The sequence below is a fragment of the Micromys minutus genome (genome assembly GCF_963924665.1).
Source record: "Micromys minutus genome assembly, chromosome: 30".
Classification (NCBI taxonomy): Eukaryota; Metazoa; Chordata; class Mammalia; order Rodentia; family Muridae; genus Micromys; species Micromys minutus.
Window position 1 is genome coordinate 31,215,291 of NC_137965.1, and position 72,089 is coordinate 31,287,379.

Here is a 72,089-nt window from a genome sequence, read left to right on the forward strand (position 1 = left end):
AAAATTATCCATTTTCTCGAGACTTTATAGTTTTGTTAAGTATAATCTTTTTTTTAAAAACTTTATTTCAAAAAACAAAGAAAAGAAAAAAATTTAAACATTTTTGCATAAATGTATACAAATACAATTGTGTCAGTGCTTGGCTTTTTTTTTTTTTTCTTTCTTTTTTTTTTTTAAGGTTTGATACTCTGCATTAAGGTCTTACAATTTAAAATGAGCAAAAAGTACATGCAAAACAGGGTGTAACCCGGAATTAGTCAACGTGTTCTTGGTGTGTAAGGATTGATCATGACATTTTTTTTTTTGTTTCCTTTTCTTTTTTTCTTGGACTTCACACAGTCTGTGAGTTGTTTCTGGGGCAGTCCGAGCCTCTGGGGTTAGCATCCCACTATCAGTGACTGCATATTATGTCTGTTCTTTTGTGACTGGGTTATCTCACTCAGGATGATAATCTCTAGATGCATCCATTTTCTTAAGAATTTGATTAAGTCATTGTTTCTGATAGCTGAGTAGTACTCCATTGGGTAAATGTACCACAATTTATGTAGCCATTCATCTGCTGAAGGACATCTGGGTTCTTTCCAGCTTCTGGCTATTGTAAATAGAAATGCAATGAACATTGTAGTGCATGTATCTTTGTGGTATGTTGGAGTGTCTCTGGGGTAAATGCCCAGAAATGGAATAACTGAGTCTAAAGGTAGCACTATGTCCATTTTTCTGAGGAATCACCAGAATGATTTACAGTGTGGTTGTATCAGTTTATAACCCCACCAGCAGTGGAGAGGTGTTTCTTTTTGTCCACATCCTCGCCAGCATCTGTTGTTATCTGAGTTTTGGATCTTGGCCAATCTGACTGGTGTGAGGTGGAATCTAAGGGTTGTTTTGATTTGCATTTCCCTGATAGCTAAGGATGTTGAGCACTTCCTTAGATGTTTCTCAGCCATTTGATATTCCTCGATTGAGAACTTTTTTTAAAAGTGTGTATCCCATTTTTAATAGGGTTGTTTGATTCTCTGGTGTCTAGCTTTTTGAGTTCTTTGTATACCTTGGATATTAGGCCTCTATCTGATGTGGAGTTGGTAAAGATCTTTTCCCATTCTGTTGGCTGCCGTTTTATTTTCTTGACAATGTCCTTAGCCTTACAGAAACTTTGCAATCTCATTAAGTCCCATTAGCTAATCTTTGACCTTAGAGCTTGAGCCATTGGTGTTTTGTTCAGAAAATTTTCTCCTGTGCCTATGTGTTCTAAGGTTTTCCCTACTTTCTCATCTAATAGTTTCAGTGTATCTGGTTTAATGTGGAGATCTTTGATCCACTTACACTTGGGCGTTGTACAAGGAGATAAGAAAGGGTCTATTTTCATTCTTCTGCATGCTGAGTGCCAGCTGGACCAGCACCATTTGTTGAATAGGTTGTCCTTTTTCCATTGATTGTTTACGGCTCCTTTGTCAAAAATCAGGTGACCATATATGTGAGGGCTCATTTCTGGATCTTCTATTCTATTCCATTGATCCAAGTGCCTATTTCAGAACCAGTACCATGCAGTTTTCAGCACAATTGCCTTGTAATATAGCTTGAGGTCAGGGATAGTGATACCCACAGATGTTTTCTTGTTGTTGAGGATGGATTTCACTATTCTAGGTCTTTTGTTATTCCAGATGAAATTGGACATTGATCTTTCCAACTCAATGAAGAACTGGGTTGGAATTTTGATGGGGATTGCTTTTCATAGGACAGCCATTTTTAAAATGTTGATCCTTCCAATCCAATAGCATGGGAGATCTTTCCATTTTCTGTGATCTTCCTCGATTTCCTTCTTTAGAGGTTTAAAGTTCTTGTCATACAGGTCCTTCATTTGTTTAGTTAGAGTCACACCTAGGTTTTTCATAGTTTTTGTGACTATTGTGAAGGGTATATTTTCCCTAATTTCTTTCTCCATGTGTTTGTCTTTTGAATATATGAAGGCTACTGATTTGTTCGAGTCAATTTTATATCCAACCACTTTGCTGAACTTGTTTATCAGCTGTAAGTTGTGGGGTGGCTTAAGTGCACTATCATGTCATCTATAAAAAGTGATGTTTTCACTTCTTCCTTTCCAATTTGTACCTCTCTGATTTTCTTTTGCTGTCTAATTGCTCCCTCCAGAACTTTCAGTACTAGGTTGAATAGATAGGGGGAGAGTCCCTGATTTTAGTTGGATTGCTTCAAGTTTCCCCCGGTTAAGTTTGATGTTTGCTGTTGGTTTGCTATATATTACTGTTATTATGTTTATGTATGGGCCTTGGATTCCTGTTCTTTTTAAGCCTTTTAACATGAAGTGGTGTTTTGTCAAATGCTTTCTCAGCATCTAATGAGATAACCATGTGGTTTTTTTCTTTGAGTTTGTTTATATGGTGGATTACATTGATGGATTTCCTTATATTAAACCATCCCTGCATCCCAGGGATGAAGCCTACTAGATCATGGTGAATGATCATTTTGATGTGTTCTTGGATTCAGTTTGCAAGGATTTTGTTGAGTATTTTTGCATCAATGTTCATAAGTAAGATTGGTCTGAAGTTCTCAATCCTTGTAGGGTCTTTGTGTGGTTTAAAAATGAGGATTAATGTAGCCTCAAATAATGAGTTAGGTAGTGTTCCATCAGATTCTATTTTGTGGAATAGTTTGGAGAATATTGGTATTATGTCAATAAATATCTGATAAAACTCTGCACTGTACCCATCTGGACCTGGCCTTTTTTTGGTTGGGAGGCTTTTGATGAGTTCTTCTATTATTTTAGGTGTTATGGGATTATTTAGATGTTTTACCTGGTCCTGGTTAAACTTTAGGATCTTGTAACTGTCTAGGAATTCATCCATTTCCTCCACATTTTCCAGATTGTTGTATAGGCTTTTGTAGTAGGATCTGATTATTTCTTGAATTTCCTCAGTTTCAGTCATTATTTCTCCACTTTCCTTTCTGATTTTTTAAATTCGGATACTCTCCCTTTGCCCTCTAGTTAGTCTGGCTAAGGGTTTATCAATCCAGTTAATTTTCTCAAAGAACCAGCTCTTTGATTTGTTGATTCTTTTGATGGTTCTTTTTGTTTATATTTGGTCTATTTCTGCCCCAAGTTTGATTATTTCTTGCTGTCTACTCATCTTGGGTGTATCTGCTTCCTTTTGTTCTAGAGTTTTCAACTGTGCTGTCAGGTTGCTAGTGTATGATCTCCCAAGTTTCTTTTTGGAAGCACTCTGAGCTATGAGTTTTTCTCTCAGTACTGCTTTCATTGCATCCCATAGGTTTGCGTATGTTGTGTTTTAATTTTCATTGAATTCTAGAAAACCCCTAATTCCTTTTTTTATTTCTTCTGTGACCCTGCTATCATTTAATATAGCATTGTTGAGGTTCCTTGTGTATATGGGCTTTTGTTGTCTTTGTTGTTATTAAAGACCAGTCTTAGACCATGGTGATCTGAAAGGATTCATGGGAGAATTTTGATCTTCTTGTATCGATTGATGCTCGTTTTGTGTCCAATTATGTGGTCAATTTTTGAGAAGGTACCGTGAGGTGCTGAGAAGAAGGTGTATTCTTTTGTTTTAGGATGATATGTTTTGTAGATTTCTATTAATTCCAGTGGGTGCATAGTCTCTGTTAGTTTTACAGTATCCTTATTTAGTTTCTGTTTCCATGATCTGTCCATTGGTGAGAGTGGGGTATTCAAGTCTCCCACTATTATTGTGTGGGGTAAAATGTATTTTTTAAGATTTAGTAGGGTTTCTTTTATAAATATGGGTGCTTTTGTATTTGGAGCATATATGTTAAGTATTGAGAGTTCCTCCTGACAGATTTCCCCTGTAATGAGTAAAAGGTGTCCTTCCTTATCTTTTTTGATAACTTTGGTTGAAAATATACTATACTTGATAATAGAATCGCCAGTTCAGCTTGCTTCTTGGGGCCACTTGCTTGGAAGGTTATTTTCCAACTTTTTATTCTGAGATAGTGCCTGTCTTTGTCTCTGAGATGAGTTTTCTGTATGCAACAAAATGCTGGGATTTGTTTATGTATCCAGTCTGATAGCCAATGTCTTTTTATTGGGAAGTTGAGTCCATTTATGTTAATAGATATCAAGGATTAGTGGTTGCTGTTTCCTGCTATTGTTGCTTTGGTAGGTTGCATTGTGCCTGTGTGTTTGTCTTTCTTCCTTTAGTTTCCTTGCTGGGAAGTTTTTTTGTTTTTATTATGAGGTGGTTTTCCTCATTGTATTGGGTTTTCCACTTATAATTCGTTGTAGTGCTGGGTTTGTGGTCAGATATTGTGTAAATTTCGTTTTGTCTTGGAATATCTCGGTCTCTCCATATATGGTGCTTAAGAATTTTGCTGGGTATAGCAGCTTGGGCTGACACTTTTGTTCTCTTAGTGTCTCCATGGTGTCTGTCTAGGCTCTTCTAGCTTTCATAGTCTCTGTTTAGAAATCGGGTGTGATTCTGATTGGTCTGCCTTTACATGTTACATGACCTTTCTCCCTTACTGCTTTTAGTATTCTTTCTTTGCTTTGGGTACTTGGTGTTTTGACTATTATGTGTCGGGAGGAATTTCTTTTCTGGCCCAACCTATTTGGAATTATGTAGGCTTCTTTTATGCTCGTGGTCATCTCATTTTTAAGGGTAGGGAAGTTTTCTTCCAGGATTTTGTTGAAGATATTTACTGTACCTCTTAGTTGATATTCTTCGCCCTCTTCTATTCCTATTATCTTTAGGTTTGGTCTTCTCATTGTGTCCTGGATCTCCTGCGCATTTTGGGTTAGGAGCTTTTTGGTTTTTGCATCTTCTCTGGCTGTTTTGTCTATGTTTTCAATGTTGTCTTCGGCCCCCGAGATTCTCTCTTCCCTCTCCTGTAGTCTCTTGGAGGTGCTTGCATCTTTGACTCCTGATTTCCTTTTTCGGATTTCTACTTCTAGAGTTGTCTCTTTTAGTGATTTCTTTATTGTGTCCATTTCCGTCTTAAATTTCTTCTTCCATTCCTGCACCTCTTTGGTTCTGTTTTGTTTTAGTTCTTTGAGTTCTTTGAGTATTTTTCTTGTTTCTCCTTTAAGAGCTTCTAATTCTTTATGCTTTTCCTCCTGTCTTGTTTAAGGATCTCTATCATCATCTTGAGGTAGGATTTCGTGTCTGAGTCTTCTTTTTTCTGGAGTGTTTGGCATTCTGCTGTTTGTTGTGTTTGGAGAGCTGGGTTCTAGTGTTGCCAGGTTGTCTTGGTTTCCCTGGGGTATGTTATTTCGCTTTCCTCTTGCCATCTTGTTGTCAGTGATTGGTTCTCACCTTTCCCTTGTACTGGTCTGTGTCTCTGGATCTCCTCTGTTTCTAGTGGTGGTTTTTCTGAGTGCTTATTGTGCACCCTGGAAACCGCTGGCTGGGAACAGAGGGCCCAATGCTTCAGGGTTCCTGGATCCCTGGATCAAGCAGGGCTGGCACACTCTTTCTTCTTGCTTTACTGAAATCTCTCTGCCCCCTGGCTAGTCGGAATCCGTTCTCACCCATTACTCACCAGTCCTGTGTGTTGGATCTCTGCTCTTCCTGGTGGCTGATGCTCCGACTGCCTATTGTGCACCCCGGAAGCCGCCAGCTGGGAACATAGGGCGCAATGCTGCTGGGTTCCTGGATCCCTGGATCAAGCAAGGCAGGCACACTCTTTCCGCATGCTCCGCTGAGATCTCTCTGCCCCCTTGCTTGTCAGAATCCATTCTCACCCAGTTCTCGCCAGTATATCACTTTCCAGTCAGACACAGAGGCACAGCAGGCTTTTAAAATACTGAGGAGAAGTTACAACATTTCAGGACAAGTCAATCAGGGCAAAGATAAAAGCCATCAATACATCAACACAAGCACACACACACACACACACACACACACACACACACACACACACACACACACTTATATGTTTTCCTAAGAATGTTTATCGAGTAATGAATATGAGTATGCATACTCAACCCACTCAGATTCCAACCCAATATCCCTCATCATTCTTCATGCAACCAATATATAATCCTCATCAGCCGTACTCAGTGTATAGTAAGTATTGTGTCGCAGTCTTGGTCTCCAAGTCCTGTCCCTTACTTTGAAACACCTCTGGCTTCCTTCCTCAATGGTAGTTTTATGAATGGCTTCAGTTCATCGGGATCTTATAAAACAAATGCTGCTGCTATGAATATGTGCCGACCATTAAAAAAAAATCACGTGAAGCCTCATTTTAGGTCATGCAGTGGTTCAGAACAATCAACAGAGAGGTCTGTGTCATTGGGAGATGGGCCAAGGATCTTTCTTTCTGAACAGCACAACCCGACAGTAACAGTGCATCAGGAACAAACATCTTCCAAAGGAGGTTTCTATTTGACAGGTAGAACAGAATGGGGACTTCGAAATAAGCAGAAGAACTCTCTTCAGAGGCCAAAGACGAAGAGAAGATGACAGGATCCCAAGACCCCAGCCTGCAGCAACTGAGGCAAAGGCCCCAGCACCAACGTTTGGCTTATTTGCTACAAAATTTCCTCCTTTACCTGGAAGTTCATCAAGAATGCCAGATGAACTTGCTTTGGAGAATAGAATGATGTTGAAGGTGTCTACAGAGAAAAGGACACTGAGGACTTGAGAGTTAGTTGCCTGGTGCCAACAGAAGATGGACAGGCTGACTGCACTTCTACACCGCAGCATAAGTCCCGCATAAGTCCCAGTCCTCCGTGTACAGTGGAGCTTCCTGAGCTGAGCAAAGCTCAGCAAAAGAAGGACCAATTCCATCATTCCACGGGACGTTCTCAGTCCAGTGACAGCACCAATGTCTTCTCCAGCTACTACAAAGCCATCAAGTGCAAATGTTTCATCTTGCAGAAGTAACGTACATACACCTATAGCTGTGCCCCTATAGGAACCTTGAATGTTAAGCTATGCTGAAGTGCGCTGGAAGCCTCCTAAGAAGCCACTCCAATTCCTGTGCAGCCACTGCGGGAACTTCGGTCCAATGTAGTGTCTCCCACCAGAAATGAAGAGAACAGAGCTTCCGAGAAGCCTGTTGAGAAGTCACATGAGAAACCAGAAACAAGGACTAGTAAGGATCATTCTGACTTCTGAGGCAACACCATTCCCGGGGTGGGGGGAGGGCAGTTGGAAAAATATGGGAACAGAAACGCCAATTCAGCCATAGTTCTACACCTCAGGGAGTGACTCGATGTAATGGGAAAGAGCAATACGTACCACCCAGATCACCAAAGTAAAAACAAAACTGTAACACACACTACTCAGAAACTTCTCTTCCCACTAAACTTGAGCCTCTGTTGAACTGTTTGGGAGGGATGGAAGTAGCCAGGAAAGAATGAGAAGTGTATTTTGAAATATTACAGATTCTGGAATTGTGAGTAGAAAGAGCCCAAAATTCATCTCTAAATGATTTTCAAATGCTGGAGGATTCCAATCAGTATAAATATATATAAACACACACAAATATAAATTTTTTATTTTTGTTTTTGATTTTAATTTGCAGGGATGTTCGACCTGAAATCAATTTTGAGGTTTCAGGTTTAGCCTGGGGTAAAAACCACAAACCATTATACATCCTTCAGTATAGGAGATGAGGGGGTGAGAGAAAATATTTTTTGAAGAAACATTTCTGTAAAAATTAGAAATTACTTTAAAAAATCTGTTTAAAGTTTGGCTTGAAGAATGCTGTTCTGACCAAACGACCTTGTGTTGCCACGTAGCTGAGTGGCCGGGAGTCTGTTGTGGGTCTGAATGAGCACAAGTGATTTAAGCCAAATCTGTTGTCATGTTAGCAAATAATTTCGAAGCTGCACATAATACTTGAGTAGGTTTTCTTTGTAGTTTGGAATTTAGTTTGTTTTTTTTTTTTTTTTTTTGACTTACTAATTAATACTGTGTTGTATAAACATGCTATTCAGTTCTGACTACGTGTGAAGCTGTGGCTACCAATCAGTTTGATATTCAAGAAAAGAATGGAGATTGTTCAAGGAAAAAAAAAAAACGGAAAATTCTGTTTTAGACCCTGATACTGGATAAGTCAAATAGACTTCAGAGGTTCGAACTGCCCTGTGACTTTTTTTCTTTTAAATTTTTTTTACTTGTTTGTTAATCTCTGATCTTTGACTGTCTGCCCCCAAAAGCAAAATAACAAACTACTTACTGGACTGTATGTTTCTTACTACTTTGACCAGTTGAATCAAATCAGATAACTATTCTAAGCTGCATAATGGAATATTGAAAGATTTTCTTCAGTTAGAAATTTAAGTCCCAGAACGGTACTGACCTGCCAATAATTTATCTGTATTGGTGTTAGAAAGCGAAATAGTGCTTCTGGGTGTGGGGGAGTAAATCTTCAACACCAGCCTCCAGAGCACGGCAGGTGGGTCTCAGTCCAGGCCATCCAGGGCTCCGCCTCTCACTAGTATTTTTCTACAAAAGAAAATAAACATAAAACTGTGCAACTGACTTTTTAAATGGTATAAAAAATTCAAACATTAACTTGGGGAACTTTTTGGTTTGTTTACAATGTTCAGCCCCTTTCTTTTGCTTACCCCCAAAGGTACAGTTTAGAATTAACAAACTAAAAATAGCAAGTCAGTATTTTTTGAGTTAATGTGAAAAAGTGGTTGAAGAAAATAAATGCATAATTTGTCAGTAAATAAAGCTATAGCTGTCATACATTAAATAGGCAAATTTACATGCGGGTATTTAGGAAACAGCTTAAATATGAAAAATCATGTTGCATTAATTTGTTTTAAGTCAAACCATTTTTTACAGTTTTATGTAGGGTGGTAGTTTATTTTTCTCCTTAGGGACAGCTTACAGGAGTAAGAACCGTCCTATATTAGTGAGTCATGTGTGTACAAATTGAAACTGTGAACTGGAAAGCACCATTGTGTTATAAACATGGTGGTGATCCATTCAGGAAGAGTGTCAGTGGAAACTCAGCCTTCCCACGCAAGTGTCAGATGTCTGTGTTCCTGGGTAATGCTTACAAGCTTTGAAAACACTACGCAGTCCGTGTAACCCAGAATTATTATTATTTTTGTTAAGAACAGTTTGAATTTATTACAAGTTTTTAAATCTTTTATACAGGTACAAATACTTGAACATATAAACGGTGAACATTTTTATTGGAAAACTGTTTACAACTAGCTGATAAGTTTATTATTACCAAAGAAATTTGAAAAATTATATTCAAACAGAAACTCAGGTTAGTTTATTTTTAGACCATAATTATATATGTTCAAAAATCCCAATAATTTCTTCTCCAAAGTCTGGTAAGAATTTGAATTAATACACTTGTGTCACTTATGATTCCTATTTTAAAAACTCATACAAAACTAAATGAAGACCGAGGAATGAGGCCATTTTTTGACATGGGATGTAACTCTTTGTGTTATCTGAGAGTTTTTTTTTTATCTGAGAGTTTTACACATTTGATATTGAAAGATGCATACATTTTACCTTCAAGGTCTGCTATACTGATAGCTCTATTGAGATTCCTGAGCTCCCAACTACACCTGAAATTGTCACTAGAGTTGCTAATGGCTTCAAATGTCCTATATTGTTAAGTAGAATAAACCATAATAAACTGTTAAATCATTTAGTATTTAATACCTGTAACTTGGTCATTTTTTCATACACAGCATATTGCTTGTATGCAATTGAGCAAACAAATTGCAGAACAGATTACTTCTGTTCTTCTGCATACCAATTTGCAGTTGCTATTTTAATTGAAATGTGTTAGACCAATGTATTAAGGATGTTTGCAAAACCTGGGAAGTAAACACATATGTCAGTTCATTAAAAAAGGAAGACAATAAATGAAAGAAAGGGAAAAAGAAGAAACACTGTTAAGAGAATAGCATTGTATAAAATTAAATTGGTGCCAAATAGTGATATTTTGACATGGTCTGCAACTTTTTGTCACACACACACATCTCACAATATATATTAAATGATATAGCTTATAAATGAATAATCAATATCCCTCCTGTTATAAAATTTAATTGATTTCCAGATGGCTTCCCAGAATCATTTTGGTTACTTTTTCCTTGTTACAAGTAAGTAAAGGCCAAGAAAATCCTAAATATACAAAAGGAAATGATTTTTGCATAATACATCAATTATTTTTATCGGCTCCTAATTGTTTTTCTCTGCAAGAATGCTTATCAACATAATGGTTTTCTCATCTAGCTGAAAATGCTTAAGTAAACAGTGATTAAAACATTAGAAATCTTCATCTATTAATACTTTTCTATCTGAAAGTTCTTTATTTATTTCTCTTAAACTTTATTTAAAAAGAGAGATACATGTACAAATTTTTAAAGGCATTTTGGCATAAAACTATATGAATATATTTTTGTCAATACTTAATTCTTTTAGAGGTTTGATAGCATGCATTGAAATCTTACTAGTTGCAATAGGCATAAAGTACATGTAGAACAAAATGTAACATGGAAACAGTCAGAGTTTCCTTGGTGTGTATAGATTAAACATAACGATGACTTTATGAAATTCTTAAGCAAATGAATGTATCTAGAGAATATCATTCTGAGTGAGATAACCCAGTCACAAAAGGACAGAAATACTATGCAGTCACTGATAATTGAATAGTAACCCCAGAAAGCTCTGAACACCCCAGAAACAACTCACAGACTTTATGAAGTTCAAGAAAAACAAAGTCCAAAAAGGAAAAAAAAAAAGGAAAATAAAAAACCATTATGCTTAATTTTTACACACTAAGAAAACTTTGACTATTTCCAGGTTACATCTTGTTTTACATGTGCTTTATGCTCATTGTAACTAGTAAGATTTTAATGCACACTATCGAACCTTAAAAAATGGAGTACTGACAAAAATGTATTCGTATGCTTTTATGTAAAAATCCTTTTAAAATATGTACCCTTATCTTTGTTTTTTAAAATAAAGTTGTTCAATTAAAAAAATAAAATCAAGTACTGTGAAAAATATATTCATATATATTTACACCAAAATGCTTTTATAATTTGTATATGTATCTCTGTTTTTCCAAATAAATTTGGAAAAAATAAATAACAAAAAAGATATTATAATAATAATAATAATGAAAAAAATGATATAATTTTAGGAATTCTTATAGGATCATCATTAAAAATTTTTTTTTCTTTCTTAAGTTCTATTTTTCTAACACTTAGGATGAGTCATGGTTCACTTAACTTCCCTTCTGCAAAGAGAAAGATATTGGCGTAATATCTGAAACATTCATTCACTCTCCCACACACTTTTTGTGTTTTCTCTTAGCAACCATCTAATATCAAGGCCACACATTCACAAAGATAACAAAATAAAGTATCTGAGATCATGTTTGCCGTTATTCTGGATCAGGGTAGGAAAATAACACTTCCAATGTGCAGTAATATCCAAGAGCAGGGCCTTGAAAAATCAATGAATCAGTAGCTGATAATATTAGCCTATGATTAGAAAAGGTTGGTTTTTTTTTTTTTTTTTTTTGCTTCCCCCCCATTACACACAATCATTAAAAGAAACACTGATAAATGCTATCTTTTTAAAACTTTATTTTAAAAAACAAAGATAAATGTACAAAGCATTTTTGCATAAAAGTATATGAATACATCTTTAAGGTTGTAATTAAGTATTTGTGGGTAAATATACATACACACATGAATATATGTAACAATAATTTCAGAAAAGAGGTTATTAATTTGAAGGAATAAGAGAGAAACTGGGAGGGGCTGTAGGAAGGAAAGGGGGATGTGATACAGTTCTTTTTTTTTATCTTACAATCAGACATATTTAATTACTTTAAAATATAAAATATTAAGTTGAATTTTTCTTTTTGTTTTTTTTTTAAACGATTTTATTTTTCAAAACAAAGATAGATGTAAAGATTTTAAACATTTTTTGCTTAAAATTATACATTTTTGTCAGTACTGTTTTTTCAGACATTAAAATAAATTTTACATAAAACCATGTGAATATGTTTTTTAGTCGGTACTTGATTTTTTTCAAGGGCTTGACAGTATGCATTGAAAACGTACTAGTTGCAATAAGCGTAAAGTACATGCAAAACAAAACACAGCATGGAAATAGTCAAAGTCTTCTTGTTTTGTGAATATATGTATAGTTTTTGTTTTCTTTATTTCTTGGACTTCATACAGTCTGTGAGTTGTTTCTGGGGGAGTGCAAGCCTCTGGGGTTAGCATCCCACTATCAGTGACTGCATATTATGTCTGTTCTTTTGTGACTGGGTTATCTCACTCAGGATGATCTTCTCTAGATGCAGCCATTTTCTTAAGAATTTGGTTAAGTCATTGTTTCTGGTGGCTGAGTAGTATTCCATTGTGTATATGTACCACAATTTTTGTATCCATTCGTCTTCTGAAGGACATCTGGGTTCCTTCCAGCTTCTGGCTATTATAAATAGAGCCGCTATGAACATTGTGGTGCATATATCTTTGTTGTGTATTAAAGTGTCTCTGGGGTATATGCCCAGAAGTGGAATAGCTGGGTCTTCAGGTAGTACTATATCCAATTTTCTGAGGTATCGCCAGACCGATTTCCAGAGTGGTTGTATTAGCTTGCAACCCCACCAACAGTGGAGAAGTGTTCCTATTTCTCCGCAGCCTCGCCAGCATCTGCTGTCATCTGAGTTTTGGATCTTGGCCAATCTGACTGGAGTGAGGTGGAATCTTAGGGTTGTTTTGATTTGCATTTCCCTGATGGCTAAGGATGTCGAGCACTTCCTCAGATGTTTTTCGGCCATTCGGAGTTCCTCAACTGAAAAAGATTTGTTTAGCTCTGTACCCCATTTTTAATAGGGTTATTTGATTCTCTGGTGTCGAGCTTTTTGAGTTCCTTGTACACCTTAGATATTAGGCCTCTATCTGATGTGGTGTTGGTAAAGATCTTTTCCCATTCTGTTGGTTGCCGTTATGTTTTCTTGACGATGTCCTTAGCCTTACAGAAACTTTGCAATCTCATTAAGTCCCATTAGCTAATCTTTGACCTTAGAGCTTGAGCCATTGGTGTTTTGTTTAGGAAATTTTCTCCTGTGCCTATGTGTTCTAAGGTTTTCCCTACTTTCTCATCTAATAATTCCAGTGTATCAGGTTTAATGTGGAGATCTTTAATCCACTTACACTTGAGCTTTGTACAAGGAGATAAGAACGGGTCTATTTTCATTCTTTTGCATGTTGAGTGCCAGTTGGACCAGCACCATTTGTTGAATAGTCTGTCCTTTTTCTATTGAATGTTTACTGCTCCTTTGTCAAAAATCAGGTGACCATATACATGAGGGCTCATTTCTGAATCTTCTATTCTATTCCATTGATCCACTTGCCTATTTCTGTACCAGTACCATGCAGTTTTCAGCACAATTGCCTTGTAATATAGCTTGAGGTCAGGGATAGTGATTCCCGCTGATGTTTTTTTGTTGTTGAGGATGGTTTTCGCTATTCTAGGTCTTTTGTTATTCCAGATGAAATTGCACATTGATCTTTCCAATTCCATGAAGAACTGGGTTGGAATTTTGATGGGGATTGCATTGAATCTGTAGATTGCTTTTGGTAGGATGGCCATTTTTAAGATGTTGAACTTTCCAATCCATGAGCATGGGAGATCTTTCCATTTTCTGAGATCCTCCTCAATTTCTTTCTTCAGAGGTTTGAAGTTCTTGTCATACAGGTCCTTCACTTCCTTAGTTAGAGTCACACCAAGGTATTTCATAGTTTTTGTAACTATTGTGAAGGGTACCTTTTCCCCAATTTCTTTCTCCACATGTTTGTTTTTTGAGTATAGGAATGCTACTGATTTGTTTGAGTTAATTTTGTATCCGGCCACTTTGCTGAACTTGTTTATCAGCTGTAGGAGTTCTCTGGTGGAATTTTTGGGGTCACTCAAGTACACTATCATGTCATCGGGAAAGAGTGATGTTTTTATCTCTTCCTTTCCGATTTGTATCCCCTTGATCTCCTTTTGCTGTCTAATTGCTCCAGCCAGGACTTCCAGTACTATGTTGAACAGGTAGGGAGAGAGTGGGCAGCCTTGTCGAGTCCCTGATTTTAGTGGGATTGCTTCAAGTTTCTCGCCATTAAGTTTGATGTTGGCTGTTGGTTTGCTGTATATTGCTTTTATTATGTTTAAATATGGGCCTTGGATTCCTGTTCTTTCCAGGACTTTTAACATGAAGGGGTGTTGGATTTTGTCGAATGCTTTCTCTGCGTCTAGTGAGATGACCATGTGATTTTGTTCTTTAAGTTTGTTTATATGGTGGATTACATTGATGGATTTCCTTATGTTAAACCATCCCTGCATCCCAGGGATGAAGCCTACTTGGTCATGATGAATGATGGTTTTGATGTGTTCTTGGATTCGGTTTGCAAGGATTTTGTTGAGTATTTTTGCATCAATGTTCATAAGTGAGATTGGTCTGAAGTTCTCTTTCCTTGTAGGGTCTTTGTGTGGCTTAGGTACGAGGGTTATTGTAGCCTCAAAAAATGAGTTGGGTAATATTCTATCTGATTCTATCTTTTGGAATAGCTTGGTGAATATTGGTGTTATATCCCCAATAAATGTCTGATAAAATTCTGCACTGAACCCGTCTGGACCTGGGCTTTTTTTGGTTGGGAGGCTTTTGATGACTTCTTCTATTTCTTTAGGTGTTATAGGGTTATTTAGATGGTTTACTTGGTCCTGGTTCAACTTTGGTACCTTGTATCTGTCTAGGAATTCGTCCCTTTCCTCCAGATTTTCCAATTTTGTGGAGTATAAGTTTTTGTAGTAGGATCTGATGATTTCTTGAATTTCCTTAGTTTCAGTTGTTATGTCACCACTTTCCTTTATGATTTTGTTAATTTGGATACTCTCTCTTTGCCCTTTAGTTAGTCTGGCTAGGGGTTTATCAATTTTGTTGATTTTCTCAAAGAACCAACTCTTTGTTTTGTTGATTTTTTCAATGGTTTTTTTTGTTTCTATTTGGTCTATTTCTGCCCTAATTTTGATTATTTCTTGCCGTCTACTCTTTTTGGGTAAATCTGCTTCCTTTTGTTCTAGGGCTTTTAGCTGTGCTGTCAGGTTGCTGATGTGAGCTCTCTCCAGTTTCTTCTTGGAAGCACTTAGAGCAATGAGTTTTCCTCTCAATACTGCTTTCATTGCATCCCATAGGTTTGGGTATGTTGTGTTTTCGTTTTCGTTGAATTCTAGAAAATCCTTAATTTCTTTCTTTATTTCTTCTTTGACCCTGCTATTCTTTAGCAGAGTGTTGTTTAGTTTCCATGTGTATGTGGGCATTTTGTTGTCTTTGTTGTTGTTAAAGACCAGCCGTAGACCATGGTGATCTGAGAGGATGCATGGGAGTATTTCAATCTTCTTATATCGATGAAGGCTCGTTCTGTGTCCAATTATGTGGTCAATTTTCGAGAAGGTGCCATGGGGTGGTGAGAAGAAGGTGTATTCTTTTACTTTAGGATAGTATGTTCTGTATATATCTATTAATTCTAGTTGGTTCAAAGTCTCTGCTAGTTTTGCAGTGTCCTTGTTCAGTTTCTGTTTTCCTGATCTGTCCATTGGTGAGAGTGGGGTGTTAAAGTCTCCCACTATTATTGTGTGGGGTGAAATGTATTTTTTGAGCTTTAGTAGAGTTTCTTTTATGAATGTGGGTGATTTTTTATTTGGAGCATATATGTTAAGGATTGAGAGTTCCTCCTCACAGATTTCCCCGGTAATGAGTAAAAAGTGTCCTTCTTTATCTTTTTTGATAACTTTTGGTTGGAAATTTACTTTATTCGATATTAGAATAGCCACTCCAGCTTTCTTCTTGGAGCTGTTTGCTTGGAAGTTTTTTTCCCACCCTTTTACTGTGAGATAGTGTCTGTCTCTGTCTCTGAGATGAGTTTCCTGTATGCAGCAAAAGGCTGGATTTTGTTTATGTATCCAGTCTGATAGTCTGTGTCTCTTTATTGGGGAGTTGAGCCCATTTATGTTAATAGATATCAAGGAATAATTGTTTCTGTATCCTGCCATTTTTGCTTTTTTGGGTTGAGTTGTGTCCGTGTTTTTTTTCTTTTTTTAGTTTTCTTGTTTAGGAGTTTTCTTGTTTTTACTAGGCTGTATTTTCCCTCCTTGTATTGGGTTTTCCACCTGTAATTCGTTGTAGTGCTGGGTTTGTGGTCATATATTGTGTGAATTTTGATTTGTCTTGAAATATCTTTGTCTCTCCATCGATGGTGATTGATAGTTTTGCTGGGTATAGCAGCTTGGGCTGGCACTTGTGCTCTCTTAAGGAGTGCATGATGTCTGTCCAGGCTCTTCTAGCTTTCATAGTCTCTGCTGAGAAATCGGGTGTGAGTCTGATTGGTCTGCCTTTATAAGTTACCTGACCTTTTTCCCTTACTGCTTTTAGTATTCTTTCTTTACTTTGGGCACTTGATGTTTTTACTATTATGTGTCGGGAGGTATTTCTTTTCTGGTCCAACCTATTTGGAGTTCTGAAGGCTTCTTTTATGCTCGTGGTCATCTCATTCTTGAGGGTAGGGAAGTTTTCTTCTATGATTTTGTTGAAGATATTTACTGTGCCTCTTAGTTGATACTCTTCTCCCTCTTCTATTCCTATTATCCTTAGGTTCGGTCTTCTCATTGTGTCTTGTATTTCCTGGACATTTTGGGTTAGGAGCTTTTTGTTTTTTGCATCTTCTCTGGCTGTTTTGTCTATGTTTGCAATGTTGTCTTCTGCCCCCGAGATTCTCTCCTCGATCTCTTGTAATCTGTTGGAAATGCTTGCTTCTGTGACTCCTGATTTCTTTTTTTGGTGTTCTGACTCTAGGGTTATCTCTTTTCGCGCTTTTTTTATTGTGTCAATTTCTGTTTTAATTTCCCTCTTCTATTCCTTTATTTCCTTGGTTCTGTTTTCGTCTCGTTCTTTGAGTTCTTTGAGTGTTTTTCTTGTTTCTTCTTTAAAAGCTTCTGAATCTTTTTGCTTTTCCTCCCTTTCTTGTTTAAGTAACTCTATCAGCGTCTTGAGGCATGTTTTCAGGTCTGTGTCTTCTTTCTCTGGAGTGTTTGGAATTCCTATGTTTGCTACTATCAGAGAGCTGGGTTCTGGTGTTGCTAGATTGTCTTGGTTTCCTTGGGATATACTCTTTCTCTTTCCTCTTGCCATTTTGTTGTCAGTGATATGTTCTTGCCTTTCCCTTGTATCTGGTCTGTGTCCCTGGTACACTTTCCGTGTGCACTCCTCAGAGGTCTCTCTACTCCCCAGCAGCCCAGGTTCCGGGTGGCAGCTGGGCCAGGCTCTGCTCTGCTTACTGAAGTCACCTCCGGGTGGGAACAGATGTTCCTAAGATTTGTTCCTGGTCACAGTAGCTCAGCCTGTACGAGCCGCCTTTCCGGCTGGTGGTTGGGCCAGGCTCTGCTCTGCGACCTGAAGTCGTCTCCGGGTGGGAACAGAAGTTCCTAAGATCTGTTCACGGTTACTGGATCGGGGAGGACAGGGCAGGTCAGGGCAGGGGGTGCCCTTTCCGTGTGCACTCCGCAGAGATCCCTCTGCTCCCCCGCAGCCTAGGTCTCCCACGCACCAGTTGCTCAGCCTGTACGAGCCGACTTTCTGGCTGGAGCCGCCTTTCCGGCTGGTGGTTGGGCCAGGCTCTGCTCTGCGACCTGAAGTCCTCTCCTGGTGGGAACAGAAGTTCCTAAGATCTGTTCCAGGTCTCAGTAGCTCAGCCTGTACGAGCCGCCTTTCTGGCTGGAGCCGCCTTTCCAGCTGGTTGTTGGGCCAGGCTCTGCTCTGCGACCTGAAGTCCTCTCTGGGTGGGAACAGAAGTTCCTAAGATCTGTTCCAGGTCTCAGTAGCTCAGCCTGTACGAGCCGCCTTTCTGGCTCTGTTTGTTTTTTTTAAACGACTTTATTTTACAAAACAAAGATAAATGTACAGATTTTAAACATTTTTTGCTTAAAATTATACTTTTTTGTCAGTACTGTTTTTTCTGACATTAAAATAATTTTTCACATAAAACCATGTGAATATATATTTTTTTAGTCAGTACTTGATTTTTTTCAAGGGCCCGACAGTACGCCTTGAACACCCAATAGTTACAATAAGCATAAAGTACATGCAAAACAAAACGAAACATGGAAACACTCAAAGTCTTCTTGTTTGTAAATATATGTATATTTTTTTTGTTTTCTTTATTTCTTGGACTTCCTACAGTCTGTGAGTTGTTTCTGGGGGAGTACAAACCTCTGGGGTTAGCATCCCACTATCAGTGACTGCATATTATGTCTGTTCTTTTGTGACTGGGTTATCTCACTCAGATTGATATTCTCTAGATGCAGCCATTTTCTTAAGAATTTGGTTAAGTCATTGTTTCTGGTGGCTGAGTAGTATTCCATTGTGTATATGTACCACAATTTTTGTATCCATTCATCTTCTGAAGGACATCTGGGTTTCTTCCAGCTTCTGGCTATTATAAATAGAGCCGCTATGAACATTGTGGTGCATATATCTTTGTTGTGTATTAAAGTGTCTCTGGGGTATATGCCCAGAAGTGGAATAGCTGGGTCTTCAGGTAGTACTATATCCAAATTTCTGAGGTATCGCCAGACAGATTTCCAGAGTGGTTGTATTAGCTTGCAACCCCACCAACAGTGGAGAAGTGTTCCTCTTTCTCTGCAACCTCGCCAGCATCTGCTGTCATCTGAGTTTTGGATCTTGGCCAATCTGACTGGTGTGAGGTGGAATCTCAGGGTTGTTTTGATTTGCATTTCCCTGATGGCTAAGGATGTCGAGCACTTCCTCAGATGTTTCTCGGCCATTCGGTGTTCCTCAACTGAAAACGTTTTGTTTAGCTCTGAACCCCATTTTTTAATAGGGTTAATTGATTCTCTGGTGTCTAGCTTTTTGAGTTCCTTGTACACCTTGGATATTAGGCCTCTATCTGATGTGGTGTTGGTAAAGATCTTTTCCCATTCTGTTGGTTGCCGTTTTGTTTTCTTGACGATGTCTTTAGCCTTACAGAAACTTTGCAATCTCATTAAGTCCCATTTGTTAATCTTTGACCTTAGAGCTTGAGCCATTGGTGTTTTGTTCAGGAAATTTTCTCCTGTACCTATGTGTTCTAAGGTTTTCCCTACTTTCTCATCTAATAGTTTCAGTGTATCTGGTTTAATGTGGAAATCTTTGATCCACTTACACTTGAGCTTTGTACAAGGAGATAAGAACGGGTCTATTTTCATTCTTTTGCATGTTGAGTGCCAGTTGGACCAGCACCATTTGTTGAATAGGCTGTCCTTTTTCCATTGAATGTTTACTGCTCCTTTGTCAAAAATCAGGTGACCATATACATGAGGGCTCATTTCTGGATCTTCTATTCTATTCCATTGATCCACATGCCTATTTCTGTACCAGTACCATGCAGTTTTTAGCACAATTGCCTTGTAATATAGCTTGAGGTCAGGGATAGTGATTCCCGCAGATGTTTTTTTGTTGTTTGTTTGACTGATTGTTTCAATTGATTGATGGATTGTATGTGTGCCTGTCTGTTTTGGAACTCACATTCTATACACAGTCATAGATTAATCTGCCTCATCAAATTTTATTGGAAGTTTTTAGGGGAAAATCTCCATGAAAAAAAATGAATAAATTTGTAATGATAATTTGAGATTTTTAGTTCTCACAGAGGAATGTAAGCAAGTGAATGAGTGAAGATTCTTTGGAAATGCACACAAGCCCATTAGATATAATATTCAAGACATCACTACAGTACCCCCTGAGAACAATTCCAAAACTAGATCAATGAACTATAACTAAATATTTGGTGGTTGTGTACCACATTTACATTTGACAGAATTTCTGAAATATTTGTTCAGAAATATGATTTCTCCCTGATCTTTTGGATAGAATTTCTGTCTGGTCTCATTAAAATGATGTAGATCTTGGGAGCAAAGATGCATCCAAGCATCCCTGCACTAGATGCCAAGATGGAGAAGATCTCCACAGCCACCATGACCTTGCCCTTGGTACCATGGTAGACAGGGAGAAAGGTGACCCAGACACTGCAGAACACCAGCATGCTGAAGGTCAAGAACTTGGCTTCATTGAATGTGTCAGGCAGATTCTTGGCCAAGAATGCCACAGTGAAGCTTGCAAGGGCCAGGCAGGTCAGGTATCCCAGGACACAGTAGAATGCAGTAACTGAGCCCTTGTTGCACACAATGATGATGTGGCCATGCTCAGAGTGTTCATCAGTATCAACAAAGGGAGGGGAAACAGCTAGCCAGATTGCACACAGAATACATTGGAATAGGGAACATATGGGAATAATGTAGTTGGGTGTCCCTGATACCAAGAAGTTTCTCATCCTTCTTCCTGGATCTGTGACTTTGAAAGCCAGAACCACAGTGATTGTTTTGGCCAGAACTGTGGAAACAGCCACAGTGAATACAATTCCAAATGTGATTTGCTGTAAGATACAGGTTACACTGTTAGGATGGCCAATGAAGAAAAAGGAGCACAGGAAACAGAACATGAGTGACATGAGCAATAGATAGCTGAGCATTCTGTTATTGGCCTTCACAATAGGAGTGTCATGATGCTTCACAAAGAACAAAAGTACCACAACTGTGAACGCACAGAAACAGAATGCTATTAAGGCAAGAGTCATACCCAAGGGGTCTTCATAGCTTAGAAAGGTCACAGCTTTCTGAATGCATTTGTTGTGTTCTGTGTTGGCATACTGGTCTTCTGGACAATTCACACACTGATCCATATCTGCTGTCCAAAAAGAAATTCAGTAAGCGCTTCTTTAGAAATTTTATTGCCTTACCAAAAGCAATCTACAGATTCAATTCAATCCCCATCAAAATTCTAACCCAGTTCTTCACTGAGTTGGAAAGAGCAATATGCAGTTTCATTTGGAATAACAAAACACCTAGAATAGGGAAATCCATCCTCAACAACAACAACAAAAAATCTGCGGGAATCACTATCCCTGACCTCAAGCTATAGTACAAGGCAATTGTGCTGAAAACTGCATGGTACTGGTACAGAAATAGGCACGTGGATCAATGGAACAGAATAGAAGATCCAGAAATGAGCCCTCACATATATGGTCACCTGATTTTTGACAAAGGAGCTATAAACATTCAATGGAAAAAGACAGCCTATTCAACAAATGGTGTTGGTCCAACTGGCACTCAGCATGCAGAAGAATGAAAATAGATCCTTTTTTGTCTCCTTGTACAAAGCTCAAGGTCAAGTGGATCAAAGATCTCTACATTAAACCCAGTACACTGAAACTATTAGATGAGAAAGTCGGGAAAACCTTAGAACACATAGGCAAAGGAGAAAAATTCCTGAACAGAACACCAACAGCTCAAGCTCTAAGGTCAAAGATTAACAAATGGGACTTAATGAGATTGCAACGTTTCTGGAAGGCTAAGGACATTGTCAAGAAAACAAAACAGCAGCCAACAGAATGGGAAAAGATCTTTACCAACCCCACATCAGATAGAGACCTAATATCCAAAGTATACAAAGAACTCAAAAAGCGAGATACCAGAAAATCAAACAACCCTATTAAAAAATGGGGTATAGACTTAAACAAAATTTCTAAATTGAGGAATATCGAATGGCTGAGAAATATCTAAGAAAGTGCGCAACATCCTTAGCCATCAGGGAAATGCAAATCAAAACAACCCTGGGATTCCACCTCACACCAGTCAGATTGGCCAAAATCTAAAACTCAGATGACAATAGATGCTGGCAAGGATGTGGAGAAAAAGGAATACTTCTCCACTGTTGGTGGGATTGCAAACTGATACAACCACTCTGGAAATCAGTCTGGTGATACCTCAGAAAATTGGACATAGTATTACCTGAAGACCCAGCTATTCCACTTCTGGGCATATACCCCAGAGACACTTTAGTACACAACAAAGATATATGCACCACAATGTTCATAACAGCTCTATTTATAATAGCCAGAAGCTGGAAAGAACCCAGATGTCCTTCAGAAGATGAATGGATACAAAATTGTGGTTCATTTACACAATGGAATACTACTCAGTCACCAGAAAAAATGACTTAACCAAATTCTTAAGAAAATGGCTGCATCTAGATAATATCATCCTGAATGAGATAACCCAGTCTCAAAAGAACAGACATAATATGCAGTCACTGATATTGGGAAGCTAACCCCAGAGTCTTGCACTGCCCCAGAAACAACTCACAGACTGTATGAATTCTGAAAAAAAGAAAACAATAGTCATGCTCAATTCTTACCCACCAAGAACACATTGACAAATTCCAGGTTGTACCCCCTGTATTACATGTACTGTCTGATCATTGTTAAAAAAATTTTTTACACATCAGAGACACAGGCCTGGTGAGAAGGCATTCCCAGTAGCCAAGGATCAGGATATCCAGGGACACAGGCCAGTTACAAGAGAGAGGCAAGAACCAATCACTGACAACAAGACCACATATACTCACAGACAACAAGATGGCAAGAGGAAATTGAAAGAATGTACCCCAGGGAAACCAAGACAACCTGGCCACACCAGAACCCAGATCTCCCATCACAGCAAACAGCCAAATGCCAAACACTCCAGAAAAAGATGACTCAGAACTGAAATCATACCTCAAGATGATGATAGAGAACCTTAAACAAGAACGGAAGGAAAAGCATAAAGAATTAGAAGCTATTAAAAAGAAAACAAGAAAAACACTCAAAGAACTCAAAAAACTAGAGGGAAATAGAACCAAAGAGATGAAGTAATGGAAGAAAAAATTTAAAATGGAAATGGAAACAATAAAGAAAACACTAAAAGAGACTATCCTAGAGGTAGAAAACCTAAAAAAAAAAATCAGGTGTCACAGATGCAGGCATTTCCAACAGAATCCAAGAGATGGAAGAGAAAATCTCATGGGCTGAAGACAATATTAAAAACATAGAAAAAACAGTCAGAGTAGATGCAAAAACTAAAAAGCTCTTAACCCAATATGTCCAGGAGATCCAGGACAAAGTGAGAAGACCAAACCTAAGCATAATCAGCATAGAAGAGGGCGAAGAATATCAACTAAGAATCACAGTAAATATCTTCAACCAAATTGTAGATGGAAAACCTCCCTACCATTAAGAATGAAATGACCATGAGTATAAAACAATCCTACAAAACTCCAAATAGGTTGGACCAGAAAAGAAATTCCTCCAGACACATAATAGTCAAAACACCAAGTGCCCAAAGCAAAGAAAGAATACTACAAGTAGTAAGAAAAAAAAAGATCAGGTAACATATAAAGGCAGACCAATCAGAATCACACCCGATTCTCAACAGAGACTATAAAAGGTAGAAGAGCTTAAACAGACATCATGCACATCTTAAGAGAGCACAAGTGCCATCCCAAGCTGCTATACCCAGAAAAACTATCAAGCACCATAGATGGAGAGATGAAGATATTTCAAGACAAATCTAAATGTACACAATATCTGACCACAAACCCAGCACTACAATGGATTAGAGGTGGAAAACCCAATACAATGAGGGATACTAAGTCCTAGTAAAAACAAGAAATCTCCTAAGCAAGAAAACCAAAATAAGAAAGAGACACAAACACAATTCAACCTACAAAACCAATAATAGCAGGACACAGCAACCACTATTTCTTGATATCTATTAACATGAATAGACTCAACATCCCAATAAAAAGACATAGGCTATCAGACTGGACACATAAACAAAATACAGCATTTTGCTGCATACAGGAAACTCATATCTGAGACAAAGACAGATACTATCTCAGGGTAAAAAGTTGGGAAAAAAATTTCAAGCAGACAGCCCCAAGAAGCAAGCTGGAGTGGCTATTCTAATATCGAATACAGTAAATTTCCAACCAAAGTTATCAAAAAAGATAAGGAAGGACACTTTTTACTCATTACAGGAGAAATCTGTCAGGAGGAACTCTCTCAATCCTTAACATATATGCTCCAAATACAAAAGCACCCACATTCATAAAAGAAACCCTACTAAATCTCAAAAAATACATCTCACCCCACACAATAATAGTGGGAGACTTTAGTACCCCACTCTGACCAATGGACAGATCATGGAAACAGAAACTGAACAAGGACCCTGCAAAACCTAACAGAGACTATGCACCAACTGGAATTAATAGATATCTACAAAACATATCATCCTAAAACAAAAGAATACACCTTTTCTCAGCACCTCAAGTCACCTTATCGAAAACTGCCCACATAATTGAACAAATAACGAGCCTCAATCGATATAAGAAGACTGAAATACTCCCATGCATCCTTTCAGATCACCAAGGGCTAAGGCTGATCTTTAATAACAACAAAGACAACAAAAAGCCCACATACACATGGAAACTAAACAATGCTCTATTAAATGATAGCAGGGACAAAAAAGAAATAATGAAAGAAATTAAGGATTTTCTTCAATTCAATTCAATGAAAACACGACATACCCAAACATATGGAATGCAATGAAACCAGTACTGAGAGGAAAACACATACCTCTGAGCGCTCTCAAAAAGAAACTGGAGAGAGCATACATCAGCAACTTGACAGCACAGCTGAAAGCTCTTGAACAAAAGAAAGCATATACACCGAAAAAAAATTAGATGGCAAGAAATAATCAAACTTAGGGCAGAAATAGACCAAATCGAAACAAAAAGAACCATTGAAAGAATCAACAAAACCAAGAGCTGGTTCTTTGAGATAATTAACAAGATTAATAAACCCCTAGCCAGACTAACTAGAGGGAAAAGGCAGAGCATCAAAATTAACAAAATCAGAAAGGAAAGTGGAGAAATAACGACTGAAACTGAGGAAATTCAAGACATCATCAGATCCTACTACAAAAGCCTATACTCCACAAAGTTGGAAAATTTGGAGGAAATGGATGATTTCCTAGACAGATACAAGATGCTAAAGTTAAACCAGGACCAGGTAAACCATCTAAATAATCCCTTAACACCTAAATAAATAGAGGCAGTCATCAAAAGCCTCCCAACCAAAAAATGCCCAGGTCCAGATGGGTTCAGTGCAGAATTTTATCAGATATTTATTGCCAAAATAATACCAATACTCTCCAAACTGTTCTACAAGATAGAATCAGATGGAATACTACCTAACCCCCTTTTTGAGGCTAAAATAATCCTCGTACCTAAACCACACAAAGACCCTACAAAGACGGAGAACTTCAGACCAATCTCACTTATGAACAGTGATGCAAAAATACTCAACAAAATTCTTGCAAACCGAATCCAAGAACACATAAAAACGATCATTCAACATGACCAAGAAGGCTTCATCCTTGGGATAAAGGGATGGTTTAATATAAGGAAATCCATCAATGTAATCCACCATATAAACTCAAACAACAAAATTACATGGTCATCTCACTAGATGCTGAGAAAGCATTTGACAAAATTCAACATGCCTTCATGCTAAAAGTCTTGGAAAGAACAGGAATCCAATGTCCATACCTAAACATAATAAAAGCAATATACAACAAACCAATGGCCAACATCAAACTTAACTGTTAGAAACTTGAAGCAATCCCACTAAAATCAGGAACTCGACAAGACTACCCACTCCCCCCCTTCCTATTCAACGTAGTACTAAAAGTCCTGGTTGGAGCAATTAGACAGCAAAAGGAAATAAAATGTATACAAATCGGAAAGGAAGAAGTAAAAACATCACTTTTTGCAGATGACATAATAGTGTACTTAAGTAACCCCACAAATTCCACCAGAGATCTCCTCCAGCTGATAAACAAATTCAACAAAGTGGCTGGATATAAAATTAACTCAAACAAATCAGTACCCTTCCTATATTCAAAAGACAAAAGTGGAGAAAAAATTAGTGAAGAGATACCCTTCACAATAGTCACAAAAACTATGAAATACCTTGGTGTGACTCTAACTAAGCAAGTGAAGAACCTGTATGACAAGAACTTCAAATCTCTAAAGAAGGAAATCACAGAAGATCTCAGAAAATGTAAAGTTCTCTCATGCTCATGGATTGGAAGGATCAATATTCTAAATATGGCCATCTTACCAAAAGCAATCTACAGATTCAATGCAATACCCATCAACATTTTAACCCAGTTCTTCATTGAATTGGAAAGAGCAATTTGCCATTTCATCTGGAATAACAAAAGACCTAGAAGAGGGAAAATCATCCTCAACAACAAGAAAACGCTACCCCTGGGAATCACTATCCCTGACCTCAAGGTATATTACAAGGCAATTGTGCTGAAAACTGCATGGTACTGGTACAGAAATAGGCATGTGAATCAATGGAATAGAATAGAAGACCCAGAAAAGAGCCCCCACATATATGGTCACTTTATTTTTGACAAAGAAGCTGTAAACATTCAATGGAAAAAGGACAGCCTATTCAACAAATGGTGTTGGCCCAACTGGCACTCAGCATGCAGAAGAATGAAAATAGATTCTTTCTTATCTCCTTGTACAAAGCTCAAGTGTAAGTGGATCAACGATCTCCACATTAAACCAGATACACTGAAATTATTAGATGAGAAAATATGGAAAACCTTAGAACACATAGGCACAGGAGAAAATATTCTGAACAAAACACCTCCTGCTCTAAAGCCAAAGATTAACAATTGAGACTTAATGGGATTGCCAAGTTTTGGTAAGGCTAAGGACACTGTCAAGAAAACAAAACGGCAGCCAACCTAATGGGAAAAGGTCTTTACCAACTCCACATCAGATAGATGCCTAATATCCAAGGTATACAAAGATCTCAAAAAGCTAGACTCCAGAATGAAACAACCCTTTTTCAAAATGAGGTACAGAGCTAAACAAAACGTTCTAAGTTGAGTAATATCGAATGGGTGAGAAACATCTAAGGAAGTGCTCTGCATCCTTAGCCATCAGGGAAATGCAAATCAAAACAACCCTGAGGTTCCACCTCAAACCAGTAAGATTGGCCAAGATCCAAAACTCAGATGACAATAGATGCTGGCGAGGTTGCGGAGAAAGATGAACACTTCTCCACTGTTGGTGGGGTTGTAAACTGATACAACCACTCTGGAAATCTGTCTGGCGATTCCTCAGAAACTTGGACATAGTACTTCCTGTAGATCCAGCTATTCCACTTCTGGGCATATACCACAGAGACACTATAATATACAACGAAGATGCATGCACCACAATGTTCATAGCAGCTGTATTTATAATAGCCAGAAGCTGTAAAGAACCCAGATGTTCTTCAGTAGATGAATGGATACAAAAATTTTGATACATTTACACAGTGGTGTACTACTCAGTTATCAGAAACAATGACTTAATGAAGTTCTTAATAAAATGGATGCATCTAGAGAATATCATCTTGAGTGCGATAACCCAGTAAGAAAGAACAGTCATAAATGCAGTCACCGTCAATGGGATACTAACCACAGAAACTCTGTATACCCCAGAAATAAGTCACAGACTGTGTGAAGTTCAAGAAAAAAAAGAAAGAACCATTATGCTCAATCCTTACACACCAAGAAATCTTTTACTAATTACGGGTTACATCCTGTTTTACATGTACTTTATGCTCATTGTAACTAGTAAGACCTTAATGCACACTATCAAACATTTGGAAATAAATGGCAAGCACTGAAAAAAAAATTTATTCGTATACTTTTATGCAAAAATGCTTAAAATTTGTTCTTTTATTTTTGTTTTTTTTAAAATAATGTTGTTAAAAAAGATTTTAATTCCTCATATAGAATGGAAGCAAAATAATTGAAAAGGTAACCATAAGCTTTGTGCATTTTGCCAATTCTAAATAGTTATTTTAATAACGCATGTGGTATGTAATATACTGAATATGAGTCTTGTATATTCTACATCATGGCTCAAGTTTTAACTTCTACTTTCTAAGTTAACAGTGTATCAGGCTTTGAACATGGCCCTCTGAATATTACATACTTGGCAGTTTTTCACAAATTTGTAAACACTTTGTCTTCTATATTAGTCTTACAGAGAACATGGATTTTTTTACCTAGCAGTCTCACAACCTAATCAAGTAGATTTGTTTACTCATTTGGTTCTTCATGAACTTCCTTATGTATATAGTATGCAGTCATTACAACAGGTATATTAATAAAATATGAGTAAATTAATTTTTAAAAAATTGTCACTAAATCTAATGTACATGTAGTTTTACAGTAGATTAATTATTGGGGAAAATTTGTGGAGATTTCCCTAAAATTACAGTTTTATTTTTTAAAGGATTTTTTTTGTGAAAATGTATTGTGCCATGAATTTGCAAAGAGTCAATGTTTGTGTCAAGGAACAATGTATATGTGTTTGCTTGTCTTTGGCAGGATTTTGCTAATGATTTATTCATCTACAACTAGTAAATTAGAAAAGTCATTTATTTTATATTTTCAGTTGCCTTTCAGTTTTCTTTATCATCCCAGTGTGGTATAAGAGGAATAGATATTTCCAGGATTTATCAAAGCAGCAAACACTCACTTGTCTCATTAGAAATTTTATTTTCAGGGCAGATGCTGCAAACAAAACAAGCTGTCATTCCCTCCTTCCAGACTTTTCTGAATCCAGGACCACAATCTGAACTGCACACAGAGAATGGCATCTGTAACAAAATTTAGACATGGGCTAATCATGAGTTTTAGCTATTTCTTTTATGTTTTATATTAGCACATTAAGATTTCAATGAGTGGCTCTGGCCTAGAGATAGAGTCGGTTGACAGTCATCTGTATTCAGGGCTGAATACCCAGACGAGCCTCAGAATCACTCTACCACCTGAGCTCAAGGGTGAGTCTCTACTTCCTCCACACTGACTATTCTGGGAGAGACCACTGGGAACTTCTGGGTGCAGGTAGTGTGGTGTTGACTGGAAATGGAGAGACTTAGTTGGGCTACTTCGATAAGAACTCACTTCCTGCCTGCAGAAAGGAGAACAGCTGGGAGCAATCTCTCTATTGAGTCAACTTGACCAGAGACCCACGGAAGAGACAAGGTCCAGTAGAGATAATACGATTGCCCAACATCACATATTCCAACATTGTAAGAGGCAAACACAAGAACCTAATCAATGAAAACTAAAGAAAATCTGGCAACATCAAAACCCAATTTTCCCACAACAGCTAGTAGTGGATATCCCAAAATACCAGAAAAACAAGATATGGACTTAAAATCATACTTCATGATGATGATGTAGGTGTCAAGAAGCAATAAGTAACTTTCTTCAAGAATTACAGGAGAACCAGGAGAACACATGAAAACAAGTAGTAGCCCTTTATGAGGAAACACACACACACACACACACACACACACACCACTTAAAGAGCTACAGGCCTCTACCTCTAAAGTGCTTGTATGAAAACATGAAGCAACACAACTCCCTAACATTATTTCTAATTTTCACAAATAATTTTCTCTGCATGTATTACAGTATTATTAATAGATTTGTGAAAGAATAAGTTATATCAAATAGTATTCCTTCCATTTTATCACTTGTTTTGTTTCTTTAACTGTGCATAAATTTTGGTCCTGGTTAACAGTCATATCTGAACGTTTTTGAAAAATAATATAATTCTATATTGTGTGCTGCATTACATGAATGGGTGTGAATAAGTTGAACCATGCTTTTGTACTGGGAATAAATTCTTCCTGTCCTCAGATTCTGTCTTTCTGTGTGTGTTGTGTTTTTTGGTAGGCATTTTATTCAAGAATTATTACATACATATCCATCAAATATATTGTTCTATAATTTCCTTTTTCCTTTTTTTACCCATTATAATGTTTTCCTCCATTTTTATAAAATAGTTCTCCCCTCTATGTGAATGAGTTTCTCTATGCTTGCAGGTAACCATGAAATAAATGTCTTAAAAGTAAACCAGCCTTGTTGCCTTTAATTTCATTTTGAGAATGTTACCAAAAATCTTCTATTACAACAAGAAATTATCTCTTACTTTTGTCTGGTTGCTATTATTGTTGTATTTGATGTGTTTTAATAGAGTTTTCTTTGTGTGTTGATCTAGTGCTGTTTGTATGTTCCTCTGACCTTTTGTTCATTAAGTATGAAGGGTTCTTCAAGTTTATTTGAAAGTGAATTTCTGTTAGTATAAAGTTCTGTAATTGGGTGCATTAGTGAACTTGTCACGTGTGCTTCTATTAAATGACATAACATTTTTGGACATAATAACAAGGATTAACAACTATGACTCTCACTGTTTTATAACAGTAGCATTAACCTCACTCTTATTAACTTTTGTCCCAGAAGTTTAAGGTAAGGGAGGAGATTACTGTGTGACAACAATGGTGGTTTAAAGGCCAAAGAAATAGATGAAGAACCATTGTGCTCAATCAATACACATCAAGAAAACTCTGACTGTTTCCAGGTTACACCTTGTTATACATGTACTTTATGCTCATTGTAATTAGTAAGATCTTAATGCACGCTATCAAACTTTAAAAAAACAAGTACTGAAAAAATGAATGCATATCCTTTTATGAAAAAATGCTTAAAATCTGTACATTTATTTTTGTTTTTTAAAATAAAGTTGTTCAATTAAAAACAATGGTGGTTTAAAGAGATTTTTTTTCAGTTTAAAAGAAAAATATAACACTGTGATGCAGAACAGTTTTATATTCATCAAATTTCAGGAAATGATTCTGATATGACAAAGGTATACTTTAAGCATGGATGAAATCTCAAACAATAAATAAAACATGACAAAAATATAGAAAAGAAACATAATACAGGAGACTAGAAATGGATTTCTGACGTGACAAAACTTTTCATTTGTATATGTTGCAGTGTATGCACTTGAGAGTGTTTACTGTGTGTTCAAATCAATGTTAGTTCACACCCACCTTTCTACTTCCTGTGGCCAACTCAGTCATGTCTTCACATAAGTGAAAGTTTCGACCATGTGGAAAATGTGGGCTGAACTTTCCTATCTTCACCTTAATTGCAAGGTGTTGTGAGAAATCCCGAATGTGAACAATGTCATACTCTTTCTGCAGTATTTCTTTCTGTTTCAAAGTCACTTTGTCCCCAAGAGGATTAGTGAAGTGGGTCTTTCTCAGAAAATAGTTTAGCTAAAAGACAAGCATTGTACTATAATTTACATACTGTTCCTTTAAGTCATAAAATGGATTCTGTTTTTATAGTTAAGGAAAGGTCATTTAAAAATGAATGAAAGAAATCACAACAAAAGCAATCGGCTAAATGAAATCATCATAATGTTCTAAGAATTTCAGTTCTCTCAGATAAGACTACTAAACAGAAACAGACAAAAATGCAGAACCAAATATGTAACCCCATTCACACGTTAACACAGAGAGAGGCTTACATCTTTTTGAGACTCATGTATATAATACAGCTATATAGTTATGTATACACAAAAACACATATATTGATACACATATGTAAATATTCAGGCACAAAGGACATATATATGCACTCAACTAAAAACACAAATATCACATTATACAAAACACATACACTGCCACACACACACACACACACAGAGAGAGAGAGAGAGAGAGAGAGAGAGAGAGAGAGAGAGAGAGAGAGACTGATAACAACACAGGGAGAGATATATAAACATATAAGCACCATCCTAGAATGTATTAACACAGAAAATTTATTCTTACACCTAATGACAATAAAGAAAATGCCAAGCCAAACACAAAAAAATAGGCAGACACAGATACAATAAAGCAGATAAAAAACACCTATAAGCACATACAAACACTCACAAAATACATATAATGATACACATAGATAAATACTATGACAAATACACAAAGAAATATACACACATTCATAAATACACTTATAGAAAGAAATTTACACACAAAAATTGTTGTTCACATCCACAGTCATACAGAGAGATAAACATGCATGTACAAACATCTCAAATATAAGCACTAATACAAAGAAATTGCCAAACATATTTGTCTGTCTGTCTGCCTGTCTGCCTGTCTGCCTATCTATCTATCTATCTATCTATCTATCTATCTATCTATCTGTCTGTCTGTCTGTCTGTCTGTCTGTCTGCCTGCCTGCCTACCTGTCTGCCTATCTATCTATCTATCTGTCTGTCTGTCTGTCTATATATATATATATATATATATATATATATATATATATATATATATATATATATATAATTCTATCATCTATCTATTGATCGTTCGACCGATCTATCATATATCTATCCATTCAGTTAGATAGAATCATTCAAGCATATAAACAGATTTCTCTAGATGGAACTAAATGCAAACACCATTTCTTATTTAATTCCTCTCTGAAAACCAAGGAAGTCATCCAGAGCCAACACTGGGAGCAGAATCACTGGGGAACCCTAATGAAACCTATTCCTAGAAATGATTTTTATATAATTGACAAATATAAACAAAAACTTATGTTATAATCTTGGAGAAAATTCATGAGGAAAGACTGTTTATATCTAACATAATAATGAGCATTTGATGGAAATTTGGTGCTCTGATGAAACTGTACCTTCTTTTTCCATTCTCATTTATAACAGTCACTGGCTTTCCTTTTTCTCTAGAAAAAAAATGTTCAGAAAACTATTTTTTTTAATATTTTCTATTTAATTGTGTGCACCTGAGAGACTTTAAACACTTTAGCAATTGAAGATACCAAACAACATCCAATAGAAGCTACTCTACCTTCAAGCAGTGAAAACTTGCTCCTCTCTCATTGTCTATTTCCTGATTATCATAGTGCTGTAAGTTCATCTCATGGAGTGCATGGGCCATGGCATACACAGCATTGTATATGTTATGAATATTATCACCAAAGAACCTGTTAAACTTATGTTCCATTAGCCAATCCAATGAGGCATTGGATGAAAAATTCCTCAGTATTTCATGGGTAGATCCTGAGGCTTCATATTTAAAGTACTTCAACTCTGGCAGTACCAGATATAAATCTTTGCTTCTGTGATGGTACCATTTCTGTACAAAATTTTTAAAGCTAGAAATCTCATCATTGTTGTGTAGAAAAGTAAGAGTTCCATAGAATGTTCCATGAGTTAAGTCTCTCTTACTGGTAGGGAAATTCCATTGTTCAGTGGTGATCCATATTTTCTGTATAACTGGAGAGTCCCACATTCTGAAGTTTATTGCCACAATACTGTGTGTTTCTCCATAAATGATAATAACATTTGCAGATGACACTACAATCTGTTTGTAGTACATTTCGAAAATCTTATAGGATGAAACACCATAGACTGGCATCAGGCTCACAAAGGCAAAACAAATTTCCTTGGTATTGCTCTCTTTTTTCAACTCTGAGAGAAACTGATTGCCTCTATCATCATCTGAGATGACAAGGCCGACCCAGTTCCAGTTGAAGTAAAGTAAGAAGGAGACCATTGCCAGTGCTAGAGATGTGTCCTTAGGGGCCATCTGATAGAGATAGGGAAATTGTTCATGATCACTGAAGACAGAATGAAAAGGTCCATAGGAGAGCTGAAGGAGCTACAACACAGAGAGCAGCATGAGGTGTAGTGCACATAAAATAACACTAATCACATTTACGTGCAAACAGTTGATTATGTGTGACTTCTACTCTCATGTCTGATGCACATGAGCATGTGTGGAAGCCTGGCACATGCACTTGTAATGAGAACAGCAAGCATAGCTTCTTGACAAAGGTATAACTAAAGGTATTTGCACATTATAATAACTGCAGTTCTGCCTTTCAGTTTTAGTCTCTATATCTGTGTTTTTAAACTAGAGGGATTTTCACATATTTACAACTTGGAATATTAGACTAATAATTTTTTAGGAAGCAATTTTAGAAATCCCAGAAATGTTTCCTTTAAGATTTAACAGGAGCGTCCTATGCATAATATTGCTCTAGCTTTTAGGAAAAGAAACTTACCTTGCCCTCCTTGAAGGTATTTCTTGTACACTAGAGGTTGTGACTCACATAAAGATGCCAAAGACCTTCTATTTAGTATAAGGTTATAAAATACTTTGGGAATATCTGCCTCTGTGCTTCCTCAGGAATCAGATAATGAGAGCAAATTAAATTTAAGAAGAAAAATTTAAATGAAAAGAAAATTTAAAAATTGAAAGAAAAAATTAAATCTAAACATGATTTGCCAGCCTAAAATTGTCAGCAGCATATAGATTCAAAAGTTGTTCCACTAAATACCCAGGCAACTGTGGGGCAAAATATATATAAATCATGGTTGTATCTCTTGAGTAAAATGTACAGATACTATGTTAGATTGGATGGTGTTATTATCTATATAAAAACTGTCTTTTAATGACGGAAATATAATTGTATAAAAATGTGAAAGAATGAGGTATCAGAATCCCCAAATCTCTTTCTTAGGAAAGTTCACTTGTGAAGATCCACTATTGTATCTTATAATGAGGAAACAAAAAAATAGTATTACATACAATTAATTTACACAAAGATATGATATAGTCATTATATTAATAAAAACGACTTATAATAACTATAACAGTATGCTTCTGAGTTTTTACCAGAGGATCTAATGACATTGGTACTCAGACCATTAATGGTTAGTCATAGACACACTGGTAGTAAAATGACTAATTATTCAACGTATCTGGAAAAAAACAAAACCTCCAGATACTTAAAAGTTGAGTTATAGACAAAATGTTTGTAAAGTATAATTCTGTTCTATTACAGAGCACAGTTTATCACTTATAAACTTATCCCACCACTGTGATTGTACATGATAGAACTCTCTTATTTCATAATTTAACAATGATAATCTAAACCTATGACCAAGGTGAAGATAACACATAACTGGAGACAGAATTAATGTATGTGTTTTATGTTTTCGAAAAAAATCAATTAACCTCTGCTTATTGATATTTGTATAAATAAATAAACACTCTGACTGCTTGTCAATGAAGGCTCCAATATTATCTCTACCATCAGTCAGAATCAGTTCTTCATGTCTCCTCTATTCCTCCTTTCTGGAATCTGTCAACTTTTGGAGGTGGCCCCTAGCAGAAGGCCTATCAATCATGTCTCTGATTAATCAGTACCATCAAACTACATAAGTCAACATAAGCATAAATCCAACCTCATCTCTTAACTTTTAAAATATCGATCAAAGTCCCCCAGAGACAGGATGTTAAAAATTCCTGGCCTATGTTAACTCACACGTGGATATAAAAAGATCTCCAGGTATGACCACATACTTAAAGATGTCTTCCAAGAGGGTCCAGTAAGCAGAAATGAACACATAGTCTCTTCATTACAGGAATAGTTAGGAATATTCTTATACTCTTTTTTATGAAAAAAATACGATGTACGTTTTATCATTTCTTCGTCAGAATATCCCAAAGTGTACTTTATAATTAAAGACATATTTGGTAAAAGATCAGGATTCCTGTTGATTTCGTCCATTGCAAAGGCCAATGCCAAAGCATATTTGTGGTGTTTGGTTGTTTCTCTGTAAAAGAGTACAGTTAATGTGGAGAGATGTCTATGAATGATCATCTGGACTCAATAGAGGTGCATTTCTGTAATGAACGTTTTTGCATCTGAGCTCTAAAAGTAGAAAATGGCTTTTGTTGTGAGATTGGATTGATATGAGAACCTGGAAAATAACAAACACATTAAAAGCTCATGACATTGAGTCACCTATTAATAAGATATGGTGTTGTCCTCATCAACAGAGACCATTTCTGTCCCTGTTTCTGAATGCTTGGTCAGAAGGTAAAGAGAAAATCACAAATACTGACAAAACAGTAATTCTGACCATGTCTTCATTTTGAAACTATTGAGCAATATAAAAATGCAATTATGAGAGAAGCTGAGTTCATGGTATTTTTGTTATTATGAAATTAACTGAATTTGTTAAAGAAGAGCAAACACTATTTAAATGTGAATAATACACTTTCTGCAGCAATATTTGGTTCCTATACTTACAATCACTTAAAATTAGAAAACAATATTCTTTTTTTTCTTACAACTTTATTTTTAAAAAGAGGGATACATGTACAAATTTGGCATAACACTATATGAATATTTTTTTTCAGTACTTAATTCTTTTAGAGGTTTGATAGCATGCATTGAAATCCCCTAGTCACTATAAGCATAAAATACATGTAGAACAGAATGTAACATAGAAAAATTCATTTTTTGGTGTGTATAGATTAAGCATATCAATTTTTGAATACCAAAAATTGCCACAAGGTTATATTCCTAGCTTTTGCTTTATTAGTGATTCAAGGTCCAGGTGTACCACACTCTGAGTGGGTGCTATACATTTATTTTTATCCCTAAGAAGGACTGAGGCTTTCACTTTTGGTCTTTGATTTCTTGAGCTTCATATGGCCTGTGAGTTGTTTCTGGAGTATTCAGAGGTTTCTGGGGTTAGTATCCAATTATCAGTGACTGCATACATATTATGTCTGTTCTTTTGTGACTGGGTTATCTCACTCAGGATGATATTCTCTAGATGCTTCCATTTTCTTAGAAATTTCATAAAGTCATTGTTTCTAATAGCTTAGTATTATTTTATTGTGTAAATATAACACAATTTTTGTATCCATTCATCTACTAAAGGACATCTGGGTTCTTTCCAGCTTCTGGCTATTATAAATAGGGCTGCTATGAACATTGTGGTGCAAGTACTCTTATTGTATGTTGGAGCATCTCTGGGGTACATACTCAAAAGTTGAATAACTGGGTCTTCAGGTAGGACTATGTCCAATTTTCTGAGCAACCACCAGACTGATTTCCAGAGTGGTTGTATCAGTTAACAACCCCACCAATAGTGGAGAAGTATTCCTTTTTCTCAGCATCCTTGCCAGAATCTGCTGTTATCTTAGTTTTTGATCTTAGTCATTCTACAGGCATGAGGTAGGATCTCAGGATTGTTTTGATTTGGATTTCCCTGATGACTAGGGATGTTGAGCACTACTTTAGATGATTCTCAGCCTTTCAATATTCTTCAATTTAGAATTTTTTGTTTAGCTCTGTACCCCATTTCATAATAGGAGTGTTTGATTCTCTGGCATCAAACGTCTTGAGTTCTTTGTATACATTGAATATTAGACCTCTATGAGATGTGAGGTTGGTAAAGATCTTTTCTCAATCTGTTGGCTGCCGTTTGGTTTCTGAAAGGGCCCTAAGCCTTACAGAAACTTTGCAATCTCCTTAAGTCCCATTTTTGATCTTTGATATTAGAGCCAAGCCATTGGTGTTCTGTTCAGGAAAATTTAACCTGTTCCTATATGTTCTAAGGTTTTCACTACTTTCTCTTCTAATAGGTTCAGTGTATTCAGTTTAATGTGGAGATCTTTGATCCACTTGCACTTGAGCTTTGATCGAGAAGATAAGAAAGAGAAGCCAAAATTCTTAACTTGTTCACTTATATCTACCCTCATCTCATTATTTTTTTCTTTCAATCTTTTGTCAAAAAATTTTGTTTTAAAGATTTTAAATAAATTTGAATATTAAACATGTGTTTGGTGAGTGATGATTTCTGTTTACACAGTAATGTGATATATTCACTCTGTGTACTTTTCAATACTGTAACTCAATTTCTAGGAAACACCTTTTATTACCCTTTTAATTCTTCTAAAATAATAACACTAGCATTCTACTGAGAACACAGAAAATTTGGAAATTGCAGTGATATATTATGTGCCAGTATTATGTGTTCACCAGTGTAAGAGATTTTGGCGTAAATTGTATGGAATATGTAGTTTTTTGTAATAAATCTGAGACACAAGACAGTTTGAATATATTAGTAATATATTATGTTTACGTAAAGAATACCATCTCTTGTCTCATCCTTGTCATTTTATATAATGTGATCAAAAACCAGTGAACATACACCTATATGTTTAATGAGTAAATCTGAATTAAACACAATCAGGATTTCACCAAAAAATGTATATCTGTGGTATTTTCATTTATACCCTTTTTATATTTCATTTTATAAAATGAGCCACTTTAGAACATTTTTATTAACACACACACACACACACACACACACACACAAAATGTCAACTAAATATTTTACTTATACACAAAAGAAATTTGAATAAGATATTGTGCAATACTCAAACTACTACCTACAACTAAACTTTAGTAAATATCACTTACTTAAGCTGTCTGTGTAGCTTGTACCCTAAAGGGCTCTGTTTTAAAATAACTGTCAGCAGTCCACAATAATGGGTATAGATATCACATTGCTAACATGCACATCTGTATTCACCAAAATTACTGAAAAAGTCTCAAATATCATAAAAGGATCAAAGATCAACCAATAGACATGAAAAGAGAAGACATGTTTCATAACTCATAAAAACCATAACAGACAACTCCCGCATCACTGTTCTCAAATGCTCCAAATATCGCATATCACAACTGTCACCCACAGTGACCAGGGACATAAGTAGTCACCACTGTTATCAATAGTCTCACTATTCAAAGAACTAATGCATACTATACTAAAAAGAATGTGTCAAACTGAACTTTATAAAACATCAAAGCCAGTGATTGTACCTGAACATGTGGAGCATGAGGCCACAGGTCTTTTGGATTTTATCTTTTAAATATGTGTAAGTATTGCCCTCTAATGACTTAATATTCCTTGACTGTATACATACAAACATATACACCCGCCATTCATATGGAGTATGAATTTCTGAGTGTAAACAACTTCTTTCTAAACTTGATGACGTTTTAGTAGGCAAGAATGAAATGAGAGACAACAAGCTTGTGTGTATGTAATGTTCTCACAACTGTATGTTCCATGTCTATTGCTGAAATCAGCATATGCTCTAGGAATGGCACACTGATGGAAGGACTGTGAGTCATGGTTATGATCATTTATTTGCAAGGACTTTGGATAAAATAGAATGAAATGTGACAGGATCAACTTCAGTAAGTCATTAAAGTCTAAAGTGCGACATAAACTGTTATTAGGGTGTTTTATGTGAAGGATCAATGTGGATAATCCTTTATTCCTAATTCTAGGCTTTCAGTAAGAGACCACCTGGAAGAAATCCAGGACCTTCACTATTTAAATAAAAGGGGAAAAGGATTGAATCTATAGAAGAATTAAGCTTGAATTTTTTCAACTTAGAAACAGGGCAGAAGACTCAAGGATTAGCCTACTCTTCATCTTTACTGCATTTAAGGTATATTCAAATTGTCATTTACATGATACTATAGACACACACACTTACATCACATTGAGACTCTGGTTGGCATAATCTTTCTCCAAAGGCTTCTGAACTGCTCCAATGATGAAGGAACCTGCTGTGCTCAAGGTCTCATCATCGCCTTCCTTCAAATTTATTTCCCAAAAGCACTTGGGATCAAAGAAATTTGCCATGAGAAGTGGAATTTTGAGGAGAAACATGACTACCATAAAAATGAACATGTTTTCCTTCCTTAAACCTGGGCAGTGTGGATTGTGAAGTGCCATGTGTATCAACACATCAATTTCCTACCATCTTTTATTTCTTTGGGCAAAGGAAAGATTTGTTTCATATTCAGCATTCATCTTTTTTTTTAGATGGCTCCTGAGCCCTGGAGAAATCTTAAACACTTTCTTCCCTGGGGCTATGCAACTGGTGTCCATAGACCATGTAATAAACATGGGTCAGTAAAGACTTAGGAGTATAATTCATTTTCAGGCTTCATGATATCACTCTTTTTTGTGAATCCCTAGACAAAAACCCTTTTTTTTCAAATTTGCTGCTTGGAAAGTTTCAACAATGTGATTATGTGAACACAATTAGAAATGATGTCTGTGAATTGTATCAGAGGAATCACAGTGTGCCATCCAGTAATGGTAAATCAGAGCTACTGGGGACACACAGGACATTGTATTGCAAAGTCCATGTCAGGGAGAGGCAGTCTAATGTTTATAGTCACTGAGACCCACAGACCATGTACAGTATGGGCTATGTTACCATGAAATGAGAAGATTATCTAAACAAAGCTTGTGTTTCCATTATCTTGATATTCAATATACAGACCAAAATAGAAATATATGCAATCCAGCTGTATTCGAAATTATACAGTTTTTCATAGATGCACAGTTAAATTATAAAATTAAGACTGAGTTTTAAGGTTTCAACAAGATCCAGAGGCTGCCATTTTTTTAGCTTTCTTTCTTCCTTTTTTCTTTTTGTTGGTTATTTTACTTATTGATTTTGTTATTTTTTTCTCTCCCAGTTTCTCCTCCACAATCCTATCTCCTTCCCCTTCCCCCACACAAACATGAGTGCATGCATGTGTTCAATCACGTGAGCACACACGGGCACACACACACACACACACACACACACACACACACAGAGAGAGAGAGAGAGAGAGAGAGAGAGAGAGAGAGAGACTCCCATATTCAGACTCAGAGAAGTCTGTATTTTCTCAGTCTGTCTTTAGTTTCAAATGATGACATCCTGTATTATCCTCCTTTATTGTTAACAAATGTTGGAGATAGTTTCTTATGTCTGTGTAAACTCTACATGTCTGTCATCTAAATTGTAGTATGACTAAGAGATCAGTGGACCCAGAAATTTCATTTGTTTAAATCTTCTATCTTTCACTCATTTTTACATTACATAAAGTGTATTTCCTCAAACGTTTATCAATTTTTTTGTGATCTTTTTCTAAATACTCATATTTAAGCATGGACCTTCATTGAATTATACTATTGAGAGGCTAATAATGCAGTTTATGTAGTAATAATGAATATTCATTTTTGAAAGAAAAATCACTAAATTTTATATATGCTTTCTTTATTTACTCATTTGTTGATATGCATAAAGATTCATTGCATATTCTAAACAATCATAAATCATAAAAATATTGACACAAAATTACCTATTTGATATGTTCACTCATGTGTAATTCCAAAAAGTATACTAAAGCTGTGGATAAACTGTAACATACTCCTACATGTACTACCGGCCATATTGGAATCTTTTGTGAGTCTTCTCACACAATTTTGAAGCTCAGTATATTACTTGATCCCTGTTTACCTAACAATTCACAAAATGAGGATAGATTCACATCCTATCTCAACTATGATTTTATACTTGATACTTAATGCACCAGTCATACTCATGTAATCCTCCATAATTTGAAAATTTTAAAGTAAATATTAAGAACTATTTTAAAAGATGTCCAAATTATTAATGTTTGCTATGTAGTTGCTCTAAACTGTAATCATCATATTTTGGTAATTCACACATATCTCTAATGACTTTGATCAGTTTCTTATGACATTGGGTTGGAGATTTCCAAATGCGAGTCTTCATCTAATCCATTCTTTTGCTGCATACAAGTAATCTACCTCAACATCAAAGATATACATTATCTCAAAAACAACTGGAAAAAAATTAACACAAATGTGCATAAGGAGCAAGTTGGTGGAGCCATTCTAAGAGGTAACAAAGTAAACTTCAATCTAAAACAAACCATAAGAGATAAACAAAAATAATACATATTCATTAAGTTGCTTTGGTTCTTGTTTTTATTCTGTATTTTGCCACAAACACAAATATACACACTTTTGTAGAAGAAATACAGCTAAAGCTTAAATCATAAATTGATCTTAAAACATTGATAGTCAGAGACATCAATACTTTATTCTAAACAATGGAACGGTTGTTCAGAAAAAAAGGAAATGGAATAAAAAACTGTTGATAACAGAGAGTTTCAAACAAAATGTTCTAACAAACAACTAAAAACATTACAAATAATTATAAAAGAATACATTTTTGTCATGCATGGATTATTCTTCCAAATTACTGCATACTCAGTCATAAAATCAATGTCTATAGATACAGAAAATTTGAAAACCTAATTATATTATACAAATGCCTGACAAGCATCTAAATAAATGCTCAACATTCCTAGTCTTCAGGTAAATTCAAATCAAAACAACCCTGAATTCCATATCACACCAGTCAGATTGGCTAAGATCAAAAACTCAGGTGACAGCAGATGCTGGCGAGGATGTGGAGAAAGAGGAACACTTCTCCACTGTTGGTCAGTTTGTAAGCTGGTACAACCACTCTGGAAATCAGTCTGTCTGTTCCTCAGAAAATTGGACATAGTACTAACTAAAGACCCAGCTATTAATTTTCTGCACATATACCCCAAAAATGCTCCAACATATAATAAGGACACATATTTCACTGTGTTTATAGCAACCTTATTTATAATAGCCAGAGGCTGGAAAGGACCCAGATGTCTGTCAACAGCTGAATGGATAAAAAGAGTGTGGTACATTTGCACAGTGGAGTACTCCTCAGCTATTAGAAACAATGACTAGACAAATGGGTTTGAGTAGAGAATATCATCCTGAGTGAGGTAAACCAGTCACAAAAGAACACACATGATACACAGTCACTGACAATTGGATACTAGACCTAGAAAGCTCTGAATACCCAAGAAACAGCTCTCAGACCATATGAAGCTCAAAAGGAAGAAAGGCCAAAATGTGGAAGCCTCAGTCCTTCTTAGAAAAAAAAGAAAATGAAAAGGAAACAAATTGTGGATTTATCATGTATTATTATGTAACAAATTTTGTGAGCTATAATAATATTTCATAAAATAAATTAATTGATTTAAAATAAAAATTGTGCTTCCACCTAGACCAGCAGTAAGAGAATATCCAGATCTGACAGAAAAGGCTGTGCTTGCAGACCAGATGCCCAGAGGCTCTGCCACTTGGACCAGCAGATCACCTGGGGAACAGGCCTGGGGAGGCTGCAGCGTGAGCACCCAGAACACAGACAGTGCTTGGAGGTGATGCTTGTGGCAAAAGTTCCTTTCCAGCCCACAGTAAGAGTGTATCCGGACCTCCCCAGAAAGGCTGTGGTCCTGGACCAGATGCCCAAGTGCTCTGCCACATAGACCAGCAGGTTACCTGGGGCATAGACCTAGTGAGGTTGTGCACTGAGTACCCAGAGAACAGAGAGTGCTTGGAGGCAGTGCCTAGGGCTGTCAGAGAGATTCATGATCTGCCTGGGAAAGGCTGTACTGGAATATCAACCCCACGGGCAATTTTACACCTAAACCAGAAGTGAACCTGACACAAAGGCCCAGAGAGGGAACACGGTGAGTTCTCAGTGAGCATAGAGTGCTGTACTTGCTGGAAAAGGGTCCATTTTGTCCTGGAGAAAGAGCCAGATTCCCACCACTAGTACTCAGGACCAGTGGGCAAAGTGCCGAGCTCCCAGAGCAACCTCACAAGCTCCCCCATCTGAACACAAAGACAACTGAGTACCTGCCACCAGAACTCACTGCTTGCTCACAAAAAGTCGAACAATCACAAGCAATATTCTTCCTGAGATCAGGAGAGAAAGAGGTGCCAGTCACTGAAAACAAGAACACATATAACCACAGACAAAAATCTAGCAAGAGAAAAACAAAAGAACTTAAGCAATGGAAACAAAGACAACCTGGCAACATCAGAACCCAGCTCTCCTACCACAGCAAGTAGTGGAATGCCAAACACTCCAGAGAAAGAAGACTCAGACCTAAAATCATACCTCAAAGTGATGATGGAGATCTTCGAGAAGAGCATGAATAACTCCCTTAAACAAGTACAGGAGGACAACCATAAACAAATACAAGATTTTAAAGAGAAAACATGAAAATCACTCAAGGAACTACAGTAAAACACAACCAAAGAGATGAAGGAATTGAAAATGAAATAGAAACAATAAAGAAAACACAAAAAGAGAAAACCCTGGAGATGGAAAACCTAAAAAAGAAATTAGGAGTCACAGATGCAAGCATCTCCAACAGACTACAAGACATGGAAGAGAGAATCTCTGGGGCCAAAGAAAACATTGAAAACATAGACAAAGCAGTCAGAGAAGATGCAAAACCCAAAAAGCTCCTAATCCAAAATGTCCAGGAGATCCAGGACACAATGAGAAGACCAAACCTAAGGATAATAGGAATAGAAGAGGGCGAAGAATATCAACTAAGAAGCACAGTAAATATCTTCAACAAAATCATAGAAGAAAACTTCCCTACCCTTAAGAATGAGATGACCAAGAGCATAGAAGAAGCCTACAGAACTCCAAATAGATTGGACCAGAACAGAAATTCTTCCCGAAACATAATAGTCAAAACGCCAAGTGTTCAAAACAAAGTAGTAATAGTAAAAGCAGTAAGGGGAAAAGGTCATGTAACATAAAAATAGAGACCAATCAGAATTATACCCGACTTCCCAACAGAGACTATGAAAGCTAGAAGATCCTGGACAGACATCATACAGACCCTAAGAAAACAAAAGTGTCAGCCCAGGTTGCTATACCCAGCAAAACTCTCAATCACCATAGATGAACAGACCAAGATATTCCAGGACAAAACTAAATTTACAGAATATCTGACCACTAATCTAGCCCTACAAAGAATAAAAGATCGAAAACACACCACAAGAAGGGAAACTACAGCCTAGAAAAAGCAAGAAAATAACTAAACAGGAAAACAAAGAGAAGAAAGTCACACAGTCATAATTCTATCCCTAAAAGCAAAAATAGCGGGAAACAGCAACCACTAATCCTTAATATCTGTTAACATAAATGGGTTCAATCCCCCAATAAAGAGACACAGGCTATCAGACTGGATACATAAACACAATCCAGCATTTTGCTGCATACAGGAAACTCATCTCAGAGACAAAGACAGGCACTATATCAGAGTAAAAGGTTGGGAAAAACTTGCAAGCAAACAGCCCCAAGAAACAAGCTGGAGTAGCCATTCAAATATTGAATAAAGTAGATTTTCAACCAAAAGTTGTCAAAACTGATAAGGAAGGACACTTTTTATTCATTACAGAGAAAATTTATCAGGAGGAATTCTCAATATATGCTCCAAATACAAGAGCACCCACATTCATAGAATAAACCCCACTAAAGCTCAAAACATACATTGCACCACACACAATGTTAGTGGGAGACTTCAACACTCCACTCTCATCAATGGACAGATCATGGAAGCAGAAACTGAAAAGAGACACAGTGAAACTAGCAGAGGCTATGAACCAATTGGAATTAAAAGACAATTACAGAACATTTCACCCTAAAACAAAAGAATACACCTGTTTCTCAGAACCTCACAGCAAATTCTCCAAAACTGACCATATACTTGGTCACAAAACAAACCTCAATAGATATAGTAAGATTGAAATACTCCCATGCATCCTATCATATCACATGGACTAAGGCTGGTCTTTAATAAAAACAAAAACAACAAAAAGCCCATGTACACATGGAAGCTGAAAAATGCTCTACTACATGATAGCATGGTCAAAGAAGAAATAAAGAAAGAAATTATGGACTTTCTAGAATTTAAATAATGAAAGCACAACATACCCAAACCTATGGGATGCAATGAAAGCAGTACTAAGAGAAAAAAACTCATAGCTCTGAGTGCCTCCAAAACGAAACTGGAGAGAGCATACACTAGTAACTTGACAGCACAGTTGAAAGCTTTAGAATAAAAGGAAGCAGATAAACGCAAGAGGAGTAGACATCAAGAAATAATTAAACTCATAGCAGAAATTGACCAAATAGAAGTAAAAAGAACCATTCAGAGAATCAACAGAACTAAGACCTGGTTCTTTGAGAAAATTAACAAGATTGATAAACCCTTAGCCAGACTAACTAGAGGGCAAAGAGAAAGAGTATCCTAACTGACAAAATTAGAAATGAAATTGAGATATAACAATTGAAACTGAGGAAATTCAAAAAATTATCAGATCCTACTACAAAGCCTATACTCAACATAACTGGAAAGTCTGGAAGAAATGGATGAATTCCTAGACAAATACAAGATTCTAAAGTTAAACCAGGAACAGGTAAACCATGTAACTAATCCTGTAAAACCTAAAGAAATAGAAGGAGTCATCAAAAGACTCCAAACCAAAATAAGTACAGGACCAAATGGGTTCAGTATAGAATTCTATCAGACATTTTTTGACTACCTAATACCAATGTTCTCCAAACTATTCCACAAAATTGAGTCAGATGGAACACTACCCAGCTCATTTTTCAAGGCCACAATAACTGCCAACCCTAAACCAAACAAAGACCCTACACGGAAAGAGAACTTCAGACCAATCTCACTTATGATCATTGATGCAAAAATACTCAACAAATCCTGGCAAACAGAATCCAAGAACACATCAAAACAGTCATTCACCATGATCAAGTAGGCTTCATTCCTGGGATGTAGGGATGGTTTAATATACAAAAACCATCAACATAATCCACCATATAAGCAAACTCAATGAAAAAAAGCACATGGTCATCTAGATGCTGAGAAAGCATTTGACAAAATTCAACACCCTTTTATGTTAAAAGTCTTGGAAAGAACAGGAATCCAAGTCCCATACCAACACATAACGAAAGCAATATACAGCAAACCAATAGCCAACATCAAACTTAATGGTGAGAAAATTGAACCAATCCTATGAAAATCAGGTACTAGACAACAGTGCCCACTCTCTCCCTACCTATTCAACATAGAACTGGAAGTACTGGCTGGAGCAATTAGAAAACAAAAAGAAATTAAAGAGATAAAAATCAGAAAAGAAGAAGTAAAAATATCACCATTTGCAGATGATATGACAGTAAACTTAAATTAACCAAAAAATTTTACCAGAGAACTTTTACAGCTGATAAACAACTTCAGCAAACCTGGTGGGATATAAAATTAACTCAAACAAATCAGTAGCCTTCCTTTAACCAAAGGAAAAACATGCTGAGAAAGAAATTAGGGAAAAGATACCCTTCACAATAGTCACAAATAGTGTGAATTACCTTGGTGTGACTCTAACTAAGCAAGTGAAGGACATGTATGACAAGAACTTCAAATCTCTGATGAAGGAAATCAAGGAAGATTTCAGAAAATGAAAAGATCTCCCATGTTCATGGATTGGAAGGATTAACATTGCAAATATGGCTATCTTACCAAAAGCAATCTACAGATTCCATGCAATCCCAATCAAAATTCCCACTCAATTCTCCATAGAGTTGGGAAGAGCAATGTGAAAATTCATCTGAAATAACAAAAAACCTAAAATATCAAAATCTATTTTCAATATCTCGAAAACATCTGCGGAAATTTCCATCCCTGACCTCAAGCTATATTACAAGGCAATTGTGTTAAAAACCACATGGTACTGGTACAGGGATAGGCAGGTACATCAATGGAACAGAATAGAAGATCCAGAAATGAACCTTCACACATATGGCCACTTGATTTTTGACAAAGGAGCTGTAAACATTCAATGTAAAAAGGACAGCCTATTGAACAAATTGTGTTGGTCCAACTGACACTCAGCATGCAGAAGAATGAAAATAGACACTTTCTTATCTCCTTTTACAAAGCTCAAGTGCAAGTGGATTAAAGATCTCCACATTAAACCAGGTACACTGAAACTATTAGAAGAAAAACTAGGAAAAACCTTAGAACACATAGGCTCAGGGGAACATTTTCTGAATAGAACTCCAATGGCTTGTGTTCTAAGACTGAGAAATGGGACTTAATGAGATTTAAAAGTTTCTGTAGACTAAGGACACTTTCAAGAAAACAAAACAGCAGCCAACAGATTGGGAAAATAGCTTTACCAACTCCACATCTGATAGTGGTCTAATATCCAATATATTCAAAGAACTCAAGAAGATAGATGCCAGAGAATCAAACAATCTTATTAAAAATGGGGTGCAGAGATAAACAAAGAATTATCAATTGAGGAATATTGAATGGTTGAGAAGCATCTAATGAAGTTCTTGACATCCCTAGTCATCAGGGAAATGCAAATCAAAACAACCCTCTGATTCCACCTCACAACAGACAGAATGGCTAAGATCAAAAACTCAGATGACAGCAGATGCTGGTTAGGATTCTAAGAAAGAACACTCCTCCACTGTTTGTGGTGTTGTAAGCTGTTACAACCACTTTGGAAATCAGTCTCATTCCTCAGAAAATTGAACATAGTCCTACTTGAAGACCCAGTTATTCCACTTATGGGCAAATACCCCAGAAACGCTCCAACATACAATAAGGACACATGCACCACAATATTCATAGCATGAAAATTTTGTGTGAAGTCTCACAAAAGATTTCAGTATTAGAGGCAGTAAGTGTAGAAGTATGTTATAATTATTCCACCATTCTAATGGATTTTATGGAAGTAAACATGAGTGTCCATTTTAAAGATTATTTATAATATACAAGGTTGCATAAATCTTGATACATTTAAATATGAGTAAATGTAGGAAGCCGTTGGCGCCAATAGATGGTGCCAGCTTCCCGCCCATTGTTCAGCCTACAAAAACCTTTCCCCTCATGTTGCTTGGCAACCACATAAGTCACAGCCCAATCCCGGGGCACGTGATTGAGCTACAGGAGGATGCACCAATCAGGTAGCAACACAAGTCTCTTAGGCATTTATAAGCAGTGCATTTCTCTCCCACGTGGGAGATAGTGGAGAGATTGCGGGAGACCCCACGTGGAGGTATGGCAGGGAGATCGCACGTGGGGAGGGACCCAGTAAGGGAGATCGCATGTGGGGAGAGACCCGGTGAGAGAGAGATGAGAGAGAGAGACTCGGCAAGCACGTGGGAGATCGCCTGTCCAGGGAGATCCCACCAGGCAAGCACCTAGAGAGATCCCCTGCTCAGAGCGAAGTTTCCTGCTCAGGAAGTCCCCTGCTCAGAGTGCTGTACAATAAAGGTTGTCCGCAGAAGAATCTTGTTGTTGTTGCACGCCTGTTTCGGCCGGCAGACGTGGGCGCGCGACAAGTAAATAAAAAATCGCACCATATAAAATTTAGTTATCATTTATTCATTTTACTTTTAAAATAGTTATTACCACATTAACTGCATTCTTAGAATGTTTACTGTAACTCAGTGAATAGCAGTGCTTAAAAATCAGCATTTAGACTAAAACTTATGAACCAATCTTGTAAATGTTTAAGGAAATAGCTCTTATGTAACACAGAAATGAGAAATATATGAAATTAAACAAATAAGAATTCTGGATCCACTGTTGTCATAGCCCATTACAATTTAGATGACAGACATGTATAGGAAGGGGAGGGGAAAGAAGTTTATTGAGGAGAAACTGGGAGGTAGATAAAATTTGAAATGTAAATAAGTAAAATAGCCAAAAAGAAAAAGATAAAAAAAGAAAGAAAGCACACAGAATCACATTTTCTGTTGAACCCTTAAAACTGAATCTTTACCATGTAATATAACTGTGGATCTGTGAAGAAGTGTATAATTTTGGATGAAGCTGGATTAAGTATATTTCTTATTTGGCCAGTTTATTGAATTTAAAGACATTGGAAGCACAGGCCTTGTTTAGATAATCTGTTCATGTCACTGGTGTAAGATAGTCCATACTGTACACAGTCTGTAGATTTTAGTGACTATAAACATGAGACTCTCTCTCTCACTGACATGAACTTTACAATAGGAACTACTGCGTGTCTCCAGTAGTTCTGATTGTACTATTACTGAATGTCTCACTATGAACTTTCTAATATAACCCACTGACATCATTTCTAATTGTGTTCACATAATCACCTTGTTGAAACTTTCAAAGTACCAAATTTGAACAAAAGAGCTTCCTCTCAGGTGCTCACAAACATGAGTGATGTCATGGATCCTGAGAATAAATTATTCTTCTAAGTCTTTACCATCCCCTGTTTATTACATAGTCTATGGACACCAGTTGTAGAGCCCCAGGGAAGAAAGTGTTTAAGATTTCTCCAGGACTCAGGAGCCATCAGAAAAAAAATCAATGAATCCTGAATATGCTACAAGCCTCTTATTTGCACAGAGAAATAAAAGATGGTAGAAATTTTTTTTCATGATTCATTTACTTGCTTCCTTTGTTATAGAAATTGTGAAATCTTGACAATATGTGCTTTGACATAAATTCTGAATTGTGCCTCAATTCAGGAGAAAGGTAGTACAGTTCCTTCTATTCCAATTCAGCATGAGATGCAATACATTGTAAAATGAGCTTCTTTTTCTATAGTTGAAAAAAACAACTCTTCCACACTTCAAAATAAATTTCATACACACCCAGTACAGCTTTCTCACAATAATTCACAGTGAAATAGGAAGAAAAGATAATGAATCTTATCACCAGAATTCCTCAAAATCCTACTTAGTGCACAGAAGCATACTAGAAGAATGAAAAACATTACATACAGGGAAACAGCTCTCTGCCTTTTGCATAATCCTTTACTATCTAAACTACTCATTCCAGAGCAAGAATTTCTAAAAGGATTCTCAAATGGTTAAATTTCATACTTCCAGCTGCTTCATAGGAGAGGAGAAGACAGAAATTCACTAACTGTTCTCCCTGTGGTGCTCATTAAAGTAAAACACTTATGAATGGATAAAAAAGGGGATGGATGACTAGGTAGGCAGTTGCTGTCTCCTTATTAGAATGTATTCATTTTTCAATATTTTCAAGACATCATGAAAAATGATAGTGAAACCTTCAGAAATAATCTTGGTCTATAAATTTGATGTATTATAATGTTTATAAACTTAAATATGAAGTGAAGAATATGATCAAGATGCAGGGATTACAGAATTACAGACTGTGCTTTATGTACTACATGGTTGGAAATCTTGCAGAAACTTCCATTTTATAATTAAAAATATTCAAAAAATAATAAGAAAAACTGAGATTCTGATTTTAGAATAAGCTTTAAAAAAAGTAATGGTCCTATATATTTCAAAATAGCAATTAAAAGTATAAAAAACATTAAAACTTGTGAGGAAACAAATATGAAGTTAAACACTCTAATATACTATATGTCATGTATTAAATATTTAAAATTACAAAAAATGATGGTGCTCCATGAATGTGGCTATAAATTAAGATAAAATATATAAATTATGAGAGTGGAGCCTGGCCCATCTGCCACCCGGAACGGCAGCTCGTAAGGGTTGAACAACTGGTGAGTGGGAGACCTAGGCTGCTGGGGAGCAGAGGGATCTCTGCGAAATGCACACGGAAAATGCACCCCCTACCTTGACCTGCCCTGTCCTGCCTGATCCAGTGACCGGGAACAGAACTTAGGAACTTCTGTTTCCACCTGGAGGCGACTTCAGGATGCAGAGCAGAGCCTGGCCCATCTGCCACCCAGAATGGTGACTCGTAGAGGCTGAGCAACTGGTGGGTGGGAGACCTGGGCTGCCAGAGAGCAGAGAGATCTCTGTGGAGTGCACACAGAAAGTGCACCCCCTGCCTTGCCCTGCCCTACCAGTCTGATCCAGCGACCAGGAACACAACTTTGGAACATCTGTTCCCACCTGGCAACTCTGAGGCATAGAACAGGGCTCTACCCATCTACCACCTGGACCAGTGGAGATCCAGGGACACAGACCAGATACAAGGGAAAGGCAAGAACCTATCACTGACAACAAAATGACAAGAGGAAAGCGAAAGAGTATATCCCAAGGAAACCAAGACAACCTGGCAATACCAGAACCCAGCTCTCCCATAACAGCAAACATCAGAATTCCAAACACTCCAGAAAAGGAAGACACAGACCTGAAATCATACCTCAAGATGCTGATAGAGATACTTAAACAAGAACGGGAGGAAAAGCAAAAAGATTCAGATGCTTTCAAAGAGGAAACAAGAAAAACACCCAAAGTACTCAAAGAACTAGAGGAAAACAGAACCAAAGAGATGAGGGAATTTAAAACAGAAATTGACACAATAAAGAAAGCACTAAAAGAGATAACCCTAGAGGTAGAACACCTAAAAAAGAAATCAGGAGACACAGAAGCAAGCATTTCCAATAGACTACAAGAGATGAAAGAGAGAATCTCGGGGGCAGAAGACAACATTGTAAACATAGACAAAACAGCCAGAGAAGATGCAAAAAAAAAAAAGCTCCTAACCCAAATTGACCAGGAAATCCAGGACACAATGAGAAGACCGAACCTAAGGATAATAGGAATAGAAGAGGGAGAAGAGAATCAACTAAGAGGCACAGTGAATATCTTCAACAAAATCGTAGAAGAAAACTTCCCTACCCTCAAGAATGAGATGACCACGAGCATAAAAGAAGCCTTCAGAACTCCAAATAGGTTGGTCCAGAAAAGAAATACCTCCCGACACATAATAGTAAAAACGTCAAGTGCCCAAAGTAAATAAAGAATACTAAAAGCAGTAAGGGAAAAAGGTCAGGTAACATATGAAGGCAAGCCAATCAGACTCACACCCAATTTCTCAACAGAGACTATGAAAGCTAGAAGAGCGTGGACAGACATCATGCACACCCTAAGAGAGCACAGCCTCGTAAAAACAAGAAAACTCCGAAACAAGAAAACTAAAAAAAGAAAAAGACACAGACACAACTCAACCTACAAAAGCAATAATGGCAGGAAACAGAAAAAACTATTCCTTGATATCTATTAACATAAATGGACTCAACTCCCCAATAAAGAGACATAGGCTATCAGACTGGATACATAAACAAAATCCAGCCTTTGCTGTATACAGGAAACTCATCTCAGAGACAAAGACAGACACTATCTCAGAGTAAAAGGGTGGGAAAGAAACTTCCAAGCAAACAGCTCCAAGAAGCAAGCTGGAGTGGCTATTCTAATATCGAATAAAGTAAATTTCCAACCAAAAGTTATCAAAAAAGATAAGGAAGGAGACTTTTTACACATTACCGGGGAAATATGTCAGGAGAAACTCTCAATGCTTAACATATATGCTCCAAATAAAAAAGCACCCACATTCATAAAAGAAACCCAACTAAAGCTCAAAAATACATTTCACCCCACACAATAATAGTGGGAGATTTTAATACCCCACTCTCACCAATGGACAGTGTAGGAAGCCGTTGGCGCCAATAGATGGGGCCAGCTTCCCGCCCATTGTTCAGCCTACAAACCTTATTCCTCGTGTTGCTTGGCAACAACACAAGTCACAGCCCACTCTTTGGGCACATGATTGAGATACAGGAGGATGCACCAATCAGGTAGCAACACAAGTCTCTTAGGCATATATAGCAGTACAATTTTATCTCCCACGTGAAGAGGAAGATATTGAAGAGATTGCGGGACACCCCACGTGGAGGGATGGCGGAGAGATACCACGTAGAGAGAAACCCGATAGGAGGGATTGCGGAAGATCCCACGTGGAGAGAGACTCCATAAAAGAGATTGCGGGAGATCCCACATGGACAGAGACTGGACAGAGAGATCGCACGTGGGGGACTGCGCGTGAGAGGTCGCCTAGACAGTAGAACCCGGTAGGGGGTCCCCGGCTCAGAGAGAAGTTTCCTGCTCAAGAAGCCCTCTGCTCAAAGTCCTGTACAATAAAGGTTATCTGCAGAAGAATCTGTTTGGTTGTTGCACGTCGGTTCCTACCATCAGGAAGCATGGGCACATGACAGGACAGATCATGGAAACAGAAACTAAACAAGGACACTGCAAAACTAGCAGAGACTTTGAACCAATTAGAATTAATAGATATATACAGAACATATTATCCTAAAGTAAAAGAATACACCTTCTTCTCACCAACCCATGGCACCTTCTGGAAAATTGACCACATAATTGGACACAGAGCGAGCCTCAATCGATATAAGAAGATTGAAATACTCCCATGCATCCTCTTAGAATACCATGGTAAACGGCTGGTCTTTAACAACAACAAAGACAACAAAGCCCACATACACATAGAAACTAAACAACGCTCTGTTAAATGTTAGCAGGGTCAAAGAAGAAATAAAAAAAGGAATTAAGGATTTTCTAGAATTCAACGAAAACGAAAACACAACATACACAAACCTATGGGATGCAATGAAAGCAGTACTGAGAGGAAAACTCATAGCCCTAAGTGCTTCCAAAAAGAAACTGGAGAAAGCTTACATCAGCAACCTGACAAAACAGCTAAAAGCCCTAGAACAAAAGGAAGCAGATATACCCAAAAAGAGTAGACGGCAAGAAATAATCAAAATTAGGGGAGAAATAGACCAAATAGAATCAAAAAGAACCATTGAAAAAATTAACAAAACCAAGAGTTGGTTCTTTGAAAAAATCAACAAGATTGATAAACCCCTAGCCAGACTAACTAGAGGGCAAAGAGAGAATATACAAATTAACAAAATCAGAAAGGAGTGAGGGGACATAACAACTGAAACTGAGGAAATTCAAGAAATCATCAGATCCTACTACAAAAACTTATACTCCACAAAATTGTAAAATCTAAAGGAAATGGACAAATTCCTAGACAGATACAAGATGCTAAAGTTAAATCAGGAACAAGTAAACCATCTAAATAACCCTATAACACCTAAAGAATTAGAAGAAGTCATCAAAAGCCTTCCAACCAAAAAAAAGCCCAGGTCCAAATGGGTTAAGTGCAGAATTTTATCAGACAATTATTGGGGATATAACACCAATACTCTCCAAACTATTCCAAAAGATAGAATCAGATGGAATACTACCTAACTTTTTTTTGAGGCTACAATAACCCTCGTACCTAAACCACACAAAGACCCTACAAGGAAAGAGAACTTCAGACCAATCTCACTTATGAACATTGATGCAAAAATACTCAACAAAATCCTTGCAAACTGAATCCAAAAACACATCAAAATGATCATTCATCATGACCAAGTAGGCTTCATCCTAGGGATGCAAGGATGGTTTAATATAAGAAAATCCATCAACGTAATCCACCATATAAACAAACTCAAAGATCAAAATCACATGTTCATCTCACTGGATGCTGAGAAAGCATTTAAAAAAATCCAACACCCCTTCATGTTAAAAGTCCTTGAAAGAACAGGAATCCAAGGTCCATACCTAAACAAAATAAAAGCAATATACAGCAAACCAACAGCCAACATCAAACTTAATGGCGAGAAACTTGAAGCAATCCCAATAAAATCAGGACAAGGCTGCCCACTCTCCCCCGACCTATTAAACGTAGTACTGGAAGTTCTGGCTGGAGCAATTAGACAGCAAAAGGAAATCAAGGAGATACTAATCGGAAAGGAAGAGATAAAAACATCACTCTTGGCCGATGACATGATAGTGTACTTGAGTGACCCCAAAAATTCCACCAGAGAACAAATACAGCTGATAAACAAGTTCAGCAAAGTGGCTGGATACAAAATTAACTCAAACAAATCAGTAGCCTTCCTATACTCAAAGGACAACATGTGGGGAAAGAAATTAGGGAAAAGGTACCCTTCACAATCATCACAAAAACATTGTAATACCTTGGTGTGACTCTAACTAAGCAAGTGAAGGACCTGTATGACAAGAACTTCAAACCTCTAAAGAAAGAAATTGAGGAGGATCTCAGAAAATGGAAAGATCTCCCATGCTCATGGATTGGAAAGATCAACATCTTAAAAATGGCAATCCTACCAAAAGCAATCTACAGATTCAATGCAATCCCTATCAATATTTCCAACCCAGTTATTCAAGGAATTGGAAAAATCAATGTGCAATTTCATATGGAATAACAAAAGACCTAGAATAGCAAAATCCATCCTCAACAACAAAAAAACATCTGCGGGAATCACTATCCCTGACCTCAAGCAATATTACAAGGCAATTGTGTTGAAAACTGCATGGTACTGGTACAGAAATAGGCATGTGGATCAATGGAATAGAATAGAAGACCCAGAAATGAGCCCTCAGGTACATGGTCACCTAATTTTTGACAAAAGAGCCGTAAACACTCAGGGGAAAAAGGACAGCCTATTCAACAAATGGTGCTGGTCCAACTGGCACTCAGCATGCAAAAGAATGAAAATAGACCCTTTCTTATCTCCTTGTACAAAGCTCAAGTGTAAGTGGATCAAAGATCTCCACATTAAACCAGATACACTGAAACTATTAGATGAGAAATTAGGGAAAACCTTAGAACACATAGGGACATGAGAACATTTCCTGAACAAAACACCAGTGGCTCAAGCTCTAAGGTCAAAGATTAACAAATGGGACTTAATGAGATTGCAAAGTTTCTGTAAGACTAAGAACATTGTCAAGAAAACAAAACGGCAACCAACAGATTGGGAAAAGATCTTAACCAACACCACATCAGATAGAAGCCTAATATCCAAGGTATACAAAGAACTCAAAAAGCTAGACACCAGAGAATCAAATAACCCTATTAAAAAATGGGGTACAGAGCTAAACAAAACGTTCTCAGTTGAGGAAATCCGAATGGCTGAGAAACATCTGAGGAAGTGCTTGACATCCTTAGCCATCAGGGAAAAGCAAATCAAAACAACCCTGAGTTTCCACCTCACACCAGTCAGATTGGCCAAGATCCAAAGCTCAGATGACAGCAGATGCTGGCGAGGCTGTGGAGAAAGAGGAACACTTCTCCACTGTTGGTGGGGTTGCAAACTAATAAAACCACTCTGGAAATCAGTCTGGCGATACCTCAGAAAATTGGATATAGTACTACCTGAAGACCCAGCTATTCCACTTCTGGGCATATACCCCAGAGACACTTTAAAACACAACAAAGATATATGCACCACAATGTTCATAGCAGCTCTATTTATAATAGCCAGAAACTGGAAAGAACCCAGATATTTTTCAGAAGATGAATGGATACAAAAATTGTGGTACATATACACAATGGAATACTACTCAGCCACCAGAAACAATGACTTAACCAAATTCTTAAGAAAATGGCTGCATCTAGAGAATATCATCCTGAGTGAGATAACCCAGTCACAAAAAGAACAGACATAATATGCAGTCACTGATATTGGGATGCTAACCCCAGAGTCTTGCACTCCCCAAGAAACAACTCACAGAATGTATGAAGTCCAAAAAATAAAGAAAACAAAACAAAAAAAAATATTTACAAAACAAGAAGACTTTGACTATTTCCATGTTGCGTTTTGTTTTGCATATACTTTGTGCTCATTTTAACTATTAGGTTTTCAATGCATACTGTCAAGCCTTTGAAAAAATCACGTACTGCCTAAAAAATATATTCATATAGTTTTATGTAAAAATTATGTTAAAATCTGAAAAGAGTACTGACAAAAAATGTATAATTTTAAGCAAAAATGTTTAAAATCTGTACATTTATCTTTGTTTGGTAAAATAACGTTGTTTAAAAAAATATATTCACATAGTTTTATGTAAAAATTATTTTAATATCTGAAAAAACAGTACTTAAAAAACATATAATTTTAAGCAAAAAATGTTTAAAATCTGTACATTTATCTTTGTTTTGTAAAATAAAGTCGTTTTAAAAAATAAAAAAAATTTCCAAATATATATATATATAAATTATAAAAATATATGTCAAAATATTAATATTTATTAAGCTTTATAACATAAAAACTGTATTTTAGCATTTTAAGTACATAATATGAAAGAGGAGTATATATTTTGCTGTCTAAAGCTATTATTTCAAGCATTGCTACAACCAATTCTATAAACATAAAAATGTTTAAATTCTACTATAAGGTAATTGAATAACAAATTTATCAGGATCGACATGACTCAGAGAGTAAAATTGCTTGCCACCTAACATGACATTTTGAGTTTAATCCATGTACTCTATATTCTTTTTTTAAACGTTATTTTAAAAAACAATGATAAAAGAAAAAGATTTTAAACATTTTTGCATAAATGTATACACATACGATTGTGTCAGTGCTTGGGTTTTTTTTTTTTTTTTTTTTTTTTTTTTAAGGTTTGAAATCTGCATTAAGGTCTTACTAGTTACAATAAGCAAAAAGTACAGGTAAAACAGGATGTAACTCGGAATTAGTCAATGTTTTCGTGGTGTGTAAGAATTGAGCATGACTTTTTTTGTTGTTGTTTTGTTTTCTTTTCTTTTTTTCTTGAACTTCACACAGTCTGTGAGTTGTTTCTGGGGCAGTCCGAGACTCTGGGGTTAGCATCCCACTATCATAGAATGTATATTATTTCTGTTCTTTTGTGACTGGGTTCTCTCACTCAGGATGATATTCTCTAGATGCAACTATTTTCTTAAGAAAGTATTACAGACCTGTTGAATTATTAGAATTATTTTCAATAAAAAAAGAATATGGTTAAGTCATTGTTTCTGATGGCTGAGTAGTATTTTATTGTGTAAATGTACCACAATTTTAGTATCCATTCATCTACTCAAGAATATCTTGGTTCTTTCCAGCTTCTGGCTATTATAAATAGAGCTGCTATGAACATTGTGGTGCATGTATCTTTGTTGAATATTGGAGTGTCTCTGGGGTATATGCCCAGAAGTGGAATACCTGGATCTTCAGATAGTACTATGTCCAAATTTCTGAGGTATCGCCAATTGTATTGGGTGGAAAACCCAATACAATGAGGGGAACTACATCCTAGTAAGAACAAAAAAACTCCTAAGCAAGAAAACCTAAAGAAAAAAAAGACACAGACACAACTCAACCTACAAAAGCAATAATATCAGGAAACAGAAACAATTATTCCTTGATATCAATTAACATAAATGGACTCAATGCCCCAATAAAGAGACATAGGCTACGAGAATGGATACGTAAACAAAATCCAGCATATTGCTGAATACAGGAAACTCATCTCAGAGACAAAAACAGACACTATCTCAGAGGAAAAGGTTGGGAAAAAACTTCCAAGCAAACAGCCCCAAGAAGCAAGCTGGAGTGCCTATTCTAATATTGAATAAAGTAAATTTCCAACCAAAAGTTATCAAAAAAGATAAGGAAGGACACTTTTTCTCATTACAGGGGAAATCTGTCAGGAGGAACTCTCAATCCTTAACATATATGCTCCAAATACGGAAGCACCCACATTCATTAAAAAAAAAACCCCACTAAAGCTCAAAAAATACATTTCACCCCACACAATAATAGTGGGAGACTTTAATACCCCACTCTCACCAATGGACAGGTCATGGAAACAGAAAATGAACAAGGACACTGTAAAACTGGCAGAGACTTTGAACAACTAGAATTAATAGATAACTACAGAACATTTCATCCTAAAGTAAAAGAATAAAACTTCTTCTCAGCACCCCATGGCACCTTCTCGAAAATTGACCACATAATTGGACACAGAACGAGCCTCAATCAATATAAGAAGATTGAAATACTCCCATGCAGCTTCTCAGATCGCCATGGTCTAAGGCTGGTCTTTAACAACAAAAAAGACAACAAAAAGCCTACATATACATGGAAACTAGACAATGCTCTGTTAAACGATAGCAGGGTCAAAGAAGAAATAAAGAAATTAATGATTTTCTAGAATTCAATGAAAATGAATACACAACATACCCAAACCTATGGGATGCAATGAAAGCAGTACTGAGAGGAAAACTCATATCCCTAAGTGCTTCCAAAAAGAAACTGTAGAGAGCATACATCAGCAACCAGACAGCACAGCTAAAAGCCCTCCAACAAAAGGAAGCAGATACAGCTAAGAAGAGTAGACAGCAAGAAATAATCAAACTTAGAGCAGAAATAGACCAAATAGAATAAAAAAGAACCATTGAAAAAAATCAATAAAACCAAAAGCTGGTTTTTGAGAAAATCAACAAGATTGATAAACCCCTAGCCAGCATAACTAGAGGGCAAAAAGAGAGTATTCTAATTAACAAAATCAGAAAGGAAAATGGAGACATAACAAGTGAAAATGAGGAAATTCAAAAATCATCAGATCCTACTACAAAAACCTATACTCCACGAATTTGGAAAATCTGGAGGAAATGGATGAATTCCTAGACAGATACAAGATCCTAATGTTAAACCAGGATGAAGGAAACCATCTAAATAATCCAATAACACCTAAAGAATTAGAAGAATTCAACAAACGCCGCCCAACCAAAAAATGTCCAGATCAAGACGGGTGCAGTGCAGAATTTTATCAGAAATTTTGAGGACATAACATTAATACTCTCCAAACTATTCCACAAGATAGAATCAGATGGGATACTACCTAACTCATTTTTTGAGGCTACAATTACCTTCGTTCCTAAACCACACAAAGACCATACAAGGAAAGAGAACTTCAGACCAATCTAACTTATGAACATTGATACAAAAATACTCAACAAAATCCTTGCAAACCGAATCGAAGAACACATCAAAACGATCATTCACAGTGACGAAGAAGGCTTCATCCGTGTGATGCAGGTATGGTTTAAGATAAGGAAATCCATCAATGTTACCAATCATATAAACAAACTCAAAGAACAAAATCACCTGGTCATCTCACTAGATGCTGAGAAAGCATTTGAGAAAATTCAACATCCTTCATGTTAAAAGTCCTGGAAATATCAGGAATCCAAGGGTCATACCTACACATTATAAAAGCAATATACAGCAAACCAACAGCCAACATTAAACTTAAATGTGGGAAACCTGAAGCAATCCCACTAAAATCAGGGAATCGACAAGGCTGCCCACTCTCCCCCTACCTATTCAACATAGTACTAGAAGTTCTGGCTGGAGCAATTAGACAGCAAAAGGAAATCAAGGGGATACAAATCAGAAAGGAAGAAGTAAAAACATCACTTTTTGCAGATGACATGATAGTGTATTTAAGTGTCCCCAGAAATTCCAACAGAGAACTTCTACAGCTGATAAACAAGCTCAGCAGAGTGGCTGGATACAAAATTAACTCAAACAAATCTGTAGCCTTCCTATATTCAAAGGACAAACATGTGGAGAAAAAAATTAGGGAAAAGTTGCCCTCCAGAATAGTTACAAAAACTATGAAATACCTTGGTGTGACTCTAACTAAGCAAGTGAAAGACATGTATGACAAGAACTTCAAACCTCTAAAGAAGGAAATCGAGGAAGATCTCAGAAAATGGAAAGATCTCCCATGCTCATGGATTGGAAGGATCAACATTTTAAAAATCGCCATCCCACCAAAGCAATCTCCAGATTCAATGCAATCCCCATCAAAATTCCAACCCAGTTCTTCACTGAGTTGGAAAGATTAATGTGCAAATTCATCTGGAATAACAAAAGACCTAGAATAGCAAAATCCATCCTCAACAACAAGAAAACATCTGTGGGAATCACTATCCCTAACCTCAAGCTATATTACAATGCAGTTGTCCTGAAAACTGCATAATACTCATTCAGAAACAGGCACGTGGATAAATGGAATAGAATAGAAGATCTAGAAAAGAGCACTCACGTATATTGTCACCTGATTTTTGACAAAGGACCTGTAAAATTCAATGGAAAAAGGACAGCCTATTCATCAAATGGTCCTAGTTCAACTAGCACTCAGCATGCAAAAGAATGAAAATAGACCCTTTCTTATCTCCTTGTAAAAAGCTCAAGTATAAGTGGATCAAAGATCTCCACATTAAAGCAGAAACACTGAAACTATTAGATGAGTAAGTAGGGAAAACCTTAGAACACATAGGCACAGAAGAAAATTTTCTGAACAAAACACCAATGGCTCAAGCTCTAAGGTCAAAGATTTACAAAAGGGACTTAGTGAGATTGCAAAGTTTCTATAAGGCTAAGGACATTTTCAAGAAATCAAAATGGCAGCCTACAGAATGGGAAAAGGTCTTTACCAACTCCATGTCAGATAGAGGCATGATATTCAAGGTATACAAAGAACTCAAAAAGCTAGACACCAGAGAATCAAACAACCCCATTAAAAATGGGGTACAGAGCTAATCAAAACATTCTCAATTGAGGAATTTGGAATGGCTGTGAAACATCTAAGGAAGTACTCGACATCCTTAGCCACCAGGGAAATGCAAATCAAAACAATCCTGAGATTCCACCTCACACCAGTCAGATTGGCCAAGATCCAAAACTCAGATGACAGCAAATGTTGGCGAGGTTGTGGACAAAGAGGAACACTTTTCCACTGTTGGTGGGTTTGTAAACTGATACAACCACTGCTGGGTTTGTGGTCAAATATTGTGTAAATTTTGATTTGTCTTGAAATATCTTCATCTCTCTCCATCTATGGTGAACCGTAGTTTTGCTGGTTATAGCAGCTTGGGTTGGCACTTGTGCTCTCTTAAGATGTGCATGATGTCTGTCCAGGCTCTTCTAGCTTTCATAGTCTTTGTTGAGAAATCGGGTGTGATTCTGATTGGTCTGCCTTTATATGTGACCTGACCTTTTTCCCTTACTGCTTTTAGTATTCTTTCTTTGCTTTGGGCACTTGGTGTTTTGACTATTATGTGTTGGGAGGTATTTCTTTTCTGGTCCAACCTATTTGGAATTCTGAAGGCTTCTTTTATGCTCTTGGTCATCACATTCTTAAGGGTAGAGAAGTTTTCTTCTATGATTTTGTTGAAGATATTTACTGTGCCCCTTAGTTGATACTCTTCTCCCTCTTCTATTCCTATTATCCTAATTTTGGTCTTCTCATAATGTCCTGGATCTCCTGGACATTTTGGGTTAGGAGCTTTTTGGTTTTTGCATCTTTTCTGGCTGTTTTGTCTATGTTTACCATGTTGTCTTCTGCCCCTGAGATCCTCTCTTCCATCTCTTGTAGTCTATTGGAAATGCTTGCTTCTGTGACTCCTGATTTCTTTTTTAGTTGTTCTACCTCTAGGGTTATCTCTTTTAGTGTTTTCTTTATTGTGTCAATTTCCGTTTTAAATTCCCTCTTCCATTCCTTCATTTCTTTGGTTCTGTTTTCCTCTAGTTCTTTGAGTTCTTTGAGTGTTTTTCTTGTTTCCTCTTTAAAAGCTTCTGATTCTTTTTGCTTTTCCTTTCGTTCTTGTTTACGTATCTCTATCAGAGTCTTGAGGTCTGTGTCTTCTTTTTCTGGAGTGTTTGGCATTCCAATGTTTGCTGTTATGGTAGAGCTGGATTCTGGTGTTGCCAGGTTGTCTTGGTTTCCTTGGGATATACTTTTTCGCTTTCCTCTTGCCATCTTGTTGTCAGTAATATGTTCTTACCTTTCCTTTGTATCTGGTCTGTGTCTCTGGATCTCCACTGGTCCAGGTGGCAGCTGGTCCGAGCCCTGTTCTGTACCTTAAATTAGCCAGGTAGAAACAGAGGTTCCAATGCTGTGTTCCTGGTCCCTGTATCAGGCAGGGCGGGTCCGCGCTTTACGTGCACACTCTGCAGAGATCTCTGCTCCCTGGCTGCCCAGATCTCCTATTCACCAGTCTTTTCACAGATGTCCTTTAGTAGATGAATGGATACAAAAATTGTGGTACATTTACACAATGGAATACTACTCAGCTATCAGAAACAATGACTTAACGAAATTCTTAAGAAAATGGTTGCATCTCGAGAATATCATCCTGAGTGAGATAACCTAGTCACAAAAGAACAGACATAATATGCAGTCACTGATAATGGGTTACTAACCCCAGAGAGCTCTGAACACCCCAGAAACAACTCACAAGACTGTGTGAAGTTCAAGAAAAAAAAAAAGAAAAAAAAACTTTATGCTCAATCCTTACACACCAAGAAAACTTTGACTAATTCTTGGTTTCATCCTGTTTTACATGTACTTTATGCTCATTGTAACTAGTAAGACCTTAATGCAGAGTATCAAACCTTTGGAGAAAAAAAAACTAAGCACTGACAAAAATGTATTCGTATACTTTTATGCAAAAAAAATGCTTAAAATTTGTTCATTTATCTTTGTTTTTTAAAATAAAGTTGTTCAAAAAAATGAGTAGGAACCATAAAGTATAGGATGGCCATGCAACATTCTACAGGCCAAATAAGGTAAACAAGAAGGAAAGCAAATGAGGAAGCCTGAGTCTCACTTAAAAGGGGAAATAATGAAGTCAAAACAGGTGAATGTATGGTAGAAACAGAGTTGGAGAGAGAATTATGAGGGTAATGGGAGATTCAATATTATATTTGGGAGGGACGGGAAAAGAAGGGGATTTTCTGGGTCTCGAGTGCCAAACTGGTGGTCCCATGGTTTAGTGAGGTGATCAGGGAAAACACTGTAAGGCTCACTCTCTCCTTGACAAACTTTGGTCACAGCCACAGAGGGTCCTGATTTCAGTGGCAGTTTCCTCCAGGCCCCTAAGCAGACCTGGCCGACTTAGGCCAACAGCCCTGTGGAAAAAATCATTTGTGCCTCTGTGGAATTGTAAGGGATTCACCTAAGATCTTTTTCGCAGTCCAAGACCAAGTCTTGGGGCACAAGTGCAAGCGGCTCATAGTTTCATTTTCACCCGCCTCTAGTGTAATTTCTGATCACCAAATTACGTAATCCCCTCCTAATAGGGCCACTTTGGTGAGCTGAGGGAACTCTTTTGACATGAGCCAACCTTCTGTAAGTGATTCTAGCAAGGTGAGTGTAAAGAGAGCCATGGGACTGTAGGTGGTTACCACCGATTTAAGTTTCTCTAGGACTTCAATATCTAGGGATTGATAAGTATGTGGCGGGCGACTAGCGGGCCAGACCAGTGGCATGCGGGTTATCTATTGTGCCCTGCACATGTGGGATATCAGGTTTTTTGGCTCTGTGGTGTCCAGATTTTGAGCGTCCAGAGAGGTTTCCTCCTCTGCCCCTCCTTCCTCCTCATCATTGCGCTCTGTGCTCTTCACCTCTGGAAGGAGAGTGGTCTCAGGAGGAACTGTAGCCCCACTCCTGAGGTTAAATGAAAAGCGAGGAGTTTGGGTTTTTCTTTTTAGTTTTTTTTTTAGTTCAACCGTGGCAAAGTGAAACTTGTTAGTTGATGGCGGGTGGCAAAAATTGGCGGAGATCCAAAAATAGTATCCAGGGTCCTGTATGGGGGAGGCAGATTGAACGGCAGAAAGGAAAAACTATCCCTGACTGGAGGGGCTGTAGCAAGGGCAGTTGTAGCCACCTTGGGCAGGTCTGCAGCGTAGCACTCAGAATCATAAGCTGCAACCTCTTCCTTTAGGTCTGTCTTATTCCCTGGAGAGAGATCTCTAGGTCTTGGACCCAGTGTGATGTCTCCAGTGGAGGGGTACAATTATCTGGGAGGTAGCTTCGGCTAATTAGTCAAGTGAGTGGGGGCTGAGCGGGGTCTGTCAGACTGTGTAGCTAACATTTACTCCTCCATCTCAATAATTACAGAGATGGGAGAAGACCCAGGTGGGTCACAGTCGCCATGTTTCTTGGTTACTGAAGCAGGGCGGGAAACAGTTTCCCTGAGGGACTTCTCTCCTTCTGACATGAACTGTTGTAAACCGATCCCTTTTGGGTAGTCATAAGTATGTCATTAATAAGGTACCAAGAACTAAAAGTGGTGACCAGAAAGTTTTTCAGGGTCAAAGTTGAATAATAACCTTTTTTTATTGAAGAACGTTATTTTTAAAAAAAAAAACAAAGATAAATGTACAAATATTAAACTTTTTTTTAAGGTTTGATACTCTGCATTGAGGTCTTACTAGTTACATTAAGCAAAAAGTACATGTAAAACAGGATGTAACATGGAATTAGTCAACGTTTTCTTAGTGTGTGAGGATTAAGCATAATGTTTTTTTTTCTTGATTTAACATAGTTTCTGAGTTGTTTCTGGGGCAGTCCGAGCCTCTGGGGTTAGCATCCCACTAACAGTGACTGCATATTATGTCTGTTCTTTTGTGACTGGGGTATCTCTCTCAGGATGATATTCTCTGGATGCAACCATTTTCTTAAGAATTTGGTTAAATCATTGTTTCTGATGGCTGAGTAGTATTCCATTGTGTAAATGTACCACAATTTTTGTATCCATTCATCTTCTGAAGGACATCTGTGTTCTTTCCAGCTTCTGGCTATTATAAATAGAGCTGCTATGAACATTGTGGTGCATGTATCTTTGTTGTATGTTGGAGCTTCTCTGGGGTATATGCTCAGAAGTGGAATAGCTGGATCTTCAGGTAGTACTATGTCCAATTTTCTGAGGTATCGCCAGACTGATTTCCAGAGTTGTTGTATCAGTTTACAACCCCAGCAGCATCCAAGAAGTGTTCCTCCTTCCCCACAACCTCACCAGCATCTGCCGTCATCTGAGTTTTGGATCTTGGCCAATCTGACTGGGGTGAGGTGGAATCTCAGGGTTGTTTTGATTTGCATTTCCCTGATGGCTAAGGATGTCGACCACTTCCTTAGATGTTTCACAGTCATTTCATATTTCTAAATTGAAAAAATTTGTTTAGCTATGTAGCCATTTTTCAATAGGGTTGTTTTATTCTATGGTATCTAGCTTTTTGAGTTCTTTGTATACCTTGGAAATTAGGCCTCTATCTGATGTGGAGTTGGTAAATATCTTTTCCCATTCTGTTGGCTGTCATTTTGTTTTCTTGACAATATCCTTAGCCTTACAAAAACTTTGCAATCTCATTAAGTCCCATTTCTTAATCTTTGACCTTAGAGCTTGAGACAGTGGAGTTTTGTTCAGAATATTTTCTCCTGTGCCTATGTGTTCTAAGGTTTTACCTACTTTCTCATCTAATAGTTTCACTGTTTCTGGTTAAATGTGGAGATCTTTTATCCACTTACACTTGAGCTTTGTACAAGGAGATAAGAAAGGGTCTATTTTCATTCTTCTGCATGCTGAGTGCCAGTTGAACCAACACCATTTGTTGAATAGGCTGTCCTTTTTCCATTGAATGTTTACAGCCCCTTTGTCAAAAAACAGGTGACCATATACATGAGGGCTCATTTCTGGATGTTGTATTCTGTTCCATTGATCCACGTGCCTATTTCTGTACCAGTACCATGCAGTTTTCAGCACAATTGCCTGGTAATATAGCTTGAGGTCAGGGATCGTGATTCCAGAAGATGTTTTCTTGTTGTTGAGGATGGATTTTGCTATTCTAGGTCTTTTGTTATTCCAGATGAAATTGCACATTCATCTTTCCAACTCAATGAAGAACTGGGTTGGAATTTTGATGGGGATTTCAATGAATCTGCAGATTGCTTTCGGTAAGATGGCCATTTTTAAAATGTTTATCCTTCCAATCCATGAGCATGGCAGATCTTTCCATTTTCTGAGATCTTCCTTGATTTTCTTCTTTAGAGGTTTGAAGTTCTTGTCATACAAGTCCTTCACCTGCTTTGTTAGAATCACACCAAGATATTTCATAGTTTTTGTGACGATTGTGAAGGGTATCTTTTCCCTAATTTCTTTCTCCACATGTTACTGATTTGTTTGAGTTGAGTTTATATCCAGCCACTTTGCTGAACTTGTTTGTCAGCTGTAGAAGTTCTCTGGTGGAATGTAGGGGGTCCCTTAAGTACACTATCATGCTATCTGCAAAAAGTGATGTTTTTACTTCTTCCTTTCCGATATGTATCCCCTTGATTTCCTTTTGCTGTCTAATTGCTCCAGCCAGGACTTCCAGTACTTTGTTGAATAGGTAGGGGGAGAGTGGGCAGCCTTGTCGAGTCCCTGATTTTAGTGGGATTGCTTCAAGTTTCCCACCATTAAGCTTGATGTTGGCTGTTTGGTTGCTGTATACTGCTTTTTTATGTTTAGGTATAGACCTTGGATTCCTCTTTCTTTCAAGACTTTTAACATGAAGGAGTGTTGAATATTTTCAAATGATTTCACAGCATCTAGTGAAATGACCATGTGATTTTGTTCTTTGAGTTTGTTTATATGGTGGATTACGTTGATGGATTTCCTTATATTATACCATCCCTGCATCCCAGGGATGAAGCCTACTTGGTTATGGTGAATGATCGTTTTGATGTGTTCTTGGTTTCGGTTTGCAAGGATTTTGTTGAGTATTTTTGCATCAATTTTCATAAGTGAGATTGGTCTGAAGTTCTGTTTCCTTGTAGGGTCTTTGTGTGGTTTAGGAATGAGGGTTATTGTAGCCTTAAAAAATGAGTTAGGTAGTATTCCATCGGATTCTATCTTGTGGAATAGTTTGGAGAGTGTTGGTATTATGTCAGTGATAAATGTCTGATAAAATTCTGCACTGAACTTGTCTGGACATGGGCATTTTTTGGTTGGAAGGCTTTTGATGACTTCTTCTATTTCTTTGGGTGTTATGGTATTATTTAGATGGTTTACTTAGTCCTGGCTTAACTTTAGGATCTTGTATCTGTCTAGGAATTCATTCATTTCCTCCAGATTTCCCACTTGTGGAGTATAGTCTTTTGTAATAAGATCTGATGATTTCTTGAAATTCCTCAGTTTCTGTTGTTATGTCTCCATTTTCCTTTCTGATTTTGTTTATTAGGATACTCTCTCTTTGCCCTCTATTTTGTCTGGCTAAGGATTTATCAAGCTTGTTGATTTTCTCAAAGAACCAGCTCTTGGTTTTGTTGATTCTTTCAATGGTTCTTTTTGTTTCTATTTGGCCTATTTCTGTCCTAAGTTTGATTATTTCTTGCTGTCTACATCTCTTCGGTGTATTTGCTTCCTTTTGTTCTAGAGCTTTCAGCTGTACTGTCAAGTTGCTGATGTATGCTCTCTCCAGTTTCTTTTTGGAAGCGCTCAGAGCTAAGAGTTTTCCTCTCAGTACTGCTTTCATTGCATCCCATATGTTTGGGTATGTTGTGTTTTCATTTTCATTGAATCTAGAAAATCCATAATTTCTTTTTTTATTTCTTCTTTGACTGTGCTATCGTTTAACAGACCGTTGTTTAGTTTCCATGTGTATGTGGGTTATTTGCTGTCGTTGTTGTTGTTAAAGACTAGCCTTAGACCATGGTGATCTGAGAGGATGCATGGGAGTATTTCCATTTTCTTATATTTATTGAGGCTTGTTCTGTGTCCAATTATGTGGTCAATTTTTAAGAAGGTTCTTTGAGGTGCTGAAAAGAAGTTGTATTCTTTTACTTTAAGATGATATGTTCTGTAGATATCTATTAATTCACGTTGGTTCATAGTCTCTGCTAGTTTTACAGTGTCCTTGTTCAGTTTCTGTTTCCATGGTCTGTCCATTGGTGAGAGTGGTGTATTAAAGTCTCCCACTATTATTGTGTGGGGTGAAATGTATTTTTGGGCTTTAGTGGGGTTTCTTTTATGAATGTGGGTGCTTTTGTATTTGGAGCATATATGTTAAGGATTGAGAGTTCCTCCTGACAGATTTCCCTTGTAATGAGTAAAAAGTTTCCTTCCTTATCTTTTTTGATAACTTTTGGTTGGAAATTTACTTTATTCAATATTAGAATAGGCCCTCCAGCTTGTTTCTTGGGGCTGTTTGCTTGGAAGTTTTTTCCCAACCTTTTACTCTGAGATAGTGTCTGTCTTTGTCTCTGAGATGAGTTTCCTGTATGCAGCAATATGCTGGCTTTTGTTTATGTATCCAGTCTGATAGCCTATGTCTCTTTATTGGGGAGTTGAGTCCATTTATATTAATAAATATCAAGGAATAGTTGTTTCTGTTTCCTGCTATTATTGCTTTTGTAGGTTGAGTTGTGGCTGTGTCTCTTTCTTCTTTTGGTTTTCTTGCTTAGGAGTTTTCTGGTTTTTACTAGGATGTAGTTCCCCTCATTGTATTGGGTTTTCCACCTATAATTTGTTGTAGTGCTGGATTTGTGGTCAGATATTGAGTAAATTTAGATTTGTCTTGGAATATCTTCATCTCTCCATCTATGGTGAACAATAGTTTTGCTGGGTATAGCAGCTTGGGCTGGCACTTTTGCTCTGTTAGGGTCTGCATGATGTCTGTCTAGGCTCTTCTAGCTTTCATAGTCTCTGTTGAGAAATCGGGTGTGATTCTAATTGGTCTGCCTTTATATGTTACCTGACCTTTTTCCCTTACTGCTTTTAGTATTCTTTCTTTGCTTTGGGCACTTGGTGTTTTGACTATCATGTGTCTGGAGGAATTTCTTTCCTGGTCAAACCTATTTGGAGTTCTGAAGGCTTCTTTTATTCTCGTGGTCATCTCATTCTTAAGGGTAGGGAAGTTTTCTTCTACGATTTTGTTGAAGATATTTACTGTGCCTCTTAGTTTATATTCTTCTCCCTCTTCTATTCCTATTATCCTTAGGTTTGCTCTTCTCATTGTGTCCTGGATCTTCTGTACATTTTGGGTTAGGAGATTTTTATTTTTTGCATCTTCTCTGAGTGTTTTTTCTATGTTTTAAATGTTGTCTTCGGCTCCCCAGATTCTCCTTTTCATCTCTTGTAGTCTGTTGGAAATGCTTGCATCTGTGAATCCTGATTTCTTTTTTAGGATTTCTACTTCTTGGGTTGTTTCTTTTAGTGTTTTCTTTATTGTGTCCATTTCTGTTTTAAATTCCTTCTTTCATTTCTTCATCTCTTTGGTTCTGTTTTCTTTTAGTTCTTTGAGTGTTTTTCTTGTTTCTTCTTTAATAGCTTCTAATTCTTTATTCTTTTCCTCCTGTACTTGTTTAAGGATCTCCACCATCATCTTGAGGCAGGATTTCATGACTGAGTCTTCTTTTTTTGGAGTGTTTTGCATTCTGCTGTTTGCTGTGATGGGAGAGCTGGGTTCTAGTGTTGCCATGTTGTCTTGGTTTCCCTGGGATATGTTCTTTTGCTTTCCTCTTGCCATCTTGTTGTCAGTGATAGGTTCTTGCCTTTCTCTTGTACCTGGCCTGTGTCCCTAGATCTCCACTGGTCCAGGTGGCAGATGATCTGAATCCTGTTCTGCGTCCTAAACCCACCGGGTGGGAATGGATATCCCAATGCTGGCTTCCTTGTCCCTGGGTCAGGCAGGGCAGGGGCATGATTTCTGTGTGCGCTCGGCACAGATCTCTCTTCCAACTGGTACTCAGATCACCTTCTCACCAGGCCTTTATCTCTGGGCCTCTGCTGGTCCAGGTTGTGGATGGTCTGAGCCCTGTCTGTACCCCAAAGCCGCTGGGTGGGAACGGAGGTCCCAATCCTGATTTCTTCTTGATCACAAATATTGGAGTAGTTCAAAGTGATGTGGATGGTACTATATGACTTTTCAGTAATTGATATTTTATAAGTTTGTTTGCTGCCTCCATTTTTTTCTTAGAAAGGGGCTAGTGTTCCAAGCACGCTGGGTCATAATTTTTACAAGAAATGTGTTACAATATCCCTTTCAACCAAAATCGCCAATTTGTTGCATTTTCTTTCTTCTTTTGTTTTTTTTATAGTCCTGAGAAGTTTTCATTTCTTTTTTTAAATTAATTTATTTTTTATTTGAAAAAACAAGGATAAATGTACAAATTTTTAGCATTTTTGCATAAAAGTATGTAAATATATTTTTAAGGTTGTAATTAAGTATTTGTGGGTGCAAATACATACACATATGTATATATGGTAACAATAATATAGGAAAAGAGGCTATTAATTTGAGGGGATAGGAGAGAAACTAGGAGGGGCTGTAGCCATCACTTCTCATTTGCCATTAACTGTCCTCCTGTTCCAGTTCTTTTCCTCCTTCCTCTCCTTTGACTTCTCCTCTTCCATTTTCTATAGTTTTTCACACCACCTCTCCCTGTCTAATCATGCATTGCCTTAACATGTATCCAAATAGATGGGTATAGGTTTCATGCTGTGAGACAGTGTCTTAGTTAGGGTTTTATTGCTATGAACAGACACCATGAGCAAGGCAAGCCTTACAAAAACATTTAATTGAGGCTGGCTTACAGGTTCAGAGGTTCAGTCCATTATCATCAAGACAAGAGCATGGCAATATCCAGGCAGGCATGGTACAGGAGGAGCTGAGAGTTCTACATCTTCATTCAAAAGAAACTAAGAACAGACTTAGCATCTTCAGGCAGCTAGGAGGAATGTCTCCAGGCCCACACCCAGAGTGATAAACTTCTCCAACAAAGACACATTATCCTGTCTGATAATGGATTTGGGAAGCCTCCCAGATTTTAAATCTCTTTAGGGTCAACAAAATCTTAAACCACAAGGACTGGAAGAACAAGTGCTAACATTTGAATGACCTCTAACCTGACTCCTTTCCTCACCACCCTAACTTTCCTGTGGCCTGAGACAGACTCTTTAGCCCATGCTGGCCTCTAACTTACTGTCACCATTGGTGACTTTGAACTTCTGCTTCTACGTTTCAACTGTTGCACCATGTCCACTTTTCTTCTTGAGCACTTCTGGGGCAAGGTTTTCTATCTTTTCAAACATACTTTTCTATCATTGGAAGTATGTTAAAACATTCCCCTAAAT

The 72,089-nt window shown here is 37.1% G+C and overlaps 1 protein-coding gene and 1 pseudogene across 3 annotated transcripts; one reads left to right on the forward strand and one right to left on the reverse strand.

The window, feature by feature from the left end:
- The first annotated feature begins 5,926 nt into the window (after positions 1 to 5,926).
- LOC308439976 (la-related protein 4-like) lies at positions 5,927 to 6,872 on the forward strand (annotated as a pseudogene). Its single transcript has 2 exons — positions 5,927 to 6,218; positions 6,412 to 6,872. The product of its transcript is annotated as a la-related protein 4-like (transcript).
- Positions 6,873 to 19,873: 13,001 nt separating this feature from the next.
- LOC308439897 (vomeronasal type-2 receptor 116-like) lies at positions 19,874 to 39,456 on the reverse strand (the record flags this gene model as incomplete). 2 transcript variants are annotated; one of them, XM_080941836.1, is made up of 6 exons in its annotated part: positions 19,874 to 20,628; positions 28,531 to 28,651; positions 30,899 to 31,126; positions 32,729 to 33,541; positions 35,214 to 35,505; positions 39,260 to 39,456. In XM_080941836.1, the coding sequence occupies 6 exons, from the start codon at positions 39,454 to 39,456 to the stop codon at positions 19,874 to 19,876; spliced, it is 2,406 nt and encodes an 801-aa protein (XP_080797962.1). The 2 variants fall into 2 exon arrangements, with proteins under 2 accessions (XP_080797962.1, XP_080797961.1); XM_080941835.1 differs by having other exon boundaries at positions 19,874 to 20,778.
- Between the last annotated feature and the right edge of the window lie 32,633 nt (positions 39,457 to 72,089).